General features: G+C 43.5%; 2 protein-coding genes across 6 annotated transcripts in view; both read right to left on the bottom strand.

Moving 5' to 3' along the window:
* vps9d1 (VPS9 domain containing 1) overlaps positions 1-14,814 on the bottom strand; it is a 130,532-nt gene extending 115,718 nt beyond the window's left edge. For all 3 annotated transcript variants that reach the window (XM_034175667.1, XM_034175670.1, XM_034175669.1), the window contains exon 1: positions 14,670-14,814. In XM_034175667.1, coding sequence (XP_034031558.1) covers positions 14,670-14,762 — 93 coding nt within the window. In that variant the 5' untranslated portion in view covers positions 14,763-14,814. The remainder of the gene's footprint in view (positions 1-14,669) is intronic.
* Positions 14,815-26,242: 11,428 nt separating this feature from the next.
* Positions 26,243-65,680, bottom strand: znf276 (zinc finger protein 276). 3 transcript variants are annotated; one of them, XM_034175665.1, is made up of 12 exons: positions 65,551-65,680; positions 57,485-57,765; positions 55,993-56,308; positions 53,775-53,821; positions 51,864-52,274; positions 51,150-51,231; positions 50,967-51,050; positions 35,527-35,637; positions 35,347-35,422; positions 30,639-30,756; positions 29,172-29,271; positions 26,243-27,244 (listed from the first exon to the last, which is right to left on the bottom strand). In XM_034175665.1, exons 2-12 carry the CDS (start codon positions 57,717-57,719, stop codon positions 26,938-26,940), a joined length of 1,887 nt encoding a protein of 628 aa, XP_034031556.1. In that variant the 5' UTR covers positions 57,720-57,765; positions 65,551-65,680; the 3' UTR covers positions 26,243-26,937. The 3 variants fall into 3 exon arrangements, with proteins under 3 accessions (XP_034031556.1, XP_034031555.1, XP_034031557.1); XM_034175664.1 differs by having other exon boundaries at positions 57,485-57,762; XM_034175666.1 differs by having other exon boundaries at positions 51,864-52,271; positions 57,485-57,750.
* Between the last annotated feature and the right edge of the window lie 6,409 nt (positions 65,681-72,089).

Raw genomic sequence — 72,089 nt, 5'->3', positions numbered from 1 at the left:
GTTGAGGAAAAAGCTGTAAAGCCAGGTGCTTACTTCTATCACTTCCCAAGCCTGATCAAGGTAGTCAAATTTCTCTCTCAGGGAGTAGGCACTGGCAGAAACAGGTTAAAAAAAGGAGATGTAGGTGAATACCTCTTTAATTGCTGACATGTTCAGTTCTGGATTTGAGTCTGTGACCTCCTGGTACTGGCCCGATTGTTCTGTCAGGACCCATGATGGATTGACACCGGAAGCAGTAGGAGACCAATACAAAACTCACAGACATGGCTGGTTGTGATGAATAAGAGGCTTTATCTTGTAACCAGGCAGTAGATTCAGTGCACAGGTAGTCAGATAATGAGGCAGAGGTATCAGACAGGGTACAGACTAGGATGTGGTCAATAATACGAGCTGAGGTCATACAAATGGCATCGAGGAGTATCGCAGGCAAAGACAGAGGCAGAGTCAAAATACGTACAAGCTGAGTTCAGGAGTAAGGCAAGGCGGAGGCCGGAGCAAACAAGCAAGATCAAAACAGTAAGAAGCAAACAGAAAACCATAGGAGTGAATGCAAAAAGAACTAGGACCTAAACCCTGAGCCGGGGCCGAGCATGACATTTGGAATTTTTTCCAAAAATATTTTCATTCTACATAACTGGTTTGTTTGAGTTCATTTCTGAACATATTTTAAAATGTGTATTTAAATCAATCAAATAAAAGTCAACCAAAGTGTTGTGAAAGTGTAGGAACACGGACCCACAACAGGGGGGCGCAAATGAACGGACAATGGAGGAGTCAAATAACACTGTTTTTACTGTTGTGAAACAGGCACAACAAATACAACCGATTACAATATGGAGATTGAGCTTAATTACAACGGTGTCGTGTGGGCAGGCTCGACGATAGGAGACGTCTGTCCAAGTCGAACCGGAACCAACCCGATTTCCTCTGCCACCGAACCCCGGGAATACTGGAGCCGCCAAGTCCCGAATTCCCAGGTGGCCACTGCCTCTGCTCGTCGGATCCGGTACTGCTGGCAGGAAACAGAAACAGTCAGGTGTGGATGCGGCTGCACCCAGCAACACGGAGGGTGGAGAGTCCACCTCCACCCCTCGTCAACAACAATCAAGAAATGTAGGAAGGTGAGTACTTATCCAAATGCTGTCTGGTAGTCAGCAGTCCTACAGATAATCAACAAGAATACACTTAAAGTCACACGTATGTGTAGGCTGAGATTGTTACCTCTTTGGTAAGGCGATATCTTGGCAAATGAGGTGGAGATGCCGTCCTGCTGATATACCTCCTTATTGATTGGGATCAGCTGTCTCCAGTGATGGGTGACAGCTGTCATCCTGGCTGCTCCTGTAAGGCGGCAGCGCCCTCCGGTGCCTGGAGCCCGCACTCCAGGCAGGGCGCCCTCTAGTGGTGGTGGGCCAGCAGTACCTCCTCTTCAGTGGCCCACACAACACAAAGTTTATTTATATTGCCCTTTCCACAGCCCAGAGGGTGACCAAAGTGCTACACCATCACATAAAAACATAAAGAATAACATAAGACACTAAGCAAATTTAAAAGACACATCAAAAAATATGCTAGAGCTGACTGAAACAACTAAGAGTTAATCGATTAAAATCGATTATTAAAATAGTTGTCAACTAATTTAGTCATCGATTAGTTGCTAAATAACTTTGTTTTACCGCAAATGTTTCGTTTCTTCCATATAATCAACCGAGCTTTGCTTTGAATCTTGAACCAATGAAGGAGTGCTTCGAGCTGCTGCTTTGTTGGTTTCATTTGTTTTATTTCGCTTTATCTTAATTTTTTCCCCACTAAAACCCTAAAGAGCACATGTCTGTGAGGAATATTTACCTTTTTATGTTAAACTGACCTGTTATGGTCTTCTGAAACAGTTGATAGATGTATTTTATGCTAATGCCGATGCTAACACGTTAGCATGTCTATGGCATTTTCAATGTTAAAGTTAGCATTAAGCTGCTTCAAGTATTTTAAGTTTTCAAATAATGTTCTGTTGTTAAATAAAGTGATGGAAGGAGAGAAAAATTGTTTCCCTGGCACATTTTAAAAAAATTATTCCGATTAATCGATTAATCGTATCGAAACCCCATCAGATTTATTGATGATCCAAATAATCGTTTGTTGCAGCCCTAAACTATACATCTTTTGTTTGTGCAAAATCCATTCTAAAAAGGATGGTTTTTAATATAGATTTAAAACGACCCAGTTCAGTGGTAGTGCGGATCTTGGGGGGCTTGTTCCACAGTCTGGGTGTGGCCACAAAGCCCGGTCTCCCCATCTGGGCCTCGGAACCTCAAGTGCACACTGGTTAGAAGATCTCAAAACTCTGGTTTGGTCCCAATGTAACAGCAGCTCGGCTAAGTATGGTGGGGCTTAACCACTCAGAGCTTTAAAAACAAACATAAGACGTGCTGCAGCATTTTGAACCAGTTGAAGTCGACAAAGGGAAGACTTGGAGACTCCAACGTAAAGCCTGTTGCAATAGTCCAGGTCAGAACTAATAAAAGCATGAATGGCTTTTTCCAGATCTACACAATTTAAGAAAGGCTTCACATTTGCTAAAAGTCATACTTGATAAAAGCTTGATTTGACCACAGAGTCTCTTTGTTTGTAGAAATTAAAACCACTGTCAAACATCCCCCCAAGATTTCTGGCAGTGGGTTTAACCAACAATCCCCCAACATCCATTATCTGTGAACCACCAAACAGAATACACTCAGTCTTGTCCTCATTTAGGTGCAGAAAATTCAAAGGCAACCACTGCCTTATTTCTACGATACAGCTGACCACACTGCCCCCAGTGATTTGGGGGGAGGTGTAGATTTGAATGTCGTCTGTATAGCAGTGGAACAACATATTGTGGTTTGCAATGATTGATCCGAGTGGCAACATATACAGGGAGAAGAGAGTGGGGCCAAGGACTGAGCCTTGCGGAACACCACAAGCAAGAGAACCACTCGAAGAGGACAGGTCACTAATCATTACAGAAAAACATCGATCAGAAAGATATGATGCGAACCACTTCAGAACAGTGCCATCGAGTCCAACATTTTTTTTTTAAACGGGACAGGAGGACTGAGTGGTCAACTGTATCGAAGGCAGCTGTCAGATCCAGCAGCGCTAAAACCATGGGGCGCTTAACGTCTACTGACAATGCAATGTCATTATGAGCTTTTAAAAGAGCCCATTCAGTGCTGTGACGGCTTCAGAACCCGTCACAGCATATTATTTTCTAAGAACGACTGTAACTGTATAAAAACAACTTTTTCTAAAACCTTGGACATAAAGTGAGAAACAGGTTTAAAATGCGATAATATAGAGGGATCAAGCTGTGGCTTTTTAAGTTGTGGACAAACCAGAGCGTGTTGAAAAGCAACTGGTAGAGATCCAGTGGTGAAGCAAGAAATTTATAAAACACGCTAAAAAGGGCCCCAGAACATTAAAAACTTCCAGCAATAACTTAGTCGGGACAATATCAAAAGGGCCGTTTGTAGGTTTCAGTGGCTACACCACTTTAGAGAAAGAAGAAAAAGAAACAATTTCAAATGGCTCAAACTCAGCAGGAGGAAGTGAAACAGCTGGTCAGCACTGATACTGTCGCTGGCAAGTTTCCTTATTCTGTCAACTTTTTCAGTGAAGAAATGAAGAAAGTCCTCACAAGTACTGACTGAGGCATCAGTCAGAACATGTGTGTGTGTGTGTGGGCGAGGGTGTTAACAACTAAATTAATAGAGTTAAAAGAGTTCTGGGGCAATGACTGTTGCTCCAAATCACATTTGACAGATACTGACATTTTGCCTCCCTCATTGCCCGCTGACAGTCACTGAGGCAGTCTCTCAGCATCTCCTGGAAACCTGTAGTTCTTCCAGCGTCTTTCAGCTTGTCGGCACTGCTGCCTGAGGACACGGACAGTGTCATCAAACCAGGGATCAGATCTCGGATTGGCTGATTTTTGTCAAAAAGGAGCCATTGAGCCCAGAATCCGAGAGCAAGTGATGTGGAAGAGAGACAGAATGTTCTCAGGGCTTGAAGAAGACTCCACACTATGAATGTCCAGATTCTGAGTGTCTGTGAAGGCAGCAGCAAATTCACCAGCTGTTGAAGAGGTGAGACTGTGGTGTCAGTGAGGTGTGTCACGAGGTTTACAGGATGTTAGTGATGCTTCAGCCTCAAAAATAATGGAGAAGTGATCGGAGAAGGCGGCTTCAGACACCTCGGTGACGGAGGGCGGCTTCAGACACCTCGGTGACGGAGGGCGGCTTCAGACACCTCGGTGACGGAGGGCGGCTTCAGACACCTCGGTGACAGCCACTGAGAGCCCATGAGAAATAATGAGATCCACAGTCTGCCCGTGATGGTGCGTAGGACCATCGACCAATTGAATTAAATCGAAAGAAGTGAAAGTTCTTCTAAACTCAGAGGCAAAGTTATCAGAAGGGCAACAAATATGAATGGTAAAATCTCCACAAATTGAAAGTTTATCATAAATGGGACAAAATTCTGATTAAAAACTCTTGTTGAGCAGGCAATAACACTGTAACGTCCAAACTGAGGCTGAACTACACTATCCACAATGCTCCCTGCGTCGACCGGCCAATCGTGTTTTGCGCTTAATAATGATGTCATCAGCAAGCAACAGCCAGTCTGTTTGATTTTAGGGTTTACAAATGTTTTTGACTGTTAAACTTTGCTCACTTTGCCAGAAAAAAAATGTTATCAGACTGAAAGTTATCAGAACTAAATTTATCGGAAGATAATTGGTCCGATGATTGTTTTAAAAGTTATCGGTTATCAGATTAGCTGAACAGTGCCCACCACTGAAATCCCATGGTGCATTGCAGCACAATGTCCACTGTTTACTGGTTAGCTAAAATTGCTAATTTCTCAAAAAATATTTGTTCTATCAACTTTCCATTTTCGCAGTGTTTATCCTTGACCCAAAATACATAAGCATACCAAACAGAAAATGTCAGCTCTACCCAGTTTCGCCGTGATCGAAGGCATACACACACACCAACTGGCTATTATACAAATAATGAATTTTTATGAGTTCAATGGTACGAATATTTCATGAGGAATTAAATATTAATTCCATTGAAAGAATGTAAAAACATTCATTACTTGTTTTACATAACAGCTGAAATAGATCCTTGTCATTTGATATTTTATTACTTTTAAACAACAGAAAAGGGACTTACATTTTGGTGTTCCACTGCTGCTAAAGTCCAAAATGTGATGTGTTGTCCAGTGATGCTGTGCACTGACTTCAGACTTCCATAAAAAAAAAAATAAAAAAAAGACTTTGTGTAGTTCCTCAGTCCAGCCGAAAATCACATCAGCTTTTCATCTGAACAGCTCTTCATGTATCCAGACGGTTTACAGCGGAGTGGATTTTGTGTGTGTGTTTGTGTGTATGTGTGCGTTACAAGAATTAGCAGTGTCAGTTAGCTCAATCAAATCATGTCTCAGAGTCATTGTCCCCTGCGGGCACGCACATGGGTCACGCGCAACCGGGTCGGCGCTTGTGCACGCGTGTACTACCAAAAAAATACTGTGTACATCCTCGGTGCAGTGAAAAAAAAGAAATCATGTCACAAATTAGTCCAGCTTTTTATTCTTTCTTCCTGTTAGCCTCCAGACAGCATAGTGGATTTGTTTTGTGTGTGTGTTACAAGAATTAGCAGCATCAGTTAGCTCAATCAAATCATGTCTCTGAGTTGTTGTCCCCGCGCGCATGCATACACACACACACGGGTCACGCGCAACTGGGTCGGTGCTTGTGCGCGCGTGTACTACCAAAAATAAAGACTGTGTAGATCCTCAGTGCAGTAAAAAAAAAAAAAATCATGTCAGAAATTAGTCCAGCTTTTCATTCTTTCTTCCTGTTAACAGCCTCCAGACAGCACAGTGGATTTGTTGTGTGTATCAATCAATCAATCAATTTTTTTATATAGCGCCAAATCACAACAAACAGTTGCCCCAAGGCGCTTTATATTGTAAGGCAAGGCCATACAATAATTATGTAAAACCCCAACGGTCAAAACGACCCCCTGTGAGCAAGCACTTGGCTACAGTGGGAAGGAAAAACTCCCTTTTAACAGGAAGAAACCTCCAGCAGAACCAGGCTCAGGGAGGGGCAGTCTTCTGCTGGGACTGGTTGGGGCTGAGGGAGAGAACCAGGAAAAAGACATGCTGTGGAGGGGAGCAGAGATCGATCACTAATGATTAAATGCAGAGTGGTGCATACAGAGCAAAAAGAGAAAGAAACAGTGCATCATGGGAACCCCCCAGCAGTCTACGTCTATAGCAGCATAACTAAGGGATGGTTTAGGGTCACCTGATCCAGCCCTAACTATAAGCTTTAGCAAAAAGGAAAGTTTTAAGCCTAATCTTAAAAGTAGAGAGGGTGTCTGTCTCCCTGATCTGAATTGGGAGCTGGTTCCACAGGAGAGGAGCCTGAAAGCTGAAGGCTCTGCCTCCCATTCTACTCTTACAAACCCTAGGAACTACAAGTAAGCCTGCAGTCTGAGAGCGAAGCGCTCTATTGGGGTGACATGGTACTACGAGGTCCCTAAGATAAGATGGGACCTGATTATTCAAAACCTTATAAGTAAGAAGAAGAATTTTAAATTCTATTCTAGAATTAACAGGAAGCCAATGAAGAGAGGCCAATATGGGTGAGATATGCTCTCTCCTTCTAGTCCCCGTCAGTACTCTAGCTGCAGCATTTTGAATTAACTGAAGGCTTTTTAGGGAACTTTTAGGACAACCTGATAATAATGAATTACAATAGTCCAGCCTAGAGGAAATAAATGCATGAATTAGTTTTTCAGCATCACTCTGAGACAAGACCGACAAGACCTTTCTGATTTTAGAGATATTGCGTAAATGCAAAAAAGCAGTCCTACATATTTGTTTAATATGTGCTTTGAATGACATATCCTGATCAAAAATGACTCCAAGATTTCTCACAGTATTACTAGAGGTCAGGGTAATGCCATCCAGAGTAAGGATCTGGTTAGACACCATGTTTCTAAGATTTGTGGGGCCAAGTACAATAACTTCAGTTTTATCTGAGTTTAAAAGCAGGAAATTAGAGGTCATCCATGTCTTTATGTCTGTAAGACAATCCTGCAGTTTAGCTAATTGGTGTGTGTCCTCTGGCTTCATGGATAGATAAAGCTGGGTATCATCTGCGTAACAATGAAAATTTAAGCAATACCGTCTAATAATACTGCCTAAGGGAAGCATGTATAAAGTGAATAAAATTGGTCCTAGCACAGAACCTTGTGGAACTCCATAATTAACTTTAGTCTGTGAAGAAGATTCCCCATTTACATGAACAAATTGTAATCTATTAGACAAATATGATTCAAACCACCGCAGCGCAGTGCCTTTAATACCTATGGCATGCTCTAATCTCTGTAATAAAATTTTATGGTCAACAGTATCAAAAGCAGCACTGAGGTCTAATAGAACAAGCACAGAGATGAGTCCACTGTCCGAGGCCATAAGAAGATCATTTGTAACCTTCACTAATGCTGTTTCTGTACTATGATGAATTCTAAAACCTGACTGAAACTCTTCAAATAGACCATTCCTCTGCAGATGATCAGTTAGCTGTTTTACAACTACCCTTTCAAGAATTTTTGAGAGAAAAGGAAGGTTGGAGATTGGCCTATAATTAGCTAAGATAGCTGGGTCAAGTGATGGCTTTTTAAGTAATGGTTTAATTACTGCCACCTTAAAAGCCTGTGGTACATAGCCAACTAACAAAGACAGATTGATCATATTTAAGATCGAAGCATTAAATAATGGTAGGGCTTCCTTGAGCAGCCTGGTAGGAATGGGGTCTAATAAACATGTTGATGGTTTGGATGAAGTAACTAATGAAAATAACTCAGACAGAACAATCGGAGAGAAAGAGTCTAACCAAATACCGGCATCACTGAAAGCAGCCAAAGATAACGATACGTCTTTGGGATGGTTATGAGTAATTTTTTCTCTAATAGTTAAAATTTTGTTAGCAAAGAAAGTCATGAAGTCATTACTAGTTAAAGTTAATGGAATACTCAGCTCAATAGAGCTCTGACTCTTTGTCAGCCTGGCTACAGTGCTGAAAAGAAACCTGGGGTTGTTCTTATTTTCTTCAATTAGTGATGAGTAGTAAGATGTCCTAGCTTTACGGAGGGCTTTTTTATAGAGCAACAGACTCTTTTTCCAGGCTAAGTGAAGATCTTCTAAATTAGTGAGACGCCATTTCCTCTCCAACTTACGGGTTATCTGCTTTAAGCTACGAGTTTGTGAGTTATACCACGGAGTCAGACAATTCTGATTTAAAGCTCTCTTTTTCAGAGGAGCTACAGCATCCAAAGTTGTCTTCAATGAGGATGTAAAACTATTGATGAGATACTCTATCTCCCTTACAGAGTTTAGGTAGCTACTCTGCACTGTGTTGGTATATGGCATTAGAGAACATAAAGAAGGAATCATATCCTTAAACCTAGTTACAGCGCTTTCTGAAAGACTTCTAGTGTAATGAAACTTATTCCCCACTGCTGGGTAGTACATCAGAGTAAATGTAAATGTTATTAACAAATGATCAGACAGAAGGGAGTTTTCAGGGAATACTGTTAAGTCTTCTATTTCCATACCATAAGTCAGAACAAGATCTAAGATATGATTAAAGTGGTGGGTGGACTCATTTACTTTTTGAGCAAAGCCAATAGAGTCTAATAATAGATTAAATGCAGTGTTGAGGCTGTCATTCTCAGCATCTGTGTGGATGTTAAAATCGCCCACTATAATTATATTATCTGAGCTAAGCACTAAGTCAGACAAAAGGTCTGAAAATTCACAGAGAAACTCACAGTAACGACCAGGTGGACGATAGATAATAACAAATAAAACTGGTTTTTGGGACTTCCAATTTGGATGGACAAGACTAAGAGACAAGCTTTCAAATGAATTAAAGCTCTGTCTGGGTTTTTGATTAATTAATAAGCTGGAATGGAAGATTGCTGCTAATCCTCCGCCCCGGCCCGTGCTACGAGCATTCTGACAGTTAGTGTGACTCGGGGGTGTTGACTCATTTAAACTAACATATTCATCCTGCTGTAACCAGGTTTCTGTTAGGCAGAATAAATCAATATGTTGATCAATTATTATATCATTTACCAACAGGGACTTAGAAGAGAGAGACCTAATGTTTAATAGACCACATTTAACTGTTTTAGTCTGTGGTGCAGTTGAAGGTGCTATATTATTTTTTTCTTTTTGAATTTTTATGCTTAAATAGATTTTTGCTGGTTATTGGTGGTCTGGGAGCAGGCACCGTCTCTACGGGGATGGGGTAATGAGGGGATGGCAGGGGGAGAGAAGCTGCAGAGAGGTGTGTAAGACTACAACTCTGCTTCCTGGTCCCAACCCTGGATAGTCACAGTTTGGAGGATTTAAGAAAATTGTCCAGATTTCTAGAAATGAGAGGTGCTCCATCCAAAGTGGGATGGATGCCGTCTCTCCTAACAAGACCAGGTTTTCCCCAGAAGCTTTGCCAATTATCTATGAAGCCCACCTCATTTTTTGGACACCACTCAGACAGCCAGCAATTCAAGGAGAACATGCGGCTAAACATGTCACTCCCGGTCCGATTGGGGAGGGGCCCAGAGAAAACTACAGAGTCCGACATTGTTTTTGCAAAGTTACACACCGATTTAATGTTAATTTTAGTGACCTCCGATTGGCGTAACCGGGTGTCATTACTGCCGACGTGAATTACAAGCTTACCAAATTTACGCTTAGCCTTAGCCAGCAGTTTCAAATTTCCTTCAATGTCGCCTGCTCTGGCCCCCGGAAGACAATTGACTATGGTTGCTGGTGTCGCTAACTTCACATTTCTCAAAACAGAGTCGCCAATAACCAGAGTTTGATCCTCGGCGGGTGTGTCGCCGAGTGGGGAAAAACGGTTAGAAATGTGAACGGGTTGGCGGTGTACACGGAGCTTCTGTTTAGGGCTACGCTTCCTCCTCACAGTCACCCAGTCAGCCTGCTTTCCCGACTGCTCGGGATCTGCCAGGGGGGAACTAACGGCGGCTAAGCTACCTTGGTCCGCACCGACTACAGGGGCCTGGCTAGCTGTAGAATTTTCCACGGTGCGGAGCCGAGTCTCCAATTCGCCCAGCCTGGCCTCCAAAGCTACGAATAAGCTTTGGAGGTATGTGTGTGCACGCACGTGTGCGTGAGCATGTGCGTGCATGCATGTGTGTGTGTGCACAGAGTGCAGTGGTACCAAATGTATGGAACCAAATTTGCACACTAAATGGAACAAAGTTGCACTCCAAATGCAATGCAGCACAAATGGGACAAATTAATCCATGTCATATGACACACAAAGCACCAATCAAATGACAAGGATCCATTCAACCATTATATAATACAATACAGATGTTCCCCCTTTAAAAAGTGGTGCAGAAGCTTCTGTTGAATCAGAAAAAGTTGCCAGTCTTAAAAAAAAGTTTCAGCAGTGTGTAAATTTTAAGGAGGTTGGATGTTTTTGCCCAAATTATGTTACTGTAAATCAAATATTGATCAATCAAAGAATAATACAGGGTCAATGGACAAGCCTTATCTACAAAATGTCTGAGTTTGCTGATGATTCCAAATGATCTTACTGTTTTTTTTTTTACCTCCGCCAAGGAGGTTATGTTTTCGGTTGCGTCTGTTTGTTTGTTGGTTGGTTGGTTTGTTAGCAGGATTACTCAAAAAATCCTCAACGGATTTCAGTGAAATTTTTACCAGGGGTGTATCTTGGCCTAACTTAGAAGTCATTAAATTTTGGTAATGATCCGGAACACGATCCGGATCCAGTAATGTTTTTAAGGATTCTTTATCACTGCAGGATAGGGCCAATTTCAACAGTTTTGCATCTAACTTCATGAAGACGGGTCACAAAGGGTGAACAAACATTAAGTTACGACGCAATAATTTAGCATTTGTTTCTCCTCATTGAATAAACTTATTAGAAAATAATTTAAAAAAACTTGTGTAGTTTATGCAGTTTCTCTTTATAAATACATTTGCTGAAGATCTAAGGGTTTAACCACTGAATCTGAAACATAACTGTAGATGCGTGAAATGACGTGGAATGAGTCTCTTTGCCAAACGGTATTCCATGTGACGTCAGTGACCCTATGGCCTTGGTGGAGGTTTGCGCTCTCCAAGTGCTTCTAGTTGTGGATAAAACTAATGTGTTGTTTCTGGTTCAAATTCTCATCCACTTCAATGCCTAAAAATTTGACATGGGATGAATTTAATTTCCTTCAATTGAAACTCTAGTATAGAGTTTGAGCAGCGCAAGCTGATATGGGTTTATCTTCATCTACCCATCTGTAAAAGCCGTCTAAAGCACTTTAGTATTTCTGTCCTTCTCCCTAATCAACAGAAGCTTCTACACCACTTTTTTTAAAAAAACTGAACATTCTCACAGTATACAATATAAATATTCATTAGATGTGTGTGTTTATTGACAAAAACATATTCTCACCTTTATGTTTACCATCAGCATTTAGAAATTTGTTCATATTAAATTTACAGAGTCATTCATATAACACCAAACACAATAGTCATCTTCAGCTTCCTTTCTATAAAACTAAACATGGTCTGTTTTCCATCAGATATTGTGTCGTACAAATATGGAATGATAAATGAAATGTAACAGAGAGCTCATCATCACTGCAAACTTTTAAAAGAAAAGTGCCTTTACATTTAATTCATGAAGCTTAGTTTTGTTTTTTAAGTCTTAAATTTGTTCAATTTTTTGGTCTTTTTTTTTTTATTTGTATGCATGCATAACGGACTTTTCTGACTTTCTCAAGGTCAGAATGCAAGCTTGCACAGAAAGCTCAAACTGCCGGTCACTCTGGTACTGCCGCATTCTGATCTAATGGCTGCACTTACATAAGAAACATAAGAACAGGTACATAAGAAAGGTGGCCTAATGAGTTGTAAATGAATAATTAAATTTGGCACAGAATAGGAGGTGGGAGAAAAGGCTGGATTTTCGAGTGTTAAAAGTTCAAAACTTCAATTCAAGAAAAAATAAATTAAAAAACCAACCCCTGTGCAGTTGTCATGGAGGAGGAAACTGTCAATAGAGATGAAAACCGTTATTTGTACCACATTGTAAACATGTTAACTTCTGCTCTCAAGTTGGATATTTTAAAATGGCCTTCTATGGGAATGTGCTCTGATTTGAAATCAGCCTCATCTGGCCAGTTAAGGAACTGCACTTCCTGGTTAGGGTCAAATTGTGAGTTCTAGTGATGCTGCTTGGTGCTGAGGAACAAACACCACACAAATTTTACTTTTTGCATTAGCTCCACCTACCCAAACCACCTTTGGCAGACCAACCACTGCTTGATGATGTAAAAAGCACCACTCGCTCTGCAGTTTGGGATTCTATGAGATGGGCTTTTATGTAAGCCTTTATTTTCACCTCATTTAGCTGAATGAAAATCGTGGTGGAATTGTTAATATTCATGATTTCGTCTCTTGCAGACATGTTCGAGCAGGTCAAAAACAAAAACATCCCTACAGACTGTGCAACTTCTGCTACAGAATCTGAGGAGGAAGCTGCCGAATAAAACAAAACAAAATCAAGGTGCACTTGAATTCCTCAGTCAGATGTTCTGGTGTATTAAAGTGTTGAATCAGTCTGTTTAGTTTGTACAACTACTGCCCCAACTGTCAGTATGTATGTGGTGGATAAGGCTGAACTCACTGAAAGCAAAAGCTAAAACATAATGGCAAAAATGTGATTTCTTCACATTCTGTAGATAATTAATTTTTTTTTTTTTTTTTTATCAGATTCTACATGTTCCACTTTTAAGCTACCATCATACTGTTATTTAAATTTTCAAGGCCAACACCCATGTATATGGAGTCAGACAATGAGCCTTTACATGTTATGGCATTAACACAGCTTAAATCTGAACTTAGAATTCAGATTGTCTGTCAGCAAGCGATGCCATATTTTTCATGTTTTTTTCTTGTCAACTTCATTTGTTTGTTAATATTCATCCATTCCTGTGTTTCAGGCCTGCAACACATCAAAAAAAAAGTTGGGATGCTGAAGCATTTGTAATGTTGCCCCTGATTCTCACACCACTTAAAAGGCATTTTGGCATTGAGGACACCAAGCAGTGAAGCGTTTCAAGTGTTATTTAGCCCCCTTCTTCCTGCAAAGACGTCTGAAGGTGTACAACACAACTGGGTCGTCACTGTTCCACACATTCTCCATTTGGAGCATTTGGGACTGCAGGCAGGTCCCAGTACCAGTACCCTCTTCTACTGCAGCCATGCCTTTATAATGTGTTCAGACTGTGGTTTTGCATTGTCCTGTTGAAAATGCACAGACATCCCCGGAAAAGATGTTGTCATGAAGGCAGCATATGCTGCTCTAAAATCTCAGTGTATTTTTCTACATTAACGCTGCATCACAGAGTGTAAATGACCTTTGACAAGGGCACTGAGACAACCTCAGACCCTAGCAACCCCCCAGGCAGGCCATTTAGCCAATAACCATCTGCTGCAGCCAGATGAAACATGACCGGGTCCATGACCTTTTCCAGCTACCGGGGTCCTCAATGAACAGTGATCCTCCTCATCTAGTCTCTCTCAGTAACCTCCCATCTGATACAAAGTTATTCCAGTGAAACCCAAGGATCCTTGGAAGAGACCTAGTACCAAAGACATCCTGTTATCACATCAGGTCAATGGTTCATGTGCAAGTTCCACAACCATACACTAAGCCAGGCAGCACTCGGGCCCTAAAGACTTGGATGTTGGTTCTCATGCAACAAAGTCAGCATCGCCATCTGTCCACTGACTTCATGACTCCATAAGAACTTCCCAGATGCCTCTGGATCTCAAAGGCGGAGGAGCCAGAGACATGAATGTCACTGCCAAGATAAGTGAATGTGTCTACAAGTTCAACTTATTAAAAGCCTGAATCTTAGTCCTGATGCAGGACTTTTGCAAACACAGACACACTCAGTTTCTCAAGCGCTGCAGTCAGAGTATCCACTGATTCCACAAAGATCACAACATCCTCTGTGAAGTCAAGGTCAGGAAACCTTTTCTTCCCAACAAAAGTACCTGAATCATCATTTTCATCAACCGTACCCAATACCCAGTACAGCCAGTCCACCACAGAGTCCAACAGCCAGTCCAGCACCTTGTCCATCACCGGGTTCATGCAGACACTAAACAGTCTTTACTGTTTTACTTTTGAATTGTATCTGAGGACAATAATGGAAACAGGATTTTTTTCTGCTCTCCTCACTGACAGTTTGTAATTTACGCCCCCCCCCCCCCCCAAAAAAAAAAAACCCAAACCACATTTTTCTCTGACCTGCTCCAGTTGTTTTTATTACATTTTGACAGCATAAAGTTCCAGAAACAAAACACACAGTTTGTTGTTGAAGCTCATATTTTATATCTCATAACGTACTAAATTTAAACAGATTTTAATTTCTTTTAGTCTTTAGCGAAGAAACAGTGACGTCAGCAACAGGAAGCTTGTTTCGAGGCTCCGCCCCTGCGGGAGGCGGCAGCGGCCAGAAGCGGCGCTGTTGTTGCGTCTTTAAAAGTCTCACCTGGTGTCTGCTGTCGGCGTCCAGCTGGATCGCGGACTTTGCCAGTTTCATGGCACTTTGAAGCGGTTTCACGTCGCCGTCCGCTGCAGCCATGAGTCCACGCTTCCGCGTCGTTCTTCTTCGTTTATTGCTTTAAGGGCGGTTAACCAACGTCGTGCTTCAGTAGCGCCACCACACAGGCAGCTGTGTGACACTGCAGGCTGCTTCCGTTACAGCGTCAGTCGACCAAAGTGCTGGACATAATTTAAAAATGGGCACCAATTTACCCCAAATCACAAATAAATACATTAAAAATAAAAGACAAATTACAACAGGCGATAAAACAAATAAAAGACACAGTAAAATAAAGAGTAAAAAGTAGAAGGAAACAGATGTAATCATTTAGGAAACACCAGAGGAAAGAAATACATTTTAAAAGTGGATTTAAAAGTCTCTAGGGACAGGCAGAGGTGAGACAAAGTCACCAGCAAGTCACTCTCAAGTCATGAATCTGCAAGTATCAAGTCAAGTCCCAAGTCATAATGACCACCAATTGTTTGCAAGCTGACATGAGACTTGCAGATTAATGACTTGAGAATGACTTGACAGTGACTTCATCCCACCTCTGGGGACAGCGATGATCTAATATTAAATGGGAGACTATTCCAGAGCCTGGGGGCGGCCGCTGCAGAGGCTCTGTCACCTCTCGTCTTTAGTCTGGTTTTAGGCACCTCCAGAAACAGTTGGTCAGAAGACCTTAAGGCCCACCTGGTTGGAGTGTAAGGAAAAAGAAGCTCCGAAAGATAACACTGGGGCCATTGAAGGCTTTAGAAACAATTAAAAGAAGTTTAAAATCAACCCAGTAACGGACCGGCAGCCAGTGAAGAGCAGCCGAGACCGATGTATATGTGGTTGGACTTTTTCTTTCCCGAAAGAAGACGAGCAGCAGCGTTCTGAAGAAGCTGGAGGCGGTTTAGAGAGGACTGATCCAAGCCAACGTCCAGAGAGTTATAATAATCTAGTCTACTTGTGACGGAGGCGTGGATAACCTTCTCAAGGTCAGTCCTACAGAAATATGGCTTGGACATGGCTAAAGCCCCTCTCACACCAGGGCCAATGTGGAATTGCATATTGGCATGCCATCTATGCCGAGTTTAAGCAGCTCTACGCCACGTTTTTGCTCCCTGCACAGAGGAGGATGCAAGAAATTAAACATGCTCAATTTTGGGGGGGGCATAGAGCACTGGACACAGAAAGTATGCAGTTTTTAAACATGTCTACACAACACACCACAACTCTTTGTAAATCTACACAACACTGCACTACTGTACACCAAGACTCCACAATTCTACACACCGACAAACCCTTTAATAAGTTCATACCTGGATTGATAGATTTTATTCATCCCACTGGACTTTGCTGGCAGTGAAGCTTCAACACCACAGAAGAAGAAGAGGTGAGCCAAGCTTCCACATTCAGATGACATGTCCATGTCCAGTCCTCACAGACAGATCTCCAGCTGGAAGACATTTCCACGTCCACCGTTCACTTCTGTAGCACGGTTCGCACACAATATCACCGCTGCAGCTCGCAGCTTTCTTTTACCTCCTCCAGTTCTCTTGTGATTGTGGCACATTAATAAAGTCCATTAACTCCGGCTCACAGACAAATCTCCAGTGGGAGGACATGTCCACCACCCACCGTCCACTTCTCACCACATGACCACCACGTGCACTCTACTTTGCTTTTTCACCTCCTCCAGTTCTCTCACGAATGCAGCAAGTTAAGTAAAGTCCATTAACTCCTGCTCACGGACCGATCGCCAGCAGGACATTTCCACATCCAGGTTAACTCCTAATTGAACTGGTGCACGTGCGTGTGAGTACATGGTCCTTACAGCCCCCATTGTGCCTGCTTACAACAGGTGATCGATGTGGCGGACGTGTGTGTGATCAGAACAGGGCCTGTGCGCAAGTGTGCGGTGAAATGATCCACACTGTTAGTGCCTGTGCATGCTGGGCACACGAGTGTGCAGTGAAACTCAGCCCATAGTACCTCTGCGTGCTTAAAACAGCTGATTGAACTGGCTGAATGAGCTACTGCATGTGCATGAGCTGATCTACGGCAGGGATGCATTTATACACTTTAGTAATCCAACAATCAAAACATATGATTACATTCTTTCAGTTCATTTCCTTTGAAATTCAGAGAACAGAAGCAGCAGATCCTGAAAAAAGAAAAGAGACAATGCTGTCTGTTTTTTTTTTTCAGGACCAGAGACAACACCCTGTTTCGGTCTCTCTCACTGTCTCGCTATTGCTGTCTATCTCTTTCACGTGCTCAAACAAGAAGTGTGATGTTTAAGTATCTGAGTTTAAATGGCAATATTTTCTTTTTTTGGTGGGGGGCACAATGGACTCTGAACGTTGTGATCTGATGTTACGAGCCCTGACGAGACAGCAATGTGTCCCGCTATGAAAACATGAGTGCAGTTTGATTTTCATGAACTATTTTGAGAACAGTGCGCACTTCCACAGAGGCAGAAAACAGCAGCGAGCGCTACAGACGTGGCAGTAATGCAACTGTAAGCAAGACTAGGAACGCAAACGCACTCAATCACACACCAGCCTACACAGGGCCTACACCAAATGTGCACAATTTTCCAGCGTACTCCATAAGCATCACAAAGCAACTGTATGCAAGTCCAGTGTGAAAAGGGCTTAAGACATGGAGTTGGAAGAAACTTGTTCTAACAACAGCACTGATCTGCTTATCAAATTTAAATCACCCCAAGGTTCCTCATGCAGGACTGAATGTTGGAGCTCAGGGGACCCAGGACATCAGCAGAGCAGGCTGTGGAAGTGCTCCCCACAAACAGGATAACCTCCATCTTAGGTTCATTAAGATTTAATAGGTTAGCACTCGGCCAAGATTTAACCTCACTCAAACAATCCAATAATGGCTGCATTGGGTCATTGCCTACTGAAGTTTGTGGGAGGTAAATCTGGACATCGTTGGCAAAGCAATGGAAAGATATTTGGTATTTTCAAAAGGTACAGCCGAGAGGCAACATGTACAAAAGGAAAAGGATAGGACCTAGAATGGATCCTTGAGGGACTCGACAGGTCTGTGGGGTTTCAACAGTCATGTATGTTCAAATGCTCAACTAATCCAACCCACAACACATCATAATTATCATTATCCTCCAACTCATAGTTGAGCGTAACATGTTGAGGGTCTGAAGGCGGATCCGATGGACTCACCACATCATTCCACCTTTCCCAGAATTGAGGTAGTACTCATGTACTCAGATAATCTGCCCCAATCCACACCGTATGGATGACAAATCTGGTTTTCCTGCAGTCAGTGATTGCTGCTGTAGCAATTGATTTTTTTCAATAGTGCTTCATAGTGGCGCATCCCACCATCCCTCCATTGGGGAGGGTCAGATCCACATGACTGGGCGTCATCATAATAGATACTCTGAGTTTTCCTGGAATACCTCTAGCCAATATATTGACTGGACAGTCCAAGGAGAGCAAGAAAAAATGCTCAAACTTTAATGTTTCCCATACCAACTGAACAGGTGTTGAGATGAGTCACTGTTGTTTTCCTGAGAAACCCACCACAGATACAGTAATCATAGATGGCCTGAAAGACTCTTCAATGTTAAATATCTAGCTCCGGTTTCAGAAACATACTGTGGACCTTTTGGAATTTCCAACTTCATAATTGTTTCCAAAAATTCATCTTTGGAGCCACCTGTGTGGTGACCTGGGCATCCCGATGGCATCTGTTGTGTGCCTGGGGCTTGATGCCAATTGTTCCCCAGCTGGGGATAATCATTCTGATTACCCCTGCCCAATGATTGGGGCAGAGGAGGTGAAGCAGGGCACTGAGGGTATTCATACACTAGTACCTGTCCTGTAACCCTAACCCTTCATTGGGCATCCACGTGCCCAAGGTCCCATTAATCCACAAAGAAAACATTCTCTATTTTCTCCCTGTGGGCCTCCCATCCTGGGTCCAGGTGGACGTCTATGTCTCTCTGCCGTCCCCAAGGGGGCCTAGACCAGTTACTTCCCCTACAGTACTGTGGTGCTCTTGGCCAAGATGGTGGAGGAACAAAAGGGGTCAAGGAAATAGGGGCATTCCCTCCTGGTTTTCCCACTGCTGCAGGCTGAAGACAAGCTTCCCACTGTACCAATTGCTTGGTCACAGATTTTTTTTTTTTCCGCCAGCTGTCCCTCATTTCCTTCAATTGCAGTTTAATCATTTGTTTTGGGATATCTGTCAATCGTCTGTCCTCTTTCTCCTGAAGGTCATTGTCCATATATTTCCCAAAATGTGCCACTCACATCGCCTATGTCATTTCATCAAGTCCAACCACTGTGGAGAACATCTTTTTCACCTTTTCCGACATTGAATTTTCTATACTCCCTCTAAATAGTCGCCGACTGAATGGTCCCCCCTAAAAATTGGTCCGCCCTGCCTTCACTGCACATGCGTCATTTTGGACCACAGCAGCGTCATTTCTGAGCGTCAGTTGCAATTCATGGATTATCGCCTCGTTTCTGCTTCAGATGTCACTCCAGTCATCATCTATCTCAGCAACAGATGTATGAGGTGTGTCAATAAAGTAACGGTCCTTTTTATTTTTTTCAAAAACTATATGGATTTCATTCATATGTTTTTACGTCAGACATGCTTGAACCCTCGTGCGCATGCGTGAGTTTTTCCACGCCTGTCGGTGACGTCATTCGCCTGTGAGCACGCCTTGGGAAGGAGTGGTCCCGCCCCCTCATCGGATTTTCATTGTCTGGAAATGGCGGAATGAAAAGGAATTTTTTTCCATCAGAATTTTTTCAGAAGCTCTTAGAGACTGGCACCTGGAAACCATTCGAAAAATTTATCTGGCTTTCGTTGAAAATTTTACGGGCTTCACAGAGAATAAGGTCTGTTAGTACAGCTTTAAGGACCTCTTTAAGGACGCTCGGCGCGCCGCGCTCCGAGCTGCGATGACGCGGCACAAACCACCGGACCATTTCTAAACGGATGGCTCTGTGGATATGAGACCGTCGTGTGCTCTTTCTCTGGTCACAAGAGCTGGACATCAGCCATTTTCCGGCAGATTTCACTTTTAACAAGAGATTTTGTCATGGAAAGCCGCGCGGAGGCTTCGCGCGTCACGACCGATTCGCTTTGGAAGCGAGACAAAGGAACACCTCCGTTTCGGCATGTCAGAGGACAAGTTTGGACATGTCCAGCTCTCCACAATTTCACTGATACTTACTGGACTGGTAAGCATTGAAAGCCGAGATAGACACTGCGTGCAGCTCGGAGCACGGCACGCCGAGCGTCCTTAAAGTGGTCCTTAAAGCTGTAGTAACAGTCCTTATTCTCTGTGAAGCCCGTAAAATTTTCACTGAAAGCCAGATAAATTTTTCAAATGGTTTCCAGGTGCCAGTCTAACAGCTTCTGAAAAAATTCTGATGGAAAAAAAGTCCTTTTCATTCCGCCATTTCCAGACAATAAAAATCCAACGAAGGGGCGGGACCACTCCTTCCCAAGGCGTGCTCACAGGCGAATGACATCACCGACAGGCGTGGAAAAACTCACGCATGCGCACGAGGGTTCAAGCATGTCTGACGTAAAAACATATGAATGAAATCCATATAGTTTTTGAAAAAAATAAAAAGGACCTATATTTTATTGAAAGACCTCGTATTGAAGCTTTTGTATAACAACCATTTCCACGTAAATTCAGCAATATTTCATAATAAAAGACGGAGGGAGCGATCAGAGCACCACAGCCGAGCTGCTGCTACTGTGCCTACGTCATTTCATGGAAGATCAAAGTTGTGCAAGTGTCAGGGCACCTTCAGTCTCAGACGTGCTGCTGTGAACCGAAATGACGCATGTGCAGTGAAGGCAGGGCAGACCAATTTTTAGGGAGCACCATTGATCGGCGACACTGGCTCACTTGCCTGAGGTTCTACTCCAGTTTTCTGTTGCCACAGTGAAATAACTCTTCAGACGTGACGAGGCGCTCCTTCTTAACATGTCAGCGATATTTTTTTCACAAAATCAGAAAAAATTATTCAGCACATCGGGAGCTCCTGGGGCGGAGTTCAACGGTGATCATCAGTCAGTGTTCCCTGGGTAAATGTCTCAGGTGGGTGTCCACAATAACATAGGCAGGGGGGAGGGGTTCGGTTTGACCTGGATTAACTCGTCAGACGCCCAAACACTGGTGAACAGGTCTCCTATTAAAGCCAGGGTAAGTAACCCTGTTCAGAAACACTTTTTGTTATATTGGGTGAAATGGTCCATCTATCCTTACAGTCGTCAATACATTATGTATTCAGAAAAAGGAATGAAAAAAATCAGACGTCTGTAGCAGTTGTAGGATTGCTAAAACTCTGACCAATGTAAGCCCCGCGGTGCGCTCTCAAAAAAAACAATCAGATGCCTTCATGTCTAGTTGTTCCTGCTCGTGTCATCAGGCTCAACGCCGAAACTACCACTTCCACCGGATTGTGCCATGTCGGATTAATCATTTTCTCTGCAAATTGGCTGTTGAAAATGGCTGTAATCACTTCCTGAATCACAGAAGAACGCTCCAGCTTCAGCCGTTTGGCGTGGATGATTTCATTAATGATAAAACCAGTGACCCTTTTCAACTTTTTATATGTAGGGTTTGAGAGACGCATGTGCTATATTTATTGAAAGTGAGAAATTAAATATTCGTACGTCTCACCAGATGCAGCTTCTTTTAATTCACCGGCTCAGTGCTTGACTCACCTTCCAACCTCACGGCAGGCTGACATTCTACGCTGCTTGTGTTCTTGTTCTGGTGTGGGGGTTAAACAGTGCGTTACGACCGGTGAAGGTGGTGAAGCATCTCCCCACATAGGCGCCGCTTCAGCCAGCGTAAGATCGCAGGGAGTCGACCATGGCTGCTCCGGCGGACTGAATACATCCAGCAAAGCGTCCTGCTGGAGCCCCAAATACCAAGAGTCATTCTCCACATGCCCCTCCCCCACTGACGGTGTCAAGTCTGGGTGTGCTGCATTCATGTTGGCTTGATGGTGGCTGTTTGAAGAAATTCTGATGCGCCAACGTATGTCCATGGAGTGGGAGGAGTCACAGTTCATTTTAAGAAAAAAAAAGGTGTCAGATTTTTTTTTTAGAACTTCCAGCATGCCTTTCCAAGCAAGGCACCTTGTGAAAAGTGAGCTTATTTTCTCGTGTGTTGGTTTAACATTTCACACCGACGCCTCCACACAGGAACGGTGATCACCGTTGACATCTTCATTTGTCCCACCGACCCGGTCTCAGAATCACAGAGGTCGAAGGTGACTTTGTACGTTGATCCAGAGCGGCTGACCCATGACATCTGAAAGTGTTTTTTTCTTTTTCTCTGGTGTTCAGTCACCCGGAGGCTCCAGGAAGACGTTTTTCACCCAGGCTGTGACGGCAGTCAACATAACGCCCCAATCTGTTGATGTCAGCGCGACGTTCGATGTGCTGCATTGAGGCGTAGCCCCTGGAGCGAGCGTAAAGAAAACCACACCGTCCCACCAAATAATGAAGGCTGAATAATGAGCCACGCAGCATGTGGTTTTTTTTTTTTTTTTGCTATGAGAGGTTTTCTTCAGTTTCATGGCTCTGAGTGGATCTTAGACACATTATCTTCAGTTAACGAGGCTCCTCTCTGAGCGTGGCACTAATTTCAAGATGTTCAAAATGTAGCAACAACAGCGTGGCGCAGTTTGTGTACGAGGTTTTAGAGGCGTGTGCGTGGTGCTTACGAGGCTGCTAAAAGCCCATTATCCGTGTGCCTGGCAGCTATGCAGGACCTGAGAGACTGTTTTTGGAGCAGCTGCCCTCTTGCACACACAATCCCACCTGCTCTGCGCGCTGGACTCTATATAAAATAATTATTTTGGAGCAGATTAATCATTTTCTGCCAAACCTTGGATGCTGAAAACACCTCTAATCACTTCTGGAATCACAGAGGACTGTTTCATCTGGACGCTTTTTTCCTCTTTCCTGCTCCATGTGGAATGTATTTTGAACAGCTTAAGGTAACTATTTTTAATGTTTTTATAGCTTGATAAAACAGTTCCTAGCTGTAAAAGTGTGTCTATAGTTGATTTAGTACGATGTTAATGAATCAGATTGAGCTCAGCTGTGTGTGCGCATTGAGGCAGTGACTCATCACCAAGCTCCAAAGGAGCATTTAGGCAGAACACCAGCTCACAAAAGAGTAATTATTCAGTCAATAATGGATGAACACAAAGTTAAAATCTGGATGACTGTGTGAAAGTGGATGTGTGTTTAAAGCCGTGGAAGATAATAACTCCAGTGAAGCTGCTAAAAGCAGCACAGAGCTGTGCAGCAACACAGAAGGAGAGCGCACAAAAGAGCAATTTTGAAGACATAACACAAAGTTAAAAGTTGTATCACGGTGATTTGTAAGCTGTGGAAGAAATAAAGAAATTTTTGGGTTTTTTTTTTTAAGTGATCCACGAGTTGTGGCAGCAGGTGTATATAATTAAAGCGGCCACCTCATTGTGTATGCAGAACGGTAGCGCGCGCACACAAAAGAGTGATTCTGCAGAAATAAACGGAGGAACATAAAGTTAAAAGTGGAATTGCGGTGTGTGTGTTTAAAGCCACAGAAGAAATAAAGCCAGCAAGCTGCGGAGCCAGTGAGGACCACAGAGATGGCTCTCCAGGAACCCTTGGTTCAGTTCTAGCTGGTCTGGTGCATTACAGGTGGACGGCAGCCTGGCGCACAGCACACGACCGTGGCACTGTACTGGAGTGTCTATTTTTGGACTGCATCTAAAAAATGTGACATCTTTAAATGCTGCTGTAAATCTGTGAATTGAAAACCCACACTTTAAAGGGACCAGGTGTGGGAGGGCTGGAGGTTTGGACCAAACCCATCATGGCTAAACGTGCGCCAGTGTCGCATTATCATGGTGCTTCGTGACATAGTGTGGCTGATGTGAGCCATTCGAGGCTCTAATGACAGATCGGTCGTGGCTCACTAGAAGCTGCTACGTGGCACATAGAGGCACCTTCATAACGGATACATGATAGATGAAAACATGGGTCATTCTTTGAATAATCTAAATAATAAATCTATTATATTATATATATTATAAATTTGTACGGCATGAACAGAAATCCCAGCCTTTCTCCTGTGTCTAGCACCATGGAGAGTTCTTCCTTGGGGAGAGGTACACTCAAACGACTCACATAAGTCGGGCCTTTTTTGGGGCTCCCGGTTCAACAGACAGTGATGTATTATTCACAGGCGTCTCAGTTACGTAACGTGATATCGGGATACGACCGGTCATGGCGTCCGCTTCATGCCGGTTCTCGGTTTGAAGGGGATTTTTAAACCCTGCATTTGATCGGGTTCCTGTCACTACACGGCGCCTGACGTTATGATAAAATGCCGAGCACGTCTGGAAAACAAAGTTTCTCAAGCTCAGAATTTGTGCACAGGACATTGACGAGCCGTAAATTTTTGTTTTTTCCGGTCAACAAAGTCATAAAACCCACGCGTCTGTTTATCTCAAAACAGACTTACTACACACACCTCCCACACAATCCAGCACGAACACACACAAACACCGCACATGCACGCACGCGCACACACACACACACACACTTTCATGCCCAGTACTCACCACACCACCCCGTGCAACTAACTGGGTACACTTTGGTGAGTTTTTACTGATGTCCTGCACTGCAGAGGACAGAAGGAGACCTACATTACTTTACAGAAAAACTAAACCTTAACTATTTTAACTTTGAACCTGTTACAAAAAAATTACAGATTCATCTTTGTTTTAAATACACTTTGTTTTAAATAATTACGCTTTTTAATTACTCTTTAACATAATTCTGAAGTTATAAAACACCATTTCTTTAATTACTTCAAAAGATTTTATTTTAAATAAATTATAAAACACTGTTTTTAATTACTTTTACTATTACTTTACTAATTACTTTTACCATTTCTTTAATTACTTCAAAAGATTTTTTTAAATAACAAATTATAAAACACTGTTTTTAATTACTTTTACTATTACTTTACTAATTACTTTTACTATTTCTTTAATTACTTCAAAAGACTATTTTAAATAACAAATTATAAAACACTATTTCTTTAATTACTTCAAAAGACTTTATTTTAAATAATCCTGTTAAATTATTCCATAAAACAAATATTTGATACTTACCATTTTTAATTACTTTTTCATTTTACATAATTTAGATGTATTAAAACAATATTTATTGAATTACTACATTAAAGAATTCATCCCATAATTACAATAAAGATACAATTATTTTTTAATTATTCTTTAATTCAGAAATTAAAAATTATAAAACATTATTAAAAAAATAAACACAGGTGGGAGGGGTTGGAGTAGGGGTGGATCGGGAGGTGGGTGGGTGATGATTTCTGACTTCCTTGACGAAGTGGGACAGTTTACTCTCTGGTGCATTGGCAGAAAATACAAATTCATTTTATTTGTGGGTGCATTTCTCTCTACAAATATTACAAACAAACAAACAAAACCCCTATATGAGACATGGATAAAAATATAAACAATAAAACAACAAGCAAAAAGCAAGTGTACAATCGACTAGAAAGCTCATACAGAGGAGGCACGATTAAAAAGGTGAGAAGATGAGAGATTTGATGGTGGAGAGAGTCAATATCACTGACTCAAGGAGGAGCCGAACAGCTAAAAGCTTGAGACCACACTGTTGAAAGACGGACAGGAAGTGACATGAGGAACATGAGGACAAAGATCAAAGAGTACTGGAGGCATTTAGGGATGGAGGAGCGCAGAGCGGTACGAAAGTACAAGATTATGGAGAGTTTTAAGTGACGAGAATCTTCTTATCATTTCGGTATTTGACAGGGAGCCAACGGAGTTCCTGAAGGACGGGATGATGGACTCAGTGGAAGGGGACTTGGTTATGATGCAGGCAGTGGAATTCTGGACCAACTGAATTTTATGGAGGAGTTTGAACAGTAGACCAGAAAGGAAAGCTTTGTAAGTCAGTGCTTGATGGACCCGGGGCATTGATGAAGGCGGTGGTACTACTAGGTGCGAGTGACGGGCAGAGACGGTTGATGTTGCTTCAATGTAAATATGCTGGGCTTCAAATGAATGTGCTATCAAGGATCACACCCAGACTCTTGACCTAGGGGAAGGGGGCTCTATGGAGAGGTCTATGGTGAGTAAAAAGCTGGTAGATTTGGCCAAAGGTCTTTAAGAGCTAATGATGAGAACCATGTTTTACTGTTATTGAGTTTTAGGAAGTTGTGTAAAAAATAGGTTTTGATTTCAAGGATACAATCACAAAGCGAAGCCTGTGGACGGCTTGAGAGGACAGTCAGCACTGGGTGTTACCTCTGTACTCATGAAATTGAACACCAAATTTCCTAAAAATGTGACCAAGCGGTCAATAATTGAAAGAGGACCCAAAACAGAGCCCTGAGGAACCCCAGCAGTAACTGAGGAGTGCTGTGATCTCAAAAAATGAGAAATCTTGAGAACTTTCCGACACAGTGAGTTTATTTGATTCATTCTGTGAACAAATGAATCAAGCACATTGATATATGATTATTAAAAACAAAATAAAAATGGATTTCTTACATTTTAAATACGTCTACATTCTGGGGATCAGTGCCACAATGAATGCTGAATTTTCCTCAAATAAATTATTCTGTTTGAACATTTTCTTTCAGAAATACTTGAGTCTTAATGTTTTAAAATTTTACTACAATTTGTAACTTTTTATTGAGCTGAGTTTTGAAAGGATTTGGCTGAAACAATGCACCTGGTGTAGATTCCTGAGGGGCGTCCCGCAGGTCCTGCTGGTCCTGATCACATAGGTTGTGGTCTTGCAGGTCCTGGTCCCACAGCCTCTGATGATCAGGCATGAAGAGGGCAACATTTACAAATAAGGTGACTTTAACCTCCTTGAGAACATCTGGCTGGCTCATATTCCACAACACACGAGGACCAACCGAGCACGTAGAAAGATGTTTGACAGGACGTAGATGCTGCCAAACATTTGACTGTCTTGTCCAAACAGAAAGTAACAGGGTTTGCACCAACAGTTGAAATGTTCGAGGTTCTGTCTGGCAGAGAAGAAACTCTGCCAGATCTCATTTCTGTCACATAAACTAAACTGTCCATCGTTGAACATAGAAAGGTGAATGTACAGTGATGGTTCCCTCAGACTGTCACGACGTCACAGTCTGGCAGACCTGGACTGTGACGGTGTCCTGTGACCTGTCTTGGTGGATCAGCTCCCCTGTCAATGTGATGGTCTGGAGCTGGGACTCAGCTGGTTTCTGCTGCTGGCTGCTCTGAGGTTCAGCCTGTGTCAGCGGATGGACCATAGACATGTGCACATTCAGGTTATGGGCCTTCTCAAAACGTTTCCCACACAGCAGGCAGGCGTACTCCAGGTCGGCCTCAGCCTTGTGTTTGGTCATGTGATATTTTAGCGACGCTCGCTGTCGACACTGGAAGCCGCAAACTTCACACCTGTAAGAGGACAAGTAACAATTAGATCTCATTTTACTGGTCCAAAAAACACTTGCACTGGATCACCAGTCAAAAACAACAACAACAACAAAAATGACAAGGTGAACCCAAGACTAGCTGAATCACACCTAAAGTCTCCCACTGGACATGGTCAACATAATACTATCAGAGGAAGTAAAAATCCATCTACACTATGAAACATGAACATTTTGAACATCAATTCACGACACAAACAACAGAACCATGAAAGAAACCCTGGGAGCAGCTTCTGAGATCTGGATTTGGACAGAAAGTAAAATCCACTATTTAGGTCTGATGCTCAGGTCTTTCGGTTGCTCCCATTAGGGGGCGCCAGAGCAGACTGATTGTTTCCATCTCACCCTGTCCTCTGTATCTTCTTCTGTCTCACCAACAACCTGCATGTCCTCCCTCAGCACATCCATAAACCACCTCTTCATCCTCCCTCTTCTCCTCCTGCCTGGTGGCTCCATCCTCAGCATCCTTCTCCCCATATACCCTGGGTCCCTCCTCTGCACATGTCCAAACCATCTCAATCTATGTCTCCAAACTGTCCCACTTGAGCTGTCCCTCTGATATGTTCATTCCTAATCCTGTCCATCCTCGTCACTCCCAAAGTGAATCACATCTTCAGCTCCGCCTTCTGTCTTTTTGTTAGTGCCACCGTCTCTAAGCCGCTCAACATAGCTGGTCTCACTACTGTCTTGTAGACTTTCCCCTTCACTCTTGCAGATATTCTTCTATCACAAATCACTCCTGCCACCTTTCTCCACCCTGTCTGCAAAAATATCAGTCAGAGACAACACTGCCATCTGTGGTCATTTAAGTAGTTAGTGCTGCTATCAGGCTGCTTCCTGGGACATCCTGAGAATTTGTGGAATCCCCAAGAAGTTGTTGGACATCACAGTAAATGCTGTGCAGAAGGGAGGTAGATTCTGAATTTTTCACAGTGAATTCTGGCATTCAACAGGGATGTGTTCTGGCTCCTATGTTGTTTGATGTGCCTTCTTTGGCGAGGAAAGATCTGTTAATCTTGACTTCACAGACTGCTGTGATCTTGAGAAGCTGAGTGAGGAGTCTGCACCTGGGTTTGTGATTGTCCTGGATCAATGACTTGCTGGACTCAGACATCAGAAGTGTATCTGCTGGTGGTGAACATGACGAACTTGCAGTGACAATCACTGATCTCCGCAGAGATGTTCATGTCTCTGCCGAGATCAGTGAACCAAGCCATCTGTCTTCAAGGTCAGGAGTCACCTGGGTAGATCCTATGGGGTCATGAGGTTGATGGACAGAGGTGTTTTCAGGTCCTGGTGCTTCCTGTCTCACTGCATGGTGGTGAGACTTGCACTCTGTGCAGTGACCTAAGACAATGCCTGCATGTCTTTGTTATGAGACACTTTGGAGGATCCTGTGGTCCGGCTGGAATCACTTTGTGTTCAATGAATGGTTGCTTAGAGAGACTCAGATGAGGATCTGTTTCTCTGTGCAGCACGTTGGTGCATGAGTGTTGTGGAACCCAGTGGCTGGAGAAGGACTAGGACACGCCCACATTTCACCTGGCTGCAGAAGATTGTTGGTTACTGTGGAGATGTGGGGATGAAGCGGTTGTCTGCCTGTGTGCTGGCCATCCAGGACCCAGGCTGCTCTGTGCTGTGGTGGATGCTGCTCTGACTTTTCCTGTCTGTGACCTAAACTCTAGTAAAATGTCTTGTTTATTTGCTGTTTCTGGTGTGATTTAAAACAGATCATTTCTCTCAGATCCCGACTCGAATCTCCACAGTCACACCGCCGGGATGCAGACGGTGTGGGCGCTCCCACTGCGCGCCTCGTCCCTCTCACCTGACCTGGATTTGTCTGCTGGAGGTCTTTGAATTGTGGTGAGGTGCAGACCGAGGTCATGACTTACTGCAGCGGTTTGGCCCCTGAGTGTCGCATCTGGTGGACTGAGAGGTGTTTCCTCTGCTTGAAGGTTTGGCCGCACTGGTCACAGATGTAGTTTCTCTCTTCTGAACAAACAGAAGAAAACTGAATCAGAATTTAAGGTCACGCAGGGTCACGGCCGGCTGATCCAGAGGTTTTGAACGTGACCCAGAGAAAGTAGGCGTGGTTCTCCATCTTTTGCATTCTGAGAAACCAACATTTGTGGAGGATGTGTGAAGTTCTGACCCAGTGGGTGCGACATTGAGAAATGTGGGTCAGTAACTGGGTTCTGGCTCAGTCGCCCCTTGTGCCTTTCAACCTGCTTTTCATGACCTCAATTATTATTAAATCGGCTTTAATTTATTTTGTAGTGTGTCGTACTTGAAGCTATGAAGCCTTGAAAATATTTATTTTTGTTGAAGTGGAAACAGACCTTTAAAAAATAAATTCTAAATGAATTAATATTCTGCACCACGTAGTGGGTCAAACATGTCGACAGAATCTGGTCTGGATTTAGATGTGATATCATTAATAAAGAGATTTGTGTTTCTTTAAAGGGTACTGGGTCTCAAGACTGGCAGGCAACCACCAGGTCCAAAGAAAACTAGTCCAGTTAATGGGAAGAAATGACGCAAAATCAAAGGAGATGAGCAAGGAAAGCCACCAAGACACGTATGCAAATCTGAGGGCCCGATTTTAAATTCATATGAAAAATGACTTAGGCAGAGAGCGCATGCTGATTCAGTGCACGCTGCTGTTTCTGTGTCTGAAAATCCTGACACAAAGCTGGGCACTGTGCACAAAAGGGTGGGATTTACCATGTTAATTATTCATGGACATCCTGTGGTCTGAACATGGTTACAACCCATCAGAAGAGCATCTGACTTGGTGGGAATATTACTCAGATACTAGATATCGAGGGGTGGTTAGATTTTGGAGTACTTTGGTCAAAGGTCAAGGAAAATATGGTCCAAAAACCAACTTTTTGTATATCTCAACCACCAAGAAGCCTTGATGGATTATCTGAAGCATATAGTGTTCAGCAGAATATGTGTGAATGATTGCTATGAACGACTTCATAATGACATCACACAGAGGCCATGTGATGAAGGCACACGTATGGTATATATAAATATATATGTACTAGGTCACGCGTGTATCAGGTCACAGCAGCACACAGAGGTCGTGACCTGATGTAGAGCATGCAGTACACACATCAGCCCTCTGACGGCTTTCATTACACATCAAACAATGTCTGTGCAAAATCTGGCGCTTTTCCCATAAAATGTGCAGTCGTTTCAGATGTTGACTAAAAACCATTTTGGCTGTGTTTTGTGTTTTTCCCTCTAGATCTGCTGGAGAAATCTTTCTTTTCATTCCCTCCCCCTCCCCTTGGCTGTGGGTGTGTTCTTTATCTGCTGTAGGTTTGGAGTTCCTTCCATTAAAACTCTACCTGTGTGGATCAGCTTGACGTGTCGCTGTAAGTAGCGGTCAATCATGAAAACCTTGTTGCAGCCGGGATGAGGGCAGGGCCGCTCTCGCACCTCCTCATGATGCTCCTTGATGTGCTTCTGTCTCCCCCCCACAAACACACACGCACACACAATATTTCTAATGGACAGTGCTCCAGTGTGACAGTTAACACAAGAAACTCAAACTCAAAGCAACATGGTATGAATGAAATACAAACATCAAATCCCCCCCCAAAAATGGGTTAGAAAAGTAAAGACACCCTTCAGTAGAACAGTGAAATCATCACTTTTACAGCCAGCTTCTTTAGATAAGAGAGAGGGTGGAAACAAGAATATTTTCTTAGACATCATGTCAATCAATCCATCAATAAGTAATACAAAGAGTTTGCTACTGGATGGTAGATCTGTCTGCAGGAGGCAGCCCTCAACAACCGCGTCACCGGGCAAGAAGGAAGCTAGTGAGGGAAGCCACCAAGACAGTCAAAGGCATCTCCTGTGGGTACCCTCTGAAACAATTCTGTGTACACAGAGGTCATACAGGTCACAGCGGCACACAAGTTTCTCACCCTGTCCAGGAGTGTAAGACCAGATACCCCACAGAGGAACCTCACCAAAAGTTCATGACCACAGGTGAGGACAGGAACTGAAATCAACTGGTAAACTGAGAATCTCTCCTTCTGGCTCAGCTCTTCTTCACCATTAGTTTTCACTGCCCCAGTCAGTTATCCACCTCACCCTATGTCTTACCCCCAAGACCCAAAGACACTTGAATTCCTCCACTTGGGGCAGTAATTCTGCCCTGACCCAGCGGGGACAATCCACCCCGACAGAGGACCACAATCTCAGATGTGGAGGTGTTGATTGTCATTGTCAAGTGGTGTAGAGGACGATTTTATTAAAAAGAAGACCTGAAACTTCAGCTACAATTTGACAGAAGGTACATCTGAGATGCAAGCCTGGATCTTATGTTTTGGTGAAAGAAAACCCTCCTCTGTCCCACTTCATCGTGAAGCTGCATAACTGGAGAGACAAAATGCAGAACATGCACTGTGCACAATTTCTCCAATCACAGCAACAGAAGCCTGTAACTTTGTAAAGTTAAACCTGTAAATTTGCACTGAAAAATATCACTGAGCGCACTGAAGGGAAAGATCGATTCTACATTAGACGTGCGTTTTGTACTTGAAGCATATTTTGACACAGTAACACTTTTGTAGTTTTACTGAAATATACTGTAGGAGTTTGACTTTGTTGTGTTGTCAAGTATGCTGCTACACACTCCTGTCCAGCAGGTGGCAGAAATGCACTAACAGGTTTGTCAAGCATCATTAACATTCCAAGAAGACAGTGCTAACCTCATGCTACCTTCTGCACGTAGTGTTTCACGTTTGCCGTAGTACTGACAATGACACATGCGCAGCAGCTACAGAAGTAGCTTAGCCAACATGAAGCAGTGAACCTGGGTTCTTAAACATGTCCAAAACTCCATGATGGAACATAAATGTGACAATTAACTGTCTTTGGCTCAAGGTGTTTTTGGAGGATCCGTGGTGTACCTCTGGAATGACTGTGTCAAAGGAAAGGTTACTCAAGGAGACTTGGATGGGAACATCAGGAAGGAGCCACACACACCTGAATACAAACCATCCGGACAAACAACTGTCCACTGATGACAGACAAAATCTAATGCCGCGTTCACACCGGGCGCGACGCGAGCGACAGCAGCGACAGGTTGCCATGTAATCCCTATGGAACAACGCGTTTTGGCCCCAAGTCACACAGCGCGACACGATGGATGCGAATGAAGCGACGCGAGTGAAGAGATTTTGAGCGATTGCTGTGTTTGTGGCGCAATATTGCGTCGCATCACGTCCCGTTGCCCTCCTCTCCAAGTTGAAAAATCTGAACTTTTTCATCTTGTCGCGCCGCGATGACCAATCAGGGACTGAATATGTGGTGACGTGGAGATGTCTGGAGTTTGACTGAAGATGTGAACATGTCCTGTATCTGGTATCTGGTACCTGTGAGCAGGACTTATGTCTCTTTTGTCCTTTATTTCACAATAAGCGAAGTGCGCATCTCAGGCCGCGCGGTGCATTATGGGTAGGCTAAAGTTTTCAGCTACCAACCCACAAGCTATGCCGGCGGAAAGCAGTGAAGAGTTGTTGGGAAAGTGTAGGTACACAGACCCACAACAGGGGGCGCAAATGAACGGACAATGGAGTAGGTCAAATAACAACACTTTACTGTTGTGAATGTGCACAACAAATACAACAGATTGCAACAATAGACAAAAGCCAAATCACAAAAGGTGTCGTGTGGGCAGGCTCGAAGATAGGAGACGTCTGTCCAAAGCAGAACCGGAACCACACGATTTCCTCCGCCACCAGACCCCGGGAATACTGGAGCCGCCAAGTCCCGAACTCCCAGGTGGCCACTGCCTCCGCGTGTCGGACCTGGTACTGCTGGCGAGGAACAACAAAACAATTAAATGTGGGTGCGTCTGCACCCAGGAATCCGTACGGCAGGAAAACTATCTCCACCACTCGTTGGAAAAGGAGTCAGCAAAACAACGCACAAAAGTCACAAAGATCACTGTCAAACAGTCAGCTGATTACGTTACCTTCCAGGTAGAACGATATCTCGGCAAAGAGGTGGAGACGTAGTCCTGCTGATGTACCCCTGCTGATCAGGTGATTGGTAACAGCTGTTGCAGGTGATGTGTGACAGCTGTCACCCTGGCTGCTCCTGTGAGGCGGCTGCGCCCTCTGGTGCCTGGAGCCCGCACTCCAGACAGGGCGCCCTCTGGTGGTGGGCCAGCAGTACCTCCTCTTCTGGCGGCCCACACAACAAAGAGTGCTGTGATTTGCATCATTTCAACCGCTGGAAAGTTGACGATTTAAAGCGTTTTTGTAAGCTCCGCGGATTGCCTGTTACAACCAGGAATACGTACAGCAGTGGACAGAAACGGAAAGAAGAGCTGGTTGTGCTTGCGTGTGCTGCATCTGTACAGAAAGTACAGATGTACCGTTAGTGCCAACAAAGGAGGAAGAGCGCGCTGCTGTCGAAAATGACCCGTGCTTGTTGATAGTTGGAGAAAAACAAATTTCTGACCCCTTGAAGGTAACTGATGGATGGTTAGACGAAGTCCAGAGACTGAAACTGTGGATATTGCAGAATATTTACTAAGCAGGGATGAGAAATCGCGACTCCACCGGCTTCATAATGACGACAATGACGGTGAGTCTCACATATAACCTCTTTGGTGTCAGGTTTGTTTTGATAAGTTGACAGACATACAATGATATGTGCATGCATGCAGTTTGTTTATAGAACATGTCAATATTAAAATATTACGCACCACGTCATTCATGGCGCGACATTACAGTCATAAGCCGATGCACGAAAACGGCGGCACGGTTTCAGGATATTGACAAAATAAATGTGCAAGAAACAATTTTAGTCCGTCTTTTACATCCGTCTGGATCTTTCTTTTCTGTGGCGAAATTGTGTAGAATGAACGGAGGTTTATGACCACATTTCTTCTTTCTTCTGTCTTTGTTTGGACTTGGCGGAGCTTTGCAATCGTGTGTTTTCAGCCAACTTTCAAGCCTATAAATTCTGTTCGAGCATTTGAAAACAGCACAAAAATTCAATGGGAGCAGTGTGAGTGTGGTAGCTGGGATTTTTGCCCCCGTTTGTCCCACGCATACGCAGATGCAATGTGCACTTCACTTATTATAAGAGTTTTTGGAGCGAGCAGCAGCCCTGCAGCAGCAGGAGTGGAATTTCTTTTTCGTTTTATTTTACACGCGCGCACGAGCGAATCGTCCGTGGAGATTATTTTACTTATTAACTACACAGATGTATAATAAAACAAATGGTGACTGGTTTCTAAACACAATTATGACAGAGTTTTTGGAGCGAGCAGCAGCCCTGCAGCAGCAGGAGCGGAGTTTCTTTTTCTTTTTTATTTTACGTGCACGTGTGAGCGAATCGTCTGTGGAGAATATTTTATTAATTAACTACACAGATGTATAATAAAGCAAATGGTGACTGGTTTCTAAACACAATTATGACAGAATTGTTTGGAAGGGAAGAGTGAGCTGCAGCCCCACAGCAAGCAGCGGAGTTTCTTTTTTTATTTAATTGTTTACATGTGCACACGTGAATGGGACAGGAGGTCCTCAAACTGGGTCCCGCAGAGGTGGAAGCACCGTTGAAAGCGGCCGTCATCCAGACACAGCTCCTGCAGCAAATAATGATACTCCCTGAATTGGGAACGTCTCATGACGTTTGTCAGCTTTCCATAACAACTCGCTCCGTGTGATCAAGGTCCGTCATGTTAACTTGACTGACAACCGAAGCCGGCGAGCGGAATGGAAGCTCCTCCTATTTGATGACGCACCGGGGCGAATTTTCGCAGCAAAAGCAGAGCGACACACCGGGCGAAGGAGGCGCGTCCGTCGCCACGCAACCCCCCACGAATTTGTAGCGTCTGATCGCGCCCGGTGTGAACGCAGCATTAGAAAACCTCCAGGTGGATGCACGTACGCTAAATACTCTACAGTCTGCATGTTAAGTTCATGTTGATTGTTTGATGGAGCTGTCACATATGTGTACCCAACTGCACATGCCCCTTCAACACGGAGACAGAAGAGGATTAGTGTCTCATGTGGTTCTTCTGACCTTCAAACCATCGGGAGCTCTGTAGACTGCCGTACAGCTCTGATATGGACACTTATAGATCGTAGGCAGCTCCTCTCTGTCAAAACAGCAATTCAACACACATGTAAAGTTATCAGAAAAAATGAAGACATGAACTAAAAACCAACCATAAACCTGATCATGGGGTTAAGTATCTTGTACCCTTTAGGTTTAAACTTGTTCTTCCATCCAGGTTTGGGTCCAGGCTTCTTTCTGACTTTGGCCTCCTGTGGTCCCTTCGGGCTCGGTCTTTTCTTGCTGGGGATGATCACCCTGTCAGGTCAAAAGTAGAGTACTCAGACTACAGCTGGATTTCTTCATGCCACTTTTCAAAACACGCCCAGATGTTTGTACACAGCCTGGTCAAAGCAGGACTGTTCCACCATTATTTTGGGGAGGTGATGGTCCCGTGGTTAAGTAGTGGACTTGAGACCAAAGGATCGTCGGTTAAAGGTCCTTAATCCCCAACTTGCTCCCAGTGAGTAGTGAGTGCCTCACCTGGCAGCACCCTGACACCACTGTGTGTGTGTGTGTGTGTGTGTGTGTGTGTGTGTGTGTGTGTGTGTGTGTGTGTGTGTGTGTGTGTGTGTGTGTGTGTGTGTGTGTGTGTGTGTGTGTGTGTGTGAGACAGAGACATTACTGTAAAGTGCTGTGAGCTTCTGATGCAGATATAAAAAGTGCTATAAACGGAGCACCCGCAAAGTATTCAGAGCATTTCACTTTTTCCACATTTGTTATGTTACAGCCTTATTCCAAAGTGGAGTAAATTCATTTCATTTTCATTTCATTTATTTATTTATTTCATTCATTTAAAAGAAAAAAAAAAAACAGAAAAGCAGAAATAAAGCATCTCCATTACCAGAATGAAAAGGAGCAGAGAGAAGAACAAGTCTTATATTTTCTGCCCCTTATTACAATACAATCTTTCTGTTGTGTGGGCCGCTGAAGAGGAGGTACTGCTGGCCCATCACCACCAGAGGGCGCCCTGTCTGGAGTGCGGGCTCCAGGCACCAGAGGGCGCTGCCGCCTCACAGGAGCAGCCGGGGTGACAGCTGTCACTTCTCGCCTACGACAGCTGTCACCAATCATCTGATCAGCAGTGGTATATCAGCAAGACGACATCTCCACCTCTTTGCCGAGATATCGCTCTACCTAGGAGGTACAGTACTCAGCCGACTGTGTTGTCTTTTTGACATTAACACTTTGTTACTTTTGTGCGTTAAATAGCAGACATTCTTCCGACGAGAGGTGGAGGTGGTTTTCCCGCCATACGGGTTGCTGGGTGCAAACGCACCCACATTTAACTGTTTTTGTTCCTCGCCAGCAGTACCAGATCCGACACGCGGAGGCAGTGGCCACCTGGGAGTTCGGGACTTGGCGGCTCCAGTATTCCCGGGGTTCGGTGGCGGAGGAAATCGTGTGGTTCCGGTTCTGCTTTGGACAGACGTCTCTTATCTTCGAGCCTGCCCACGTGACACATTTTGTGAATTGACTTCTTTGTCTATTGTTGTAATCTGTTGTGTTTGTTGTGCTTATTCACAACAGTAAAGTGTTGTTATTTGACTTCCTCCATTGTCCGTTCATTTGCGCCCCCTGTTGTGGGTCCGTGTTCCTACACTTTCCCAACACTTTCAATATCCAGTGTCATTTTTCGACATTATTTAACAGATTGTATTTCTTTAACTTGTCACATACCACTGACTTATTTCATAATTATGACCATTATTAAATAGATTACATCTCTTAAGCGCCTTGGGGCAACTGTTTGTTGTGATTTGGCGCTATATAAAAAAAAAGTTGATTGATTGATTGATTGATCTCTGACAGGTTACATTTTTAAACTTAAAACATTTTAAACATTATTAACAAATTACATTTTTTTTTACTTCCTTACAGCCCACTGACTTATTTCATAGTTTCATACTTACTTAATACATCTAGTTTAATGTGTTTTTTAAATAATTTAAGCGACCTTAACTCTTTAATTTCTTTGTTGAGATTGTTCCATAATTTTACATTTACTGCAATACTCCGTTCCTTTACTTTGGTTCTGTATCTTGGTTTTCTAAAGACTTCTATTCCTTTCAGTTTATAACTACTTACTCTTTTCTCAAACATATTTTGAATGTTTGTTGGTAAAGTATTTTTATTTGCTTGGTACATTGTTTGTAATATTTTCAAATCGACCAAATCACGAAATTTAAGTACCCTGTACTTAATGAACAATGGATTAGATGGATCTCTAAAACCACTGTTGCTAATCACTTTTAAAGCCCTTTTCTGCAGAATAAACAAAGGTTGTATATAAGTTGTATATGTTGATCCCCAGATTTCTACACAATAAGTTAAATATGGGAAAATCAATGAATTGTACAATGTTAATAAACCATAACTATTTAATCAATATTTTACTTTATGCAAAACAGCAATGGCTTTCGCTATTTTCCCTTTTTCTGTAATTTATGTGTGACTTCCATGTAAGATCTTCATCAATCATGACTCCTAAAAATTTCGTTTCTTTTACCCTTTGTATATCCATTCCATCTATTTGTAATGACACGTTATTTTTTTTTGCTCTGCCATTAAACAATATGAAATTTGTCTTATTAATATTTAGTGACAGTCTGTTTATATCAAACCAATGTTTAACCTTTTCCAGTTCTGTATTTATCACTTGTGCTACTTCCTGTATATCTGATCCAGAGTAAAACAGCGTTGTATCATCAGCAAATAAAATGCTACCAAGCACATTAGATACATTCACAAAATCATTGATATACAAAATAAACAGTTTGGGTCCAAGTACTGATCCTTGTGGTACTCCATAAGCAATATTACACAATTCTGATTTGATATTATTTATCTGAACAAACTGTTTTGTTGTGTGGGCCGCTGAAGAGGAGGTACTGCTGGCACACCACCACCAGAGGGCGCCCTGCTTGAAGTGCGGGCTTCAAGCACGAGAGGGTGTCGGAGCAACAGAGAGTGACAGCTGTCACTCGTCAACAGCACCAGCTGTCACTCATTCTACCATCACCATCAAAGCCGGATTGCAACTCCACCTCCCCGCCGAGAAATCAGCTACCACTCAGGTAACCTTCTCTGCGATTATTGAGATTAAAATATTGTTCTGTGTGCAGCCGTGTTCCTGCGGGCTCTGTCGGAGGCTGGATTGGCGGACAGTGAGAGGGCGACGTTCTTCGCCTCTCACTCCATCCAGGAAAGAGACCAACAGGAGCTGCACGGATGACATTGTTTCTGGAGGTGGAGGTTCTCCCTCCCGGAGGAACTGAGTACGGAGAGATAACTGGGTGTGTATCCACACACCCACCATTAACTATTTCTGTTTCTGCCAGCAGTACCAGGTCTGACAGCTGGAGACGGTGGCCACCTGGGACCCAGGACTTGGCGGCTCCAGTGTTCTTCAGATCCGTTGGCGGTGTAAGCCGTGTGGGATCCGGCTCTTCTCTGGACAGACGTCTTCTATCCTCGAGCCTGCCCACACGTCACCTTGTGTATGATTGCCTGTACTCCTCAACTGCAATTGTCTGTATTCCGTTGTGCAATTCACAACATTAAATTTTTACTGTTTGGCTTAATCCATTGTCCGTTCATTACCACCCCCTGTTGTGGGTCCGTGTCACTACACTTTCACAACATGTTTTCTGTTTTCTAAGTAGTTTTTTACCCACTGATGTGCAACACCTCTTATACCATATTGTTGTAACTTGTGAAGCAATCTTGAGTGGTCAATAACATCAAAAGCCTTTTTCAAGTCAATAAAAATACTTACAAAATAATCCTTATTTTCTATTGTTGTTGATATTTTCTCTATTAATTCCATAATTGCCATAGCTGTCGAATGTTTTGTTCTGAATCCATACTGAGCATTATTTAAAATATGATGTTTCTCAATGAATTTATCCAATCTTGTCATAAAAACTTTTTCCATAATTTTAGAAAACTGTGGAAGCAATGATACTGGCCTGTAATTAGAGAAATTATGTTTGTCTCCATTTTTATATAATGGGACTACCTTGGCAATTTTCATTTCATCTGGAAAAACCCCAGTTGACAGAGACAGATTGCAAATATAAGTGAATGGTTCAATAACAGTTTCGATTATACTTTTTACAGTCATCATGTCTAAATCTTCATGGTCAGTTGATCTTTTGCTTACACAGTTTTTTACAATATTTCTTATTTCATCTTTTTCCACATTGTCCAGGAAAATACTATTGACCGTATTTACAAGTGTATGTAATGTATCTTCCACTATTGGTTTATTTCCCACCAGACTTGATCCTACATTTGAAAAATAATCATTAAACCCATTTGCCACTTCTTTTATGTCATATATCTATTTTCTTTGACAAAGTAATTTGGAAAAGTTGCTTTCGCTCCATCACTTTCAATCACACTTTTTATCCTCATATTATCTTTACTCTTATTTAATTGTTCACTATAATAATCTTTCATTTGTTTCCTATTTATTGTCAGTTTATTTTTATATTTTTGTATCTGTGTTCTGTTTCCTTTGTTTGCATTTTTAAAAAGCACCTGTATAAATAGTTTTTCTTTGCACAAGCATTTTTTATTCCCTTTGTCAGCCATGGTTTATTTACTCTTTTCTTACTAATTTCTATTAATTTACAGTTTTTATTATGATTTCATCAATATTTTCATAAATGAATTATATGCTACATTAACATCACTGACATAAACTTCTTCCCAATTTTGATTTTTAAGATCATATTTTAATGCCTCTAAGGCTTTTACTGACTTATCTCTTTTAAAGTTTATAAGTTTTTTGACTGGTAAATGATCACTAACATCTGTCATCAAGATCCCATTCCTGATAATTTCTGATAATTCATTTTTTTTTCCTTCAAAATTATACTCACAACACATCATAACATTTTTTTTTTTTTGCAAATTAAAAAAAAAAAAAACAACAACTAAGAAACCACATGTACATAAGTATTGCCTTTGTTCAATACTTTGTTGATGCATCTTTGTCAGCAATTACAGCCTCAAGTCTTCTTGAATATGATGCCACAAGCTTGGTGCACCTATCTTTGGGCAGTTTGGTTCATTCCTCTTTGCAGCAACTCTCAAGCTCCATCAGGTTGGATGGGGAGCGTCGGTGCACAGACATTTTCAGATCTCTCCAGAGATGTTCAGTCAGATTCAGGTCTGGGCTCTGGCTGGACCACTCAAGGACATTCTCAGAGTTGTCCTGAAGACACTCCTTTGATATCTTGGCTGTGTGTTTAGGGTCATTGTCCTGCTGAAAGATGAACCGTCACTACAGTCTGAGGTCAAGAGCGCTCTGGAGCAGGTTTTCATCCAGGATGTCTCTGTACATTACTGCATTCTTCTTGCCCTCAATCCTGACTAGTCTCCCAGTTCCTGCTGCTGAAAAACATCCCCACAGCATGATGCTGCCACCACGCTTCACTGTAGGGATGGTGCCTGGTTTCCTCCAAACATGACGCCAAAGACTTCAATGTTTGTCTCATCAGACCAGAGAATTTTGTTTCTCCTGCTCTGAGAGTCCTTCAGGTGCCTTTTGTCAAACTCCAGGTGGGCTGTCATGTTGCCTTTTACTAAGGAGTGGCTTCTGTCTGGACACCTGCCATACAGGCCTGACTGGTGGATTGCTGCAGAGATGGTTATCCTTCTGGAAGGTTCTCCTCTCTCCACAGAGGAATGCTGGAACTCTGACAGAGTAATCATTGGGTTCTTGGTCACCTCCATGAATAAGGTCCTTCTCCCCCGATCACTCAGTTTAGATGGGTGGCCAGCTCTAGGAAGAGTCCTGGTGGATCTGAACTTCTTCCATTTACAGATGATGGAGGCCACTGTGCTTGCTGGGACCTTCAAAAGAGCAGAAATGTTTCTGTATCCTTCCCCAGATTTGTGCCTCCAGACAATCCTGTCTCTGAGGTCTACAGACAATTCCTTTGACTTCATGCTTGGTTTGTGCTCTGACTGTCAACTGTGGGACCTTATATGTAGACAGGTGTGTGTCTTTCCAAATCATGTCCAATCAACTGAATTTACCCCAGGTGGACTCCAATTAAGCTGTAGAAACATCGCAAGGATGGTCAGTGGAAACAGGAGGCACCTGAGCTCAACTTGGAGCTTCATGGCAAAGACTGTGAATACTTATACTCGTATGTACATGGGATTTCTAATACCCCCGTCACACGAGAGGCCGAATGAGCCCGATTCCCGCCCAAATGAAAATTCGACCCACATTCAAAAAGTGTAGAAGTGCAGTCACAAACTCCGGACAGCATTCTGAGCACATTCTAAACAGTCGTGCAGCCACCCGAATGTTTTGCTCATGTTCAAAACAATCATGCCACAATCGAAGTGGAAGAACAATCGAACGGCAGTCGATGTGCAGTCTGACGTCAATCTGACTGCATTTTAAATATTCTCACGCATCAAAACAGTATACAGAAAAGTCTGCTCGAGAGACGCCGTGGTCAGACACGTCAAATCCTGCTGGCATGTCCAGAATGTAGCACGGCTGAGCCGTATGTGCGCCTCCACTAGATTCTGTTTGCGGTTTGCAAAGGAGATATTTTTATGTGCAATGTCTGTGGCATGCATTCATCTTGTGAACCACATGAACAATGCGTAATCAAAACAAAAGCACTGTATGTCCTTGCGAGTCAATGCGTCATACAGCCGCGGGGGACCGCACACACTTCTGAACAGAGTGGTACATCCCTAATGGACCTTAGATTACAGATACAACCCCAATTCCAATGAAGTTGGGACGTTGTGTGAAATGTAAATAAAAACAGAATACAATGATTTTCAAATCCTCTTCAACCTATATTCAACTGAATACACCACAAAGACAAGATATTTAATGTTGTGGGCTGGGGTGTTTGGCTGGCTTGGTTTTTGTTTTCTGTTTCTCCCACCAGGTGGTATGCATTCAGGACTGAGTGGCTGAGCATTAGGACCTCACCCTGAACACCTGAGGCTTGTTATCACGTGCAGGTCATCAATACTCACAGCTGTGGTGTATTTTGTCTTGATCAGAGATTGCTGCATTTAAACCTTGAATGCACAGTGTGTGATTGCCAGAGACTCGACCTTGTGAGCAGACGTGTGAGATCGACGTCAGGAGAACAATCTCACCATCACGGATGCAGAGATTGCTCCAGGTTTGACGCCACAGTCTGTGAAGGAGGATTGGGTGAGGTCTCACGCTCTTCAGCACACTTCCTGGGGTAATTTGGTTTTGGTGACTTTTATGAAGTAATGACAGTGGATTTGGTGTCCCTCACACCTTGTGTCATTGAGCTGTCACGTTATGCTAATTGTCTAATCAGCTTCTGCTGCAGTGGAGATTTGAACTGAGTTGTTCCGTGCCTGCAGGGTGAGAAGCTGATGTATAGCTTTAAGCCAGGAAGTGTTTGCTGATTGCGTGCACCTTTGAGTTGTGTCTCTCTGTGTGGAGTTGGACTCACCTCATGTTTTCTTTCTTCACAGACTCGGTTTGTCGCGGCCACCTGGGGGGTGTCGGCGGGGTCCCTGGGTCCGAACTGCTGTGGCTCCGGACCGTTTGCGCTGTTGAGAGCGCGCCGTGTTTCCACCTCACCAGACCGCGGACGTTTTAGTTATTTAGCACGTCTCACTGTTATGTTTATTAAATTCTGTTATCCTTTGAACCGTGCTCTGCTTATTTTATGCTGGGTCCTTCAAACGCTGGGTCGGTGCTCCGACTGCGTCCGAAACATAACAATTTAATGTTCAAACTGATAAACTTTGTTTTTGTGCAAATATTTGCTCATTTTGAAATGGATGCCTGCAACACGTTTCTAAAAAGCTGGGACAGTGGTATGTTTCCCACTGTGTTACATCACCTTTCCTTCTAACAACATTCAATAAGCGTTTGGGAACTGAGGACACTAATTGTTGAAGCTTTGTAGGTGGAATTCTTTCCCATTCTTGCTTGATGTACGACTTCAGTTGTTCAACAGTCCAGGGTCTCCGTTGTCGTATTTTACGCTTCATAATGTGCCACACATTTTCAATGGGTGACAGGTCTGGACTGCAGGCAGGCCAGTCTAGTACCCGCACTCTTTTACTACGAAGCCACGCTGTTGTAACACATGCAGAATGTGTCTTGGCATTGTCTTGCTGAAATAAGCAGGGACGTTCCTGAAAAAGACGTTGCTTGGATGGCAGCATGTGTTGCTCCAAAACCTGGATGTACCTTTCAGCATTGATGGTACCATCACAGATGTGTAAGTTGCCCATGCCATGGGCACTAACACACCCCCATACCATCACAGATGTTGGCTTTAGAACTTTGCACTGTTAACAATCTGGATGGTCTTTTTCCTCTTTTGTCCAGAGGACAAGACGTTCATGATTTCCAAAAACAATGTGGACTCATCAGACCACAGCACACTTTTCCACTTTGCGTCTGTCCATTTCAAATGAGCTCGGGCCCAGAGAAGGCAGCGGCGTTTCTGGATGTTGTTGATGTTTGGCTTTCGCTTTGCATGGTAGAGGTTTAACTTGCACTTGTAGATGTAGCGACGAACTGTGTTAACTGACAATGGTTTTCTGAAGTGTTCCTAAGCCCATGCAGTAAGATCCTTTACACAATGATGTCGGTGTTTAATGCAGTGCCGCCTGACGGATCGAAGGTCACGGGCATTCAATGTTGGTTTTTGGCCTTGCCATTTACATGTTGAAAGTTCTCCAGATCTTCTGCAGAGGGGGCCATGGGGGTCGGGTGCAGAGAGGATTGGGTGGCGGTCGAGGGCGGGTGGCCCGGCGGCCCGGTCCATGCTCACAGCCCCTGGCTGTTGGGACGTGGAATGTCACCTCGCTAGGGGGGAAGGAGCCTGAGCTTGTGTGGGAGGTTGAGAGATACCGACTAAAGATAGTCAGGCTCACCTCCACGCACAGCTTCGGCTCTGGTACCCAACTCCTGGAGAGGGGCTGGACGCTTCATTTTTCTGGCGTTGCCCATGGGGAGAGGCGGAGAGCTGGGGACGCATTGCTTATTGCTCCCCAGCTCAGTCGCCATGTGTTGGAGTTCACTCCGGTGAACGAGAGGGTCGCGTCCCTATGCCTTCAGGGCAGGGACAGGTCTCTCACCGTTGTCTCAGCCTACAGGCCGAGCAGCAGTGCAGAGTACCCGACCTTCCTGGAGTCCCTGGGAGGGGTACTAGATAGCGCTCCGACTGGGGACTCCATTGTTCTCCTGGGGGAATTCAACGCCCACATGGGCGGCGACAGTGAGACCTGGAGGGGGGGTGATCGGGAAGCACGGCCTCCCCGATCTGAACCTGAGTGGTGTTCAGTTGTTGGACTTCTGTGCTAGTCACAGTTTGTCCATCACGAACACCATGTTCGAGCACAAGGGTGTCCATAAGTGCACGTGGCACCAGGACACCCTGAGCCGGAGGTCGATGATCGACTTTGTAGTCGTATCATCTGACCTTCGGCCACGTGTCTCGGACACTCGAGTGAAGAGAGGGGCAGAGCTGTCGACCGATCACCACCTGGTGGTGAGTTGGATCCGCTGGGAGGGGAGGAAGCCGGTCAGACCTGGCAGGCCCAAACGTATCATGAGGGTCTGCTGGGAACGACTGGCGGAACCCTCTGTCAGCGAGGTCTTCAACTCCCACCTCCGGGAGAGCTTCTCCCAGATCCCGGGGGAGGTTGGAGACATGGAGTCCGAGTGGACCATGTTCTCCACCTCCATTGTCGATGCGGCCGCTCATAGCTGTGGTCGCAAGGTCTCTGGTGCCTGTCGCGGCGGCAATCCCCGAACCTGGTGGTGGACACCGGAAGTAAGGGATGCCGTCAAGCTGAAGAAGGAGTCCTACTTATCTTTGTTGGTTGAGGTGGCTCGGGCATCTTTTCCGGATGCCCCCTGGACGCCTCGCTGCAGAGGTGTTCCAGGCACGTCCCATTGGGAGGAGGCCCCGGGGAAGACCCAGGACACGCTGGAAGGAATACATCTCTTGGCTGACTTGGGAACACCTTGGTGTTCCCCCGGAGGAGCTGGGGGAGGTGTGTGTGGGTCGGGAGGTCTGGGCGGCTTTGCTTGAGCTGCTGCCCCCGCGACCCGACTCCGGATAAAGCGGAAGAAAATGGATGGATGGCTGGATAGATGGAAGTTCTCCAGATTCCCTGACTCTTCTGATTACATTACTGACTGTAGGTGATGGAATCCCTAAATTCCTTGCAATTGAACATTGAGAAACATTGTTCTTTAATTGTTGGACTATTCCTCACCCCATCTTTGCTTGTGAACGGCTGAGCCTTTTGGGGATGCTCCTTTTATACCCAATCATGACACTCACCTGTTTCCAATTAACCTGTTCACCTGTGGAATGTTCCAAACAGGTATTCTTTGAGCATTCATCAGCTTTCCCAGTCTTTTGTTGCCCCTGTCCCAACTTTTTTGAAATGTGTTGCAGGCATTCATTTCAAAATGAGCAAATATTTGCACAAAAACAAAAAGGTCTATCAGTTTGAACATTAAATATCTTGTCTTTGTGGTGTATTCAATTAAATATTAAATATAAGTTGAAGAGGATTTGCAAATCACTGTTTTCTATTTTTATTTACATTTCACACAACATCCCAACTTCATTGGAATTGGGGTTGTACATTGTCATGCCCTCTCATGTGTGTGAATTATGATGATCATCATAGTTGTAACACCAGCTGCACAGTGCCATGCTGCTGCCCCACAGCGCATCTGACTGGGGGTGTCACAGCTGGAAAACACATATCGTGACATGTACACCATCTACCTCTGTACAAGCCACAATGATGCACCTCTGTCGGCAAGCCATCAGAACATAAATAAAAATTAAAACTCACCTTTGGAACGCCTCCAGCTGTGTCTCACGGTGCAGGGTGAACAACAGACAGGCTGCGCTATTTGATAAAATCTGTTTCATCCTGTGATCAGCCAACTGGCAATGGCAAATGCCATGTCCACCACGAAATATATATCCCATATGATGCACCATCCTGTGGCGCAACACGCACCATCCAATCCAACAAGACAGCAGGACACACAGCTCCTCTGAGCCTGGAATCATCAGGTTGCCCCGCTGCTGAAGTTCGTGAAGTTCAATCGCACAGTGCAGGTACTGTGTGGGGCACACAAATTCATTCTGACAGCAGTGTCCTGCTGACCGGTCAGAGTGCGTAAGGGAGAGAGTGAGACAGAGAGTGTGTGGGGGGGTAGGGGGCAGCGACTGACATATTTAACACATATGACATGTTTCCAGTTCATATGTTAGATGTATTTTAACACCAGTATCAGCAGGTCTTGTGAAAAGGGCAGACACAGCGCTGGCACACATCCCCCTCTACCCGTGTTTGCCATCCAGACTTTTAGACATCACACGGGAATCGAACCTCATTCATCCGGTGTTCTGTCAAGGTGAGCTGCAGCGTCGAGTAGATCTCCCTGTAGTGCAATTCGACGGTTACATGTGTCAAGCTGAGCTCCCAGTCATCTCACAACATAAAGACAGCGTGTACATGCAAGTCTCAATTTTTAATTTGAAATAACAGTTATTACTGTATTTTTATGTAAATACAAAACTTATGTGGGTTTTCTTCGGTAGTGGAGCTCATCTCAATGGGTGACCGTGTCATCTCAAGATGAGCTCCACCGCACAATTGCGCATGCGCTCCTCACCCGTCGAGTTGAGCTCATCAAAGCAGAATATTGTCGTTAGATGATGGGGAGCTCAGCTCAATGCGGTAAAGAGAGGTAGAGAAACTCGACGAGGGAAAGTGTTAAAAATCTGGAGTAGTGAGAAGTGCGCATGCACACACTGTGGAGATCCTCTCTATGGGACTGGGGGGGCATTATGTACAGTTGTAGTGCACTCTAACAGCATTCTACAAAGTCGTACTGTGGTCCAACAATGTTTGACCTGCAATCATGTACGAATACACACGGTCGTGCACAACACAGTCGAGGCGGGATACATCCACATTCTAAAGCCGCTTTCACACCAGGGCCAAGGTGGAGTTGCGTATTGTGACATACAAACTACACTGAGTTAAGCAGCTCTATGCAGTTTTTGCTCCCCTATGCAGCAGTAAGCTGAGGGCTACGAGAGGTGGATACAAAAAATTAAACATTTAATTTTTTTCAGCGTAGAGCACAGGAAGCAGAAAATATGACGTTTTTAAGCAACTCTACACAACACACTGCAACTGTTTGTAAATCTACACAACAGTGCGCTAAAGTACACCAAGCCTCCGCAATTCTACACACCAGGGTGACAAATCCTTTGATCAGATTTTATTCATCCCACTGGACTTTGCTGGCAGTGAAGCTTTAAAACCACAGAAGAAGAAGAGGCGAGCTTTTCCTCCTCCAGTTCTCTCACGATTGTGGCACATTAATGAAGTCCATTAACTCCTGCTCACAGACCAATCGCCAGCAGGAGGACATGTCCACCATCCACTTCTCATGGAGGATCGCGCGTGCGACCGCCAGAAACAGCTCTGCTTTGCTTTCACCTCCTACAGTTCTCTCACAATTGTGGCACGTTAATAAAGTCCGTTCATTCCTGGAAATAATGTCTTCTGTCTTTTTCCAATGTATCAAACCCATGTGCATGTCAGTCTGTAGTATCTGGAGGAACGTCTCTCCTCTGCGCACAAGGTTTCTCTCGCTCTCTCTCTTGCTCTTTGTGTTCAACATGAATGCCATTCATGTACCGTTTTGAGAATGGAGCGCATTTCCACACTGTCGAAAAAAAAGTAGGCAGGAGTAGACAGCGCGGGCTATATAAGTGGGAGTAAGCAAGTGAAAGCAAGACTAGGTAGGCAACCACGCACAATCACATAACAGCCTACACAGAGACTACGCCAAAGCTGTGCAATTTTCCAATTTTTCTCCTTACGCATCACAATGCAACTGTAAGCAAGCCCGGTGTGAAAGGGGCTTAAGTGGTCGTACGGCATTCGTGTACGGCTGTCCGAATATTTGTCCCTCCAGAATGCGCCTCGAAGTTTGGCTTTTTTCCCCCCATTCTGGCTGATTCAGCTTGGCTCGTGCTTATTTGTACTAGGTGTGACAGGGCCTTAAGTTTTTTTATTTTTAATGAATTTGTAAAAATCTCAAAAAAACAAACTTTTTCATATTGTCATTATGGGGTATTGTGTGTAGAATTTTGAGGAAAAAAATGAATTTCGTCCACTTTGGAATAACGCTGTAACATAACAAAATGTGGAAAAGTGAAGTGCTGTGAATCCTTTCCGGATGCTCTGTGAATGCAGTCCATTTACCATTTATTTTGCCTTGCCATTTTGTACAAAAGGTACAAACATAGAATGAAGGATGTTGATGCACCATCAAGCTGGCACAGGAGGACATGGCTTTGACGATTTAAGGCCCCATGTACATATAGTGTTGTCTTTTTTCTCCTCTGGGTGTCAGCATCTTTTTCAAATTTTTCTTCCAATTACTCTAAATCAGAATAGAGCGTATGTGGTCGCATGCAGCCATCAACAGGAGAAAAAAGTTGCACCAGTCTTTTTCAGAGGAGGAGACTGCTTCTTTTCTGAGCGCTTTTAGTTTGAAAAATCCCTGAGCTGTTCAGAAAGACGCTACGATGTTACTGCAGCATCTATTCAATTAACCGGGAGAAGAGGATTATCACAAGAGAGTCAAAAACATCATCTGTGACAGCAGACTGGTCAGACGGTTGTTGCTGAGCGTGAGTACTTTTTAATTATTGTATTTTACGAGGTCTATTAGCCAATAAACCGACCCTTTTATTTATTTTTTTAACTATATGGATTTGAATGACGTGCGATTACACCAATCATGCTTGAACCCTCATGCGCATGCGTGAGTTTTTTCACGCGTGTCGGTGACGTCATTTCCCTGTAGGCAGGCCTTGAGTGAGATGTGGTCCAGCCCTCTCGGCTGAATTCCTTTGTTTCACACGCTGCTCCAGACGGCACGCGTTGCTTTATCAAAATTTTTTCTGGATCTGTGAGGAATATCCGAGTGGACACTATTCGAGAAATTAAGCTGGTTTTCGGTGAAAGGTTTAACGGCTGATGAGAGATTATGGGGTGTTTCTGTCGGTGTAAGGACTTCCCACGGCCCGGGACGTCGCACAGCGCTTCCAGGCGCCGTCGTCGGCCTGTTTCGACCTGAAAACATCCTAATTTAAGGCTTAATTCACCCAGGATGTCGTGAGAGAACAGAGAAGATTCAGAAGAGGACTTTATGCGGACATTCCACTGTTTAAGGACATTTTTTAATGAAAGACATGCGCGCAAATTCGCTGAGTCGTTTCCGTGACGACCCGGCGAATCTGTGTGCGCCGCGACAGGAAAAACACCTCCGTGTTGAAAACCATTTGTAAAATTCAGGCGGCTTTTGATGGCTTTCAACAAGTGAGTAACTGAGAAATTGTTTAACAGCTTGGGCATGTTCCAACTTGCACGTTAAGGTTTCCAACGGAGGTGTTTTTCCTGTCGCGACCCCCCGCGGTCGGGTCCGGCCCGACATGCGACTCTGCCCACACGTTCTTTCATTACAAAATGTCCGTTAACAATGGAATGTCCGAATAAACTCCTCATGCCGACTTCTTCTGAAAGTTCTCTGTTCTCTGACGACTTACTGGGTCAACAGAGCCTGAAATGTGGAAGTTTTCAACTTGAAACGGCGAGATGCTGCCGCCTCGAAGCGCAGATCGCCGTCAGGCACCGTGGGCCGTCTTTACGGCGACACTACCTGACTAAAATCTCTCATCAGTCGTTAAAACTTTTACCAAAAACATGCTGAATTTATCGAATGGTGTCCACTCAGTTGTGCCTCACAGTTTTTGAAAAAATTTTGATCAAACAAAGCAGCAGTCTGAGCCATTCCTAAACAATGAAAAAATCAAGAGGGTGGGTGACTCCTCACTCAAAGACTGCCCACAGGCGAATGATGTAACCGACAGGTGTGAAAAAACTCTCTCATGCCCACGAGGGTTCAAGCATGTCTGATGTAATCACACGTGATTCAAATCCATATGGTTTTTGAAAAAAATAATAAGGTAGGATACTTTTCTAATAGACCTCGTATATGCTAGTCATCAGTTGTTTATTTTTTGTCATAGAAACAAATCGTGCATGGAGGCTTTTTTTTTTTTGCACCCCACTGAAGTCACTGGGATGAAGAATTTCACTGTCTCAGCATTTTTCCACCAGAAAAAACACTATATGGACACAGGGTTTAATATGTGTGACCTGTCACCAGGAGAAGTTGAAGAAACAGCAGCTAATCTGCAGGAGGAAAACACTGCTGTCAGAACAGCAGCCAATTAGAGTGACAGCAGAGTCCAGGAGGTCTTCACCCTCATCACGTGCAGACTGAGGATGACGAGGCATCAAAGGAATTCAGATTTTAGACACACTCACTACGTCACACTCGACGATGACACTGTCCATGTTCCTCCTCTGATTATGGAATGTTGGCATGTGCACTAAAATTCTCACAGTGGAGCTCCATTACGCCACCTTTGGGTCAGGTTCTTAATGACAGAATACAGTCTGATTTTGTGACCCACCTCTTCTCCAAGAACCGTGGGAACAACTCATCTTCAGAGAATCCACTTTTTCTACAGTCCTCGAACTCATCATCAGAGATAACTCTGTGTATACACACACACACACACACACCCAGTGAGATTTAGTGCAGAATTCTTTACTCCCACCTGCAGGACAAAGATGTGAGTGACTGAGTGACAAACCTGGCAGACAGGTCGCTGTCCACGCTTCTGTCCTCGAGCCGGTCCGCAGCAGGAGACAGCGCCACCTCAAGGCCGGTAAACTCTAGTTTCAGTGAAATCACAGAGGACATGAATTCATACTGACATCACAAGTTTGTCCTCATGAGTAAAGGTGTACTTTCACAAAAGATTTGAAGAATTTCTTAAAACACATTTCATATTTTCAGCTTCAGAGCCAAATTTTATCGTGACACACAAAAATAGGTCTCACATTCAGAAAGCTGAGACTGCTCTGAACATTGTGATATGCAACACATGGGTATTACACAAGTACCTGAAAAGGGGAACTTCTTTAGGGTTCTAAGAAATGCTGGAGTCCACTTTAGGGTTGTCTGCACTCTTATACAAGGCACAAATATGGGAAATATATCATGATGTTTATAATTATCTGCATGTCTGTGAAAGTGGGAGGAAGCTGGAGCACCCGGAGGAAGACACAGTAAGAACACAGAAAGGACCAGGCGACAGTGCTAACCACTAAAGCACCATGCCGCCCCTGTTAAAAATGGTCTTTTTTTAATGAAACATACTGTGACTAGTGACTCGTAAGTAGCAATGGATTCAGGTCCCAGAGAACCACAAGATGTCTCACAAGGAATAAATCTACATTCTGTCAACCTCAAGGGAGCCATCAAGCATCCCAACTGCACTGGAAAGATTTCAAACACGGCTCACCTTCAGGGTGGCCGGTCCAGTCTTCCAAGGCTGGGATCTGAGTCTGTGCTGTGGTGGCAGGCGGACTGTGTTGGGCTGACGTTGTTATATTTCTGCCATTACTGCCAACTTGGTCTTCTTCCTCCTCCTCAGTCATGGCTCGACTACAGCTGCCGCTCACTAAAGGTCCACTGCTACAACTCAACGCACACCTTGACTTTCCAACCAAGGGAGATGAACCGATGCCATACTGAGTGTCCATGATGTAGCTATGACCATCCACACAACCCCACACAGCCTTGACAGAGCCCCAGCACTGGCCCTCCAGCACCTCCTTCAGGTCAGGGCAGGAATGGCAGGCTTCTCCGTGGTGGTGAGCCCAGGACACCAGGCTGTGAAGGCACTTCCCATCTGAAGTAAATGATGGTGCTGCTGTAAAACAAGGCAGAGCAAAACATGAAGCCCAGCGGTCAGTGTTTAACAGAATGTCTGATCATCAGCTCATCAACATGCTGCCTCAATCGTGCCTGGCTAAAGGTGCAAAAAAAAGCAGAAACATGTTGTTTTGGAATAGTTAGAAGGATCAACTGATCAAGAGCTGAGCTGTGTGGGATCCATGTGGGAACTAGTGAGATCTGGTTGGAAACCATCACATGCACGACAACATGACTGATCTGGAACCAGTATAAAACTGACTCCCAGTTGCAGTCCATCTGCTGAGACTAGGCTTTTCAGCTTTTCATTGTCTTTTGAAGTGTCTTTATGACTTTGTTTACACATAGTTGCTTCACTGAAACATTTCCATCCCTGGTTGATGGAAAGGTCTTCAATGTGCTTTTGTTAGGATGTTATTGGAAGCAGATGGTCACCCCTCTGAGCTGGGTCTGCTGGAGGTTTCTTGCTATCAGCAGTAGGCCTGAGAAAGTTTTTCCTGACCACCATGTTTGTTCATGGGGTGGGTGTAGGGTTAGACCTCACCCTTCTGAACCACTTTGGAGTGACTTATGTTCTGATTTGATGATATCTAAATACTTTTGGATAAGCCAGCTTCATTTTGGAATAAGGTGCTGTGGACTAATGAAACTAAAACTGAGTTATTTGGACATAACAAGGGGCGGTATGCATGGCTGAAAAAGAACACACCATTCCAAGAAAAACACTTGCTACCTACAGTAAAATTTGGAGGTGGTTCCATCATGCTGTGGGGCTGTGTGGCCAGTGCAGGTACTGGGAACCTTGTTAAAGTTGAGGGTCACATGGATTCCAGTCAATATCAGCAGATTCTTGAGAACAATGTTCATGAATCAGTGACAAAGTTGAAGTTGCGTCGGGGCTGAATCTTTCAACAAGACAACGACCCTAAACACTGCTCAAAATCTACTAAGGCATTCATGCAGAGGAACAAGTACAACATTCTGGAATGGCCATCTCAGTCCCCAGACCTGAATATTATTGAAAATCTGTGGCGTGATTTTAAGCGGGCTGTCCCTGCTCGGAAACCAACAAACCTGAGAGGTTTTGTAAAGAAGAATGGTCCAAAATACCTTCAACCAGAATCCAGACTCTCATTGGAAGCTATAGGAAGCATTTAGAGGCTGTTATTTCTGAAAAAGGAGGATCTACTAAATATTGATGTATTTTTTCTGTTGGGGCGCCCAAATTTATGCACCTGCCTAATTTTGTTTAAAGAATTATTGCACACTTTCTGTAAATCCTATAAACTTAATTTCACTTCTCAAATATCACTGTGTTTGTCTGCAATATGATATATTTAACTGAAATTGCTGATCCAAACAACCAATGATTTATAAAGGAAAATCATGGAAATCATCAGGGGGGCCCAAACGTTTACATACAACTGTATTTATAAATTGTTTTTACTTTGTCTGATCAGTATGGACAATGAGACAAGTGAAGAAATGCTGGATTTACGTGTTGATGCCTGGTCTGCTGATGACTGTGGACACGATGGACTCTTCCTGGAAAAGAAACAAAGCAAAGAAAACACCACAGCTGTTTTATCTCACAACTGAAGCTGGATGTGAAGTAAAAACTCACCAGTACAGTCTAATATAGCAGTGCAGCGGATAACTGAAACAATCCTTCAAATGGTGATACAAACACCAAATTCGGCACAAATACACCTTAGACATGAACTGTTTTGAAAAAAACTGACTGGTCACTTGAATTTTCAATAGGCAGCCAGGTAGGGGTCAATTGAAGAATTACACAGGGGTAAAAAAATTAGAAATGCTCATTCAAATTGTAAACTTTACCATATTATTTGATCATAAAGATTCCAAAAATGTATAGTTTGGGCAATCTGTGACTGAATGTTCTGGAGTTATGGGGTAAAAACAGCAAGAATGGTGAATATCCTGGCTGCCTACTGAAAATTCAAGTGGCCAATCGGGTTTTTTAAAACAGGAATGTCTAAGGAGTATTTGTGCTGAATTTGATGCTTATATCACCATTTACAAGATTCTGCTCTAAATATTCTATCTGCTGCACTATCGTAAGATCCCAAATAACAAGTGCTACATTTCATGGCTTTCCAAACTTTTCTGCATTGAGTTGGAACATGTTTTGCTGGTGATTTACTAAGAAGAATGAATTTTAGCTTAACGTCAATCAACCCCAGTGGTGTCAAGTCAATCTGTCTCACTGCACAATCACACTGTGACCTTCACAACAAAAGTCTTGCTATGACACTGAGCGTTTTGCATTAAAACACTTTTATCGTAAACTGGCTTTGGCAACATGAAGTATCTGACATGTTATTTAACTTTGCTACCAGTAACGTCAGAGATGGACACGGTGCTGTTATAGGCCATGGGACATAATCAGGAAAATGTAAGATTTCATTCCACATTTATGCCGACGATTCTCAGTTGTATCTTCCTCTCAAATCTGGAAATTCTCTGCAGCCTCTCCTGGATTGCCTGAAAGAAATTAAAATCTGGATGGCCAATAACTTCCTCCAGTTAAATGAGGATAAAACTGAGGTCATAATCTTTGGCCCCCTAAAATCCATTAACTCCATCTCCAGGAATGTTGGCTCCCTCACTCCATTTGTCAAAACCTATGCAAGAAACCTGGGTGTAATTCTAGACTCCCAACTCAACTTTGACAAACAAATCTCTTGTTGTTAAAACTAGTTTCTATCAGTTAAGAATTATTGCAAAACTCAAATCTGTTCTGTGTTACAGTGACCTGGAAAAAGTTATCCATGCCTTTATAACTTCAAATAGAGTCAGCCATTCTGAATCTGGCAACTTCCTGTTGACTGACTTGTGCAAAAACAATTTCTATGAGTTTGTGGATATCCCAAATCTAGGTACGAGTATTGACAGAAAATATATATGTTTCTGCACTTTAGAAATCAGGCTGAGGTCTATGTGGTCTAGAATGAATTTTTTGACATTTTCCAAATTAGGGGGTAGAAAAACTCAAAACTGCAAAATTGGAAATACAATTGTCCAAACACTGAAAGATTATTTGTAAAGTAGAGTAATTTGGGATAAAGATAGTGTATGCCACATACTTGTATGTGTTCAATTTGTGATGAAAGAACAGAAAATTCAACACAGAAATTTCAAAATGAGGGTAATTTTTGATAAATGTGGTGGGATATGTGCATGAAAAAGTAAACCATGGTAATATAATGACATATTCTGTATTATAAAATGCTGAGTAACTGTTTATTTGATGGTCTATGAGGCCAATATCAGCATATCATGATTTTTCGCATATTTTCAGGGGGCTACCGAACTTCAAGAGCTCACCACAGCCACGCCCACCAATGTTATTTTTTTCTTTTCCCTTTGCCTGAAGAATCATTTTGCTTCATCCTGACACCAAAGTTGTTGCCATTAAATTGCTGACATTCAGTATGATATGGGTGGGGGGGCTCTGCGCTGGTCGTCCAGTCCTGGGCCCCACTGTGGCTGCAGTAGCTGCATACCGCTAGTTACGCCACAGGCTTTGTGCAACCTGTGTGTGACTTCAACAATAACTAAACTGCTGCAAAACAGGCGGCCTGTTCAGAGCGTACTCATTTTTTACCATTAGCTACAGGACTTTGTCACATGGTGCACTGGTACACTTTAACACCCCCACGCTGCTAAACCACATGTACTTATGTACTTACTGGGTTTTAATTTGTTTCTTCCCAACCGCCGGAACATTGACTCGCTGCAGAAACCTGATCAGGATATTGCGGCACTTGTAGAAGTTGTTGTGGCATTTCTTGCAGATAAACTCAGATAACCGGGGATCTCGGTCCATCGGAACCCCGACCAGCTGCTGGAAGTCTGTGTGGAATATCAGGGCTGACTGGGCTGCAGTATCGGACTCCTCCTCAAGAAAACTGATGGAATCCTGTGCCCATTTGTTGAAAGCACATCGCAGGCTTCGTGGAGAAAACTTGCCATGACACAGTCTGCAGACGGCACTGGATAGCTTTCCTGTTTAAAAAGAAAGAAATAAATGACCCATGTTTTTAACGCTGTGAGTCCAACAGTCACAACAAATGTTGCGTTAGATCAGCAGCTGTGTTGCTGCTTCCATTTTCATTCCTGTGACTATAACTTATGACCTCCTGCTGCTGTTTAGCATTTCTCTTACATGTTACTGAGTCCTCGTGCACACTAATGAATGAGTCAGTCCATGTGAAACCACCAGAAGCCTCACTGACTGACCGTCTCTAATTTGCTTTGTACTTTCACAAACTAATATTATTATTCCCAATAAACACTTTACAAAGTTTCAGCCTTATATTTTTTTTTACTGGTTTCTGAGACACTGGGGCTTTAAAAATGGGGCACAACACTGATTTTACTGCAAAAACAAGTAGTACAAAAAAGATGCAAAGTTCAATAAGTCATTACTTTTGAACTATTCATGCTAGAATCAGTGGAGTCCAAAGACTCATCCCATCTGCTCAAAGTGATGTTAATAACTGAAATCACCTGCTGGAGTCAGTGGCTACAAAGAAAACCTGCCCCCTCTTGGCCTTTTCTGCAATACTTTGGACACCACTGTGCTAGAAGTGTGATATTCACAGCAGTTCTTATTTAACAGAGGCCAGTGGATGGTGCTGTGTGAAGACGTTAAGTAAATGTCACTCTCTGAGGCCAAGAAACGCTCCAGTGACAGACACTAGAGGCCATGGGTTCAGTGTTGTTCTCTGCTCTGGGGTTCTCAGTTTGGTCGTCACACTCAGGGTGAGTTGACAGATTCCTCAAAGATCAGCGCGTCACCTGCAAAGTCATGGTCAGGAAACAGTTCCTGTAAGACAAAGGTGCCTCAGTTGTTGGACTCCATGACCTTACCCAACACCCAGTCCATACAACATCTGAACAGAACAGGTTCCAGGACACATCCCTGATGAGCATGAATATAAGCACTACTTCTTTGTAACCTATGTAGATAGTTGACAAATGATAACTTTTAAGAAGTGGACACGGACCAGTTGTGTGCAGTTGTGTTCCAGGGCGGTTCCACAGTTTGGAGGATGGTGCAGTGCACAGCAGCAGTGCACGGTCCCAGAGCTGGCATCATGGACCTTCTACATAAAGACACTGCAGAGTGCAGAAAGAAGCTTTGTGAAAACAGCCCAGGTCAGCTTCTGAGCGACTCACCTGCAGATTTGGACTTTTGCTTGTCATTAGTTGATGCATTGGAATTCTCAGAGTGACTTGGTGCAGCGTTATCCTGATAAAACCCCTGTGTGGCCGGCGGAGTTATAGGGACGGCTTTTGGCAGGCTGCTTCCATCAGTGGACAGACTCTTGGCCTCACTGGTGTCGGCTCTCCACGACCTCCTGGCCTGACGGGAAGCCTCAAATGACCTCAGACGCCTGCCCTTCTTCTTCATACTTTCTTCTGCACTGGATGCTGGAGTCCCACTGACGGCCTTTCTGCTGAAAACATGCACAACATTAACCAAAATTAACACCTGCCAAAAGGTTTTTGTATCACTTATTTTAACAGTCGGCAGGCTGACTTACTCAGCTTCACCTTTGCTTTCATAAAGTGAACAAAATACTGTCCACAATTCTTCATTCCTGCCAGAAATTCTGTTTCTACATCAGTCTGTGTCCTCATTAGTAGCTAAATGAAACTGGTCTCAATAACTGGATATTTAACAGTTTGCTTACAGACCTAATATGTCCAAAGAAGATGCCATCACCACAGCAACTCTCAGAGCATCTGGAACACTGCAAGAGCTTGGTGAGGAAATACTTCATTGGCTAAAGCTCTGCATTCAATACTGCAACCAAAAATCAGAAACAGTTGGGACAATACGCCAAGAAATTTCTTGTATATTTGTTATGTGAACTGTTTTGTAATTTGTGTCTGTATCATGGCCCAAGCAGAGGGTCACCCCTTTGAGTCTGGTCTGCTTGAGGTTTCTTCCTCAGAGGGAGTTTTTTCTTACTACTGTTGCTCTGGGAGTTAGTGAGGTTAGACCTTACTTGTGTGAAGCGCCTTGAGGCAACTCTGTTGTGATTTGGCGCTATATAAATGAAAATAAATTGAAATTGAATTGAAAAATAAAATGAAATAAAAACCCACAATGATTCTCACATTTATTTATACTTCTGTTTCACTGTAGACAGCATGAACAAAAATATTTCATGTTTTGTGATCAACTTCATGTCATTTGTTTATATACGAGGTCTGTCAACAAAGTAACGGTCCTTTTTATTTTTTTTTAAACTACAAGGTCTATTAGAAAAGTATCCGACCTTATTATTTTTTTCAAAAACCATATGGATTTGAATCACGTGTGATTACATCAGACATGCTTGAACCCTCGTGGGCATGCGAGAGTTTTTTCACGCCTGTCGGTTACGTCATTTGCCTGTGGGCAGTCTTTGAGTGAGGAGTCGCCCACCCTCTCGATTTTTTTCATTGTTTAGGAATGGCTCAGAGACTGCTGCTTTGTTTGATCAAAATTTTTTCAAAACTGTGAGGCACAACTGAGTGGACACCATTCGATAAATTCAGCAGGTTTTCGGTAAAAATTTTAACGGCTGATGAGAGATTTTAGTCTGGTAGTGTCGCCGTAAGGACGGCCCACGGTGCCTGATGGCGATTTGCGCTTCGAGGCGGCAGCGTCTCGCCGTTTCAAGTTGAAAACGTATACATTTCAGGCTCTGTTTACCCAGTAAGTCGTCAGAGAACAGAGAACTTTCAGAAGAAGTCGGCATGAGGAGTTTATTCGGACATTCCATTGTTAACGGACATTTTGTAATGAAAGAACGTGCGGGCAGAGTCGCATGTCGGGCCGGACCCGACCGCGAGGGGTCACGACAGGAAAAACACCTCCGTTGGAAACCTTAACGGGCAAGTTGGAACATGCCCAAGCTGTTAAACAATTTCTCAGTTACTCACTTGTTGAAAGCCATCAAAAGCCGCCTGAATTTTACAAATGGTTTTCAACACGGAGGTGTTTTTCCTGTCGCGGCGCACACAGATTTGCCGGGTCGTCACGGAAACGACTCGGCGAATTTGCGCGCACGTCTTTCATTACAAAATGTCCTTAAACAGTGGAATGACTGCATAAAGTCCTCTTCTGAATCTTCTCTGTTCTCTCACGACGTCCTGGGTGAATTAAGCCTTAAATTAGGATGTTTTCAGGTCGAAACAGGCCGACGACGGCACCTGGAAGTGCTGCACGACGTCCCGCTCTGTGGGAAGTCCTTACACCGACAGAAACACCCCATAATCTCTCATCAGCCGTTAAACTTTTCACCGAAAACCAGCTTAATTTCTCGAATAGTGTCCACTCGGATATTCCTCACAGGTCCAGAAAAAATTTTGATAAAGCAACGCGCGCCGTCTCGAGCAGCGTGTGAAACAAAGGAATTCAGCCAAGAGGGCGGGACCACATCTCACTCAAGGCCTGCCCACAGGGAAATGACGTCACTGACACGCGTGAAAAAACTCACGCATGCGCACGAGGGTTCAAGCATGATTGGTGCAATCGCACGTCATTCAAATCCATATAGTTAAAAAAAAAGGGGGTCAGTTTATTATCTAATAGACCTCGTATATGGATTTCATTCATATGTTTTTACATCAGACATGCTTGAACCCTCGTGCGCATGCGTGAGTTTTTCCACGCCTGTCGGTGACGTCATTCGCCTGTGAGCACGCCTTGAGAAGGAGTGGTTCCGCCCGTCGACGAATTTTCATTGTCTGGAAATGGCGGAATGAAAAGGACTTTTTTTCCATCAGAATTTTTTCAGAAGCTGTTAGAGACTGGCACCTGGAAACCATTCGAAAAATTTATCTGGCTTTCGGTGAAAATTTTACGGGCTTCACAGAGAATAAGGTCTGTTACTACAGCTTTAAGGACCCCTTTAAGGACGCTCGGCGTGCCACGCTCCAAGCTGCGACGATGCGGCACAAGCCGCCGGACCATTTCTAAACGGATGGCTCTGTGGATACGAGACCGTCGTGTGCTCTTTCTCTGGTTATCACAAGAGCTGGACATCAGCCATTTTCCGGCAGATTTCACTTTTAACAAGAGATTTTGTCATGGAAAGCCGCGCGGAGGCTTTGCGCGTAAAGACCGATTCGCTTTGGAAGCGAGACAAAGGAACACCTCCGTTTCGGTGTGTCAGAGTACAAGTTTGGACATGTCCAGCTCTCCACAATTTCACTGATACTTACTGGACTGGTAAGCATTGAAAGCCGAGATAGACATGTCCAAACTTGTCATCTGACATGCGCACAATGGTTCAAGCATGTCTGACGTAAAAACATATGAATTAAATCCATATAGTTTTTGAAAAAAAAATAAAAAGGTACGATACTTTATTGACAGACCTCGTACATCCATTCCTGCATTTAAGGCCTGAAACACATTCCAAGAGGACTAGGACCGGGGGCCAATTTATTCAGAATATAAGGACTAAATCATCACTGCTCCAGCCAGTGTTCTTGAGACAAGCCAGCGGATGAACATTTCCAAGTCAATGAATGTGTCTTAGACTTCATTTTTACATCAATCATTCAGAAACACAAACAGTTTGAGACTGTGAGGTAAATCTGTGTCAAGAACAGAGTGAGCGAGCTGGAAGGAGAGCAGACAGAGGAGAAGCCACCAACTGCTGTTCATTTTCAATCAGAGTGTACGTTTCACAGCAACAACAGACAAGTGGTCACTATGCCACCAGCTAGGCGGGGCCAAAACAGACGGGAACACTGCTTATGCAAATGCTGAGTGATGTGACACGGTAACTGCCAATCAGAGTGATGGCAGCATGACATATGTCAGATGGCTGCAGGTTTTATTTGTACTTCTTTATAACAAAGGTCACGTTTAAACTGTAAAACATCAAACCTGAATTACATTTCTCTGTCACAACAGTTTGATACCAAACTGTTCTGAATCAGTGTCTTTTTTTTTTATATCTATATCGGCAGATATATCATTAATTCAGTTTCTGCCACATATTGTGGTCCGATCACAGTGGCAGCAGTCCGAGTGGTTCAACCCACACTTCCCTGTGTGGACTGAACCAAGTCCTGTAAAACCCTTCCTGGGGGATTCCAAGGCATTACCAAAGCAGATAGAAAATATAATCCCCCCACTATCTTCTGGGTCTTCCCCAGGGCCTCCTCCCAGTTGAACATGCCTGGAAGACAGCTCTAGGAAGACCACAAGAGGGCATCCTCACCAGATGCCCAAACCAACTCAGCTGGCTCCTTTCAAAGTGAAGAAGCAGTGGCTCTACTCCGAGTCCCTCTCAGATATTAGAGCTTCTCACCCTTTCCAGAAGCATAAGCCCAGATAACCAGCAGAGGAATCTCATTTCTGCTGCTTGTGTCCGTGACCTTATTCTTTCTGTCATTACTCAAAGTTCATGATCATAGGTGAGGACAGGAGGGTAAATGGACTGGTAAACTGAGAGCCTCGCTTTCTGGCTCAGCTCTTCTTCACCTTGATGGTCTGCTACAGCAGCTGTAAAACTTTTGATGCTCCCCCCAATTTATCACACTCAAACTTACCCCCACTTGTGAACAAGACCCTGAGATACTTCCTCCACTTGGGGCAGTAACTCTCCCCTGACCTGGAGGGGACAATCCACCATTTTCTGACAAAGGGCCATGATCTCAGATTTGGAGCTGCTGATTCTCATCCCAGTTGCTTCACACTTGGCTTCAGTGCTCGCAAAATCACTAGCCCGACGTCCCGGGGCTATGTACTTTTTCACTCGGGCTACTAAAATTTTACACCCCCTGCCCGACGGGCTACCTAAAAATATACCCGATATCTTGGCTGGCTGAGGATGATAGGAGATGGCGCCGTCCTTCTGTGTGTTACGTGCGCAGCCAGACACCCGCTCGCTCTCCCGCCCGCTTTCTCTCACGCGCACACACGAGCCAGCCGCATGTGCACGAAGCACCGAGTACGATGAAGTGAGAAGAATAGGAAGCAAAACAGTTGCTGGTTTAGTCTGCAGTCACCACGCTACTATTCAGAATTGAAGCATCGCAAACACTCGCCAATATAGACGTCTTTTGATGGTTGGTTAATAAAGTAAAAAAAAGAAAAAAGAAACGCACGTGCGAAACAATTATATTTATTTATTTAATTCATTTGTTCTTTTTTTGAACACAGATGGATTTACGTCGATATTTTAGTTCTGTGCAGCCAAAAAACACAGGTCAGAATGAAGAGGGGGCAGAGAGAGAGGGACAGTCCAGCACAGATGAGCAGGCAACCACACAGGACCAGGCCAAGTCAGCGTCAGAGCAGCCAGCCTCCACAGGAACAGAGCCACAAGCCAGCCCAAAAAGAAAGAGTTCTGAAAAATCAGACTATGAAGCAAAAAGAAAGCGCACATTTGTGGTTTCATGGACTAAGGAATTCCCTTGGCTGGAATATGATAAGGTGAACAAAACAATGTTCTGTCAAGTGTGTCGTCAATTCCCTACAATTTCTGACTCCAACAATGCTTTTGTACTTGGTACTAGTAATTTAAGGAAAGACCCCATCAGAACCCATGACAAATCCCTGTCACATAAGAAGTGCATTAGTGCCCAGTCTGCAGCTTTATTCCCAGAAGAGACACCAATTGCAAAAACCATACAACACATGAACAAAGCACAGCAGGATATAATGACTAGACTTTTTAGAACAGCATTTTATGTTGCAAAAAGTGAATTGCCAATGGCAAAATTTGGCAGTCTTTGCAAACTTCAAAAAGCAAATGGCATAGATGTAGGTTCTACTTACCACAATGACCATGCCTGCAGAGATTTTATTAGGGCTATAGCAAAAACCTCTAGAGACCAGATTCAAAAAGATATCAAAGACAGCAGGTTTTTGTCTGTGCTCGCGGATGGGAGCACAGATGCTGGGGTTATTGAACAGGAGCTGGTTCATGTTAGATATGTAAAGGGAAATGGTGACATATCTACCTACATGGTGAAATGCCAACCAGTCAGAAGCTCAAATGCTGCAGGGGTTCTAGAAGCCATTGATGAAGCTGTGGACCATGTAGGCATCAGGGCAGACACTTGGGAAAAAAAAGTGGTCTGTGCCAATTTTGATGGTGCTGCTGTAATGATTGGAGACAAAACTGGAGTAGCTGGGCGGCTCAAAGAAAGGGCACCTCACATCATTACTATACATTGTGTGGCACATAAATTAGAGCTGGCAGTGCTGGACAGTATTAAAGGATGCGAGTACCTACCAAAATTTGAAGACACACTCAAAAGCATCTTTAAGATGTATTATTATTCGCCAAAAAAGAGAAGGGAACTGACTGAAATAAGTGAAATGCTCAATGAAAAACTGGCACATTTTAGTGGCCTAAAAAGCACCCGGTGGCTGCCAAGCAGGCTGAGATGTCTAAAGGCTGTGGAAAAAAACTACACTCAAACAGTTACCCATTTAGAAAACATGTCAGGAGGAAGTGGTGTTACACCAGAAGATGCTGCAAAAGCAAAGGGGATTGTGCAGGAGATGAAAAGTGAGAGATTTGTTAGATTTCTGCATTTTATGTTAGATTACAGCACAATCCTTTCCAAATGCAGCACTGAAATGCAGCATGACAAACTGAGCATTATGGGAACAAATCAGTTAGTCGAGAGCACAACATCACGCCTAATCAGCCTTAAAACCAAGCCAGGTGAATTTCAAAGATCCCTGGACACCAAACTCACAGTAAATGATGATGAGAGTATTTCTTACAGTGGAACAAAACTCACAAAAAGCCAGCGACCTGTTAGGGGGGGATGTGAAGACAAGGACAAAAGTGCCATTAGTACACTGTTCTTGAAGATTATTGACAACACAGTTAAGTACATGGACAACCGATTTAAAAATCTTTCTCAAAAACCCTTGTCTTGTTTCCAAGTTTTTGACCCTTCTACTCTTCCCAGCTCAAGACTAGAGCTGTCAACTTTTGGGGATGAAGAGGTGGACTGTCTTGTCAAACATTTTGATACTTTGCTAAATGAGGAGGAAAAAGTCAAAATTCCAGAAGAATGGATGGATCTAAAAATGTGGCTTTCAGCACACCGTGGTAGCAAACTAGACACCTTGTACAAAGATCTCTTATCTGAGAATCCTGAAAACCTGTCCCATGTGTTGTTGTTAGTGAAGTTAATGCTGACACTAAGTCCATCAACAGCCATTTGTGAGAGAGGATTTTCCTGCACGAACCGTGTGAAAACAGTATACCGCACAAGTCTCCAGGCTGAAACACTGAATGACCTTATGCACATCTCCATAAATGGGGAATCAGTGGAATCCTTTTGTCCTGAGACAGCAATTCATTTCTGGGTGTTGAGCACAAAGGGCACAAGACATATTGTACACAAAACAGGAAAGACAGTGAGCAGAGAAGAGGAGACTGTGGCACAAGAGGAAATGTCTGAAGATGAGACTGTTCCCTCAACAACTGGCATTTTCTAATTTGCCAGAATAATCCATTTTCTTGTTCTTGTTCTGTGTTAATAAAAGTTCCAAAAATGTTAATTAGGTTAAATGTGTTATCACTTGCATTAAAACATTAAAAACAAAAAATGGGCCAGTTCATTTCATTTCGGGCTACCGAAACCTGAAGAGTGTCTGCCCGAAGGGCTACTAGGGATTTTGAAATTTTGCGAGCCCTGGGCTTCAAACCTGCTGAGTGCACATCGAGATCACTGCCTGATGAAGCCAACAGAAACATCATCCACAAAAAACAGAGATGAAACTCTGAGGTCACTAAACTGGACACCCTCCGGTTCCTGACTGCACCGAGAAATCCCGTCCATGAACTTCACAAACAGGAGTGGTGACACGAGACATCACTGGCAGGGTCCACCTGCCACTGGGAACAGGTCCAATGTGCTGATGAGAATGGAGACACACCTCCCACTGTACTGGATCTCAAATTGCACCGGTTCTGTAAAATTTCTACCCCTGAATATCATTATCGAGAGGAGTGAGAGAAGCCACATAGACCAGACTGAAGGAGTTACGGTCCTCTGCGGTCGGACAAACTATCATACAACTTTTGTCTGTAAGGAGAATTTTCTTTAAAACAACACAGTTTACCAGAAGGCAATAAAATTTGTGAATTAAAAAGAAAGACTTGGGCTAGCTAAGATTAGCTGTGTTAGCATGTTACTGTGAGTGACGTTTCATCAGAGGACAACTTGTCGTCACAGCTGACATCATAATGACGTAAACCTACCGTAAAGGTCTGATGATTCCAGCATTTAAAGTCAGTCTTGTTTTAAACAAAAACGATATTTAGACTAAGGAAGGACGTTTCAACACATAACATGTAAACAGTATATCCCGGAAGTTACTACTTCTTCTTCTTCCACTTCACCTTCATCCAGTATGAGGCTCCACGACCGCCCCCTACCGGGTATATGATATGCACATAGGTCCATATCTGGGCAGTTACAGACATACAGAGATGTTCGTATGTAACACCTGTAACCAGCGGGTCCTATGTGTCAAGAATAGCATATATGATGGGATTCACAGACTTATTTTATTTTTATTTTATTTATACAGCATCAAATCACAAGAAAGCTGCCTCCATGTGCTTCACACAAGTAAGGTCTAACTTTACCAACCTCTAGGCGACAGTGGTAAGGAAAAAATCCCTCTGATGATACTGAGGAAGAAACCTCAAGCAGACCAGACCTAGAGGGGCGACCCTCTGCTTGGGCCATTGTAACAGTTACAAAGTTTTTTTTAATAATTCTAATTTTTTTTTATTAGTTTTTGATAATTATCAAGCATTAAAACATCCTTGAACAAAGAAAGTAAAAAAAAAAAAAAAAAAAGGCAGATTATGGAACAGGCAGTGTCAGTAACAAATGATCAAAAATAGAGGTTCTACTATAGGGAAGGCAGCCATTGAGTGCAGGACATTTCACCAATTTTCACGTTTACATTATTTCTTCTACACACATTCTCTAAAACTTTCCCATTGTTCCTCAATCATCCATATTGCCCCCATTCAATCTCATCAGCATTTTTTTTTTCATATGCAGCTGTTTCCATCATTTGAACCTTCCAAATAGGCAGCTTGGGAGTTTGTGGTTCCTTCCAACATCTTAGGATCAGACGTGTGCAGGTTAATCGGCCAGCTTTCAATATTCATCATTTAAATTTACTTAAGTGTGGTACTACTGTTCTGTCTCCAAGGACACAGAGTCTCGGTGACCTTGGGAGTTTATAGCTCAACCAGTTTCCTAAATGGTCCAAAATGATTTCCCACAGTGGAAAAACCTTCGGACATTTAAACACTGCATGCATGTATGTGTTGGGGAAAGTGTAGTGACACGGACCCACAACAGGGGGCGCAAATGAACGGTCAATAGATGAGTCAAAAGGTAACAATTTAATGTTGTGAAATGTGCACAACGAATATACAGACAATCACAGAATCTGATAGCAGTCAATACACAGAGGTGACGTGTGGGCAGGCTCGAGGATAGAAGACGTCTGTCCTGAGAAGAGCCGGAACCACACGATTTCCACCGCCACAGAACCTGGTGAATACTGGAGCCGCCAAGTCCCGAATTCCCAGGTGATCACCGTCCCCGACTGTCGGATCTGGTACTGCTGGCGAGGAGCACAAACAGTGAGATGTGGGTGTGTGCACACCCAGTAACAAAAACAGTCAGAAGGTGGAAAGTCACCTCCACCTCTAATCACACACTCGTGCAGCTCCTATTAACCACTTATCTGGTTGGGGTGTGAAGCGAAGCCGTCGCTGTTCACACCAAAACGCCAATCTCACAGATAAGGCAACACCCACAGGAAAACGGCTGCAAAGAAGTTCAGACTATAAAGTCAGTGTTAAGTTCAGATACAGCAGAGAATATTACCTTCACAGGTAGATGATATCTCGGCAGAGAGGTGGAGATGACGTCCGGGTTTTATGCAGTAGTACGATGAAGTGTAGATGGGTGACAGCTGTCATGAGATAATGAGTGACAGCTGTCACTCCCGGTTGTGTCCGTGGCGGCAGCGCCCTCTCGTGCCTGAAGCCCGCACTTCAGGCAGGGCGCCCTCTGGTGGTGGGCCAGCAGTACCTCCTCTTCTGGCGGCCCACACAACAGTATGTGCCACTTTCTCCCTTACATTTCCAGCATTAATCATCTCCCATTATTTCATTGTATAAAGTCTTGCTGGAGTATAATAATATCTGTGTATTATTTTGTACTGAATAAATTTACTCCTGGCTTCTCAGTGTTGGAAAGAATCCCTTCCCTTGTTTTTTCATCCAGTGCACAACTCAGGTCTTTTTCCCATACTCTCCTTAAATAACCACAGCCCTGGTTAGTCTTCCATGGTCACATCTCATATTACTTGGATGCTTTTTGGGATGTTGGTGGTAGTTGTAGGTAACGCCTGATTATGTGTATATCTCTATTTACAGAAACCTTTTCTTTAATGCAGTGTCTAATCTGTAAGTATTTCCAGAAATGACCTCTTGAGATAATGAGAACAATAACATTTCATTGGATGGTTTTACTTCAGATAAAGAGTTAGCAGATGATTTAAACAGATTTTATCTTCAATTTGAAAATCAGAATTTTATTGCATGGACAGGTGTTTTTAAAGATACTTTATATATGTCTCCAGCATTTTCTATTGATGTGGATGATGTGGCAAATCTTTTTAAGAAAACTAAGGCTAAGAGCCCTGGACCTGATAACATCTGTGGCAAAGTATTAAAAACTTGTGCGGATCAGCTGAGCAGCATTTTCCATTATATTTTTTCACTGTCTCTTGAGCTGCACAAAGTACCTAAGCTTTGGAAACATTCAGTTATTGTTCCAGTAGCAAAGAGAGGCTCCACCAAAGTACTTAATGATTTCAGGCCTGTAGCTTTGACTTCTTTAGTGATGAAGACTTTTGAGAAGATCATCAGGTCGGAAATTTTGTTGCATGTTGAACAACAGTTTGACCCGCTGCAGTTTGCATACCGAGCTCGTAGAGGTGTCGAGGATGCAGTGGTAATGTCCATCTATAACAGACAGGTCCTGAGGAAGACTAATGCTGTTCTGCATTGTCCTAATCACCCACTGAAAAAAGAGTTTGAGCTTCTGCCCTCAGGCTGTCGTTTTAGGGCTCCTATGAGGAGGACTAGAAGATTTCAGGTCTTGTTTATCCACAGTGTAATTTCATTACTTAATGGCAATTAGCCCTTGATGTTCTTGTTTATTTTGCACTACTGTTGCTTATTTGCACATCCACATATTGCAGTTTTGCAATACTTTGTTTTGATATGGATTCTGGATTGAATACTTGACATTGTATGTGTATTGTTTTTATTGTTTTATTATTTTTATGTTTGATTTTAGACTTTTAATTGGGTCTTATTTTCACTGTTAATATTGTTATATTATTGTCTTTTGTGTGCTCCTGCTGCAACATTAATTTCCCTTTACGGGACAATAAAGAAATTCTGATTCTGATTCTGATTCCACCCAGATTCAATTTTTCTCTTAATCTCTCATAACAGAGAAAATGACCCCCCTCAAACAGGTCATCCAATATTCTGAGACCTTTTCTCAACCATTGGGCCCAATAAATTGTCTGTTTTCCTATTTTTATTTTAGGATTGTGCCAAATAGATGCATATGTTTGGGTGTTGTGGGAAATGTTGCATTTCTTATGTACTTCCTGCCAAACTTTCCTGGCGTGTATTAGAATTGGATTCATCATATTATTGTTCTTCTGTTTTATCATTTGAGCCGCAGGGTTTCAGTGGGTTTAAAAGGCCCAGTAAGCTTTTGCTCAATCAGAATCCAGTCCAAATCATAATTTGCTCCACGCCAATGTTTTGCAAGTTTCGCATTTCAAAAGAGATACTGTAATAAAATATGTTTGGTTAAGACAGCCCCCCTGCCTTCCTTCTTTGGTTGGTATAGTTTCTCTACATGAATTCTGGGTTTCCTTCCGCCCCAAAGAAAGCAATTCATCATCTTTTTATATTTTAACAATAGCTGTTGAGGGATGCATATAGGTATCATTCCAGTTAGATAGTTTATTTTAATTGTATTTATTTTTCCCCCAAAGTTTTAAATTCAGCCTGCTCCAGTTATCCAAATTAACTTTTATTTTATTTTATATTTTTTCCATATTTGCAACAATAATTTCTCCTATATCTGGATTTAGTTCTATCCCTAAATATTGCATACCCTTCGGGACCCATTTGAAGTTAAAGGTATTTAATAGGGAGGGAGGTGATGGTCTAGCGGTTAAGGTGTTGAGCTTGAGTCCAGAAGATCATGGGTTCAAATCCCAGCCTGACTGGAAAATCACTAAGGGCCCTTGGGCAAGGCCTTTAATCCCCTATTGCTCCCGGTGTGTAGTGAGCGCCTTGTATGGCAGCACCCTGACATCGGGGTGAATGTGAGGCATAATTGTAAAGTGCTTTGAGCGGCTGATGCAGATGGAAAAGCGCTATATAAATGCAGTCATTTACCATTTAATAGATTATGGGAGCAAGTCTGGGATACTAGCATGGCTTCTGATTTATGCCAGTTAATATAACACCCTGAGACTTTAGAATATGTTTTGATAATTTCCAACAGCATTTCTATACAGCCGGTTGGGTCTTGACACAGTACCAAAATGTCATCAGCATAGAGAAACAGTTTATGTTCCCTACCTCCTCCAGTAACTCCTCTGACTTTTGATTCCTCCCTTATCATTACAGCTAAAGGTTCAAGAAATACGAGGTCTGTCCATAAAGTAACGGTCCTTTTTATTTTTTTCAAAAACTATATGGATTTCATTCATATGTTTTTACGTCAGACATGCTTGAACCCTCGTGCGCATGCGTGAGTTTTTCCACGCCTGTCGGTGACGTCATTCGCCTGTGAGCACTCCTTGTGGGAGGAGTCATCCAGCCCCTCGTCGGAATTCCTTTGTCTGAGAAGTTGCTGAGAGACTGGCGCTTTGTTTGATCAAAATTTTTTCTAAACCTGTGAGACACATCGAAGTGGACACGGTTTGAAAAATTAAGCTGGTTTTCAGTGAAAATTTTAACAGCTGATGAGAGATTTTGAGGTGATTCTGTCGCTTTCACGGTGCGAGACGTCGCGCAGCGCTCTCAGGCAGCGTCATCAGCCTGTTTCAAGCTGAAAACCTCCACATTTCAGGCTCTATTGATCCAGGACGTCGTGAGAGAACAGAGAAGTTTCAGAAGAAGTCGGTTTCAGCATTTTATCCGGATATTCCACTGTTAAAGGAGATTTTTTTAATGAAAGACGTGCGGACGGGTCCGCGCGTCGGCTCGCAGCCGCCGCGACGCTCCGCCACAGGAAAAACACCTCTGTTGGAAGCCTTAAGGACAAGTTGGAACATGTCCAGCTGTTAAACAATTTCTCATATACTCACTCCACTGAAAGCCATCAAAAGCCGCCTGGATTTTACAAATGGTTATCAACACGGAGGTGTTTTTCCTGTGCCGCCGCACCGCGCCGGCTGCGTCCCGACGCGCGGACCCGCACTTCCTGAGGTAATTTGGTTTTGGTGACTTTTATGAAGTAATGACAGTGGATTTGGTGTCCAAATTTGGTGTTGGGGTTTTTCATAATTATTGTATGGCCTTGCCTTACAATATAGAGCGCCTTGGGGCAACTGTTTGTTGTGATTTGGCGCTATATAAAAAAAAAGTTGATTGAGTTGATTGATTGATTGATTGCATTTTCTCTTTGCTCTCCTTTTTCTTCGATGAGCTGTAGGCTATAAACATCCCTCTGATAAATGCTTTAAACGCATCCCACACCGTGCATAATGTCTCTGTTGTTCCTTTATTTAAATCCAAAAATATTCCTATCTCAGTTTTGTGGCAAATTGATCATCCTGTAATTCATTCTCCTGATTGTCCAACTGTATTCTTATGAACATTTAAGTCTAGATGTAGTTCCACTGGTGCATGGTCTGTTACTGCTATGACCCCTATATTACAGTCTGTGACCATGTCAATCAATCAATCAATTTTTTTTTATATAGCGCCAAATCACAACAAACAGTTGCCCCAAGGCGCTTTATATTGTAAGGCAAGGCCATACAATAATGATGTAAAACCCCAACGGTCAAAACGACCCCCTGTGAGCAAGCACTTGGCTACAGTGGGAAGGAAAAACTCCCTTTTAACAGGAAGAAACCTCCAGCAGAACCAGGCTCAGGGGGGGGGCAGTCTTCTGCTGGGACTGGTTGGGGCTGAGGGAGAGAACCAGGAAAAAGACATGCTGTGGAGGGGAGCAGAGATCAATCACTAATGATTAAATGCAGAGTGGTGCATACAGAGCAAAAAGAGAAAGAAACAGTGCATCATGGGAACCCCCCAGCAGTCTACGTCTAAAGCAGCATAACCAAGGGATGGTTCAGGGTCACCTGATCCAGCCCTAACTATAAGCTTTAGCAAAAAGGAAAGTTTTAAGCCTAATCTTAAAAGTAGAGAGGGTGTCTGTCTCCCTGATCTGAATTGGGAGCTGGTTCCACAGGAGAGGAGCCTGAAAGCTGAAGGCTCTGCCTCCCATTCTACTCTTACAAACCCTAGGAACTACAAGTAAGCCTGCAGTCTGAGAGCGAAGCGCTCTATTGGGGTGATATGGTACTACGAGGTCCCTAAGATAAGATGGGACCGGATTATTCAAAACCTTATAAGTAAGAAGAAGAATTTTAAATTCTATTCTAGAAGTAACAGGAAGCCAATGAAGAGAGGCCAATATGGGTGAGATATGCTCT

The sequence above is a fragment of the Thalassophryne amazonica genome, chromosome 8, assembly GCF_902500255.1.
Source record: "Thalassophryne amazonica chromosome 8, fThaAma1.1, whole genome shotgun sequence".
NCBI classification, from domain to species: Eukaryota; Metazoa; Chordata; class Actinopteri; order Batrachoidiformes; family Batrachoididae; genus Thalassophryne; species Thalassophryne amazonica.
The sequence above is the reverse complement of the archived record's forward strand: the minus strand, read 5'-3'. Positions and strand labels throughout refer to the sequence as shown.

Excerpts from the sequence above, each read along its gene's own strand:
- znf276 (XM_034175665.1), bottom strand. The coding sequence starts at position 57,719 with ATGAAGAAGAAGGGCAGGCGTCTGAGGTCATTTGAGGCTTCCCGTCAG. Across the intron at positions 51,232-51,863 it reads CTGGACCGGCCACCCTGAAG|AGTTTACCGGCCTTGAGGTG; the intron begins GTGAGCCGTGTT and ends CACTGAAACTAG. Across the intron at positions 51,051-51,149 it reads GACAGCGACCTGTCTGCCAG|AGTTATCTCTGATGATGAGT; the intron begins GTTTGTCACTCA and ends GTGTATACACAG.